We start from the raw sequence: 72,089 nt of genomic DNA, 5'->3' as shown, positions 1-72,089 counted from the left end.
GCCCATGACGGGGAATGGCAGCTCCCTTCATGATGACACCAAACGTTAAGGTGAGATAAGGGCTCCACACCTCTGGCTTTTCCACATAAAGATCCGCTGAAACCTTGTCAAGCCCTTGGGCTTTTTGGGGGGCATTTTTTTGTATAGCTAAGCCAAGCCCCCCATTACTGAAAACTAATGAATCAGGATGCTCACCAAGAGTCTCAGGCAGTTCAGGAGCTTCAATCTGCTCTGTAGTGGAGTATAGGTTTGAAAAGTGGTCGACCCAATCTGACATTCGAATATGGTTTTCAATAAGGCAAAAGCCCTCCTGGCTTTAGCTTTATTGATATAAGACATTGTGTAAGCCATGGGGATATTAACAATATTCCGGTGACTGAAATATCGGATTTACTGTGCCCCACGTTTTTGTCATAGTCATCTGCATTGGTATGCGTCTGAATAGTTTCCTTAACTTACATGTACACCATCAAACAAGTTTTACTTATTGGATCAGAACATATGTTTTGTTATGATTTGGTTTTCACCCATTACTAGCCGTATAAGGTATAAGTTGAGTTTGAGCATTATACGCCCAATTTGTAGTTAAAATGACTACATGTTAAGATGGCCGACTTGTTTGCCGCCTGCACATGACGATTTACATCACGCCATTGTTTAAATAAGGCTCGCGTCGTCCCGGGACTTACGCTCGGACTAATTGGCGAGACGTGAAATTGAAGTATAGCCGGTGAAATTGAAGTATAGCCGGTGAAGATATCCGCTATTGGTAAGCAGTATAGTGGATGATGGACTGGTGATTTATCCGTGAGAAACAAGCGATATGGTGGAACCGTTGAGTGATTAGGTGTGTGTCTGTTTGTTTGGTTTCAGATTACGGACTCATGAAGCGCCGACGATAGCTGGCGTTCCCTGTAAGTAATGGATTGGAGGCTTGCTTATTGTGCTCTGTTTACTTAAAAAGCAAACTATTGGTGGATTTTAAAACTTTATGGATAATTTTTGTTTTGCGTCGTGTTGGATTTTAGAACTAAGTACTTCTACAGTTGAAGACCGGTTAAGAATGAATTCAAGAGATTAGGAACTGCTTATGGTCTCGTAGAAGTAAGTGCATACTTCCCACCACACCCCCTTGTTAGATAAGTTCACTAAGTGGAGGTGGTCACGCAGCTGTCTGGGCGCTCTTTGGGTTTGGATATGGGAGTGATGTCTGGGGTGTCCCATACTGACTTTGTACACGGAACTTCTCATTTTTTTTCTCTCATTAGATGTCATTTAGATGGTATATAGTTTATGGTATGTGGGAACTTATTCACTAGATCGGGTGATTACCCTTTGGATACACCTGTTTTCCTTCAATGTATAGGCAATACAAATAGGTAGAACTTAGATGTGGATATGTGTAAATAATCTGTTTAGTAATGGAATAAATTTGTTTATAATAGATACATGGTGCAACTCTGGTCCTGAAGATGGTCTCGTTGATTAATATTATCAGATAGGAGACCGAAACGTCGACGCTGTGGCACTTCTTTGTCATAAACAGTGTTCATCTGATGTGTTCTGATATCGCAAATATCAAAACAAGATTTTTCTTGATATATGACTAACTATGGATGGTTCATCAATGTATGAAAAGTGTCAATAACTACTGTTGTGTTGCCAGTGTATAAACGAAAATATATTTTTCTTTGTATATAGAAAAAAGATTGGCTGTGTTGAAATTTCTAAAAAAGAATACAAAAAATGAATATAAAAAATGAACTGTGATAACTGTTTTTTCTCTAAGTTCTTTGAAATGAAGTTCACTACGGTGACTGCTTGACTAAGAAATATAAGCTAAATAAATCCTCAAGGTTTATTTTTGTCGAATCGTATTGTACCCAGATCCTTGGGGTTAAATGGGTTGCCCTATTGTTTTGTATATACTCCTGACTACCAGTCGCTGTAATGTTCCAAAATGGGCGAGAATCCCCTTGTCGTAATGCTTCTAACAATACCTCCCATTACCTCAATTTTCACTCTCTCTCTGCTTCCTGGATGGCATGTTTATAAGCCCTTCTGGTGGCTTGGATGGCCGATCGATCTTATTGTTTAAAGGCACAAGATAATGCTGTTCTTGCAGCACTGCACTGGCTGTTCTACCATGTAGGAGGTCTGCATCTCTTACCCATACTACTGGAAATGGACGAGATACCTCAGATTTTGGAACAATTGTAAGTGGATGTTACCACAGTTAGTCAAATCCTCCCCCTCCAACCCAGACTAATTTAGTAGTTGCATTAAGTCCTTTGATTGGGTAACATTTAACCCTGCATCTGTTGATAGACAGGGCAAGCCTTCTATCAAAGCGCTCATTACTATTTTCCAGAGCAATGGGAACAGGCATTTTTATATTGAGGGCCAGCACATTATACTCACTGTCCTGTTGTGGTATAACAACCATATCAATTGGATTAGACCACAACCGGACTTCCAACAGAAAATAATCAAGGCTTGTGCTCTGCAACCAGTTGAATGTAAAGTTGCCATCGTTATTAGAAGATGTCCTCCCAATACAGGCGTTTAAACCTTGGTTCAACGTAATGGCATTGAGTTGAATTGCTGAGGGGGGATCTTTTTTATCGGGGGAATTGCAAGATCTGATATAGACCAATGTTGGTCTTCTTCCAATAAGCCCAACCTAAATTGGGCGTCTAATGGCACACATTGGCAGTTGAAGTCACCCCCCACTAAGTTGCCCACTTCAGCAGGGAGCTCTGCCATGTGTGCAGACAACAAATTAATTGCGTCCAGCTCCAATTTGTTCCCCCATCCTACAATATACATTATTTATGTTGCATATTACATTACTTTGCAGCGTTAGACTGATACACTACAAATATATGGCGATCCTAGTTTGAATTCCTTAATTTTGCACATTAGGGTTCTTTTGACCCAAATTATGACACCTCCCGAGGTTTGTCTCTCCCACTGGAAGTTGCCTCAGGCTTTATGTGGCAAACCCAGAACAATAAAGGGGGATGAGGGACCAAGTCACTTGGAATAAGCAGATATTAAAGCCATCAATAAAAGCACCCCACTCTGGTTTGTACTACTTAGACCGGAGCCCTGCCACATTCCAAGAAATCAATTTAAGGGTGGGGTTGGCGACGAAACGCTTTTTCTTTGAACCAAACACATGGTAGGGACCACTCGTCAATATCTGTCAACACATCAAAACAATTGTGGGTAGGCAATCCAAGGGTTGAGGTGGGTGGGGAACTCAAATCTGGTTTTAAGGGAGCCCCGAAAAGTGCCCTATTGCTGACTCTCTGGATGAGTGGTCCTGGTTTGTAAAAATACCCCAGTGGCAATACCACAATACTCGTGTTTTCTTGCTGCTTGCTCTTGTACCGAAAAAGAAGATGATAGATCAAAGAAGTGGACTTAAGGTTAAAAATGATGCAACCCTGGTCCACAGGCCCGCACCAATCCAACCCACCCTTCTTGTCAACAAAATATTATTTGACAAATAAAGCAGGAAGTTTCTGTGGTGAGCCAGCCAGTTAAGAGTCTTATTAAACAGGTCATTGTGGGAACCCCGCTTATCCGATTGCATAGGTGGTACTACAGTCAAGATTATCACATAAGGACAGGAGGCAGGAGGAAGATTGATTACAGGTTGCGATGCCAGTTTAACAGCTGCTTTCACCCAACTGGTCCTGAGTTCTGAGCTTTATGAGTGGAATATAACCCATTTTTGCCATTGCTTATTTGTTTAACAATTGAAAATTGGCCATTAGGGTAGGAGTTCACAATATTAGGCCCCAAGCTTGGGAGGGTGTGGGAGGAGCTTGCATGTATTGAGACTGCTGAACAAGAAGTGAGACTAGTGGGGACTTTTGGGTGAGATCCTTGGCCCGATATCTCCCTGGCTATTGTAGTGGAAGATGCACTGGGAGCCTGCTCATCTGGACCCTTGGCATCACATCCGGACCCATGGCAACTTAAGGTCCAAAAGAATGAGCTCAATGGCTTCTAACTGGGAAAACACTGGGGATAGTTTGGCTCGTAATATGTCCTTGAGCTTGACAATGCTGTCCTCAATTAGGCTTCATGCCCCAGAAAAAGTGAGGAGTCAGCCACCTGCACCTGCTACTCCACTCGTAGATGATTTACTAGTGCTGCCATTCGGACTGCAATAGGACACATCTGCGGGATCTCATTCTGAACAGCCACCTACGCATCTCGATATTTAGTTGCCCACTTTTGGCGCTTAGCTGGAACTAGAGGAAGGGGGCTGAGGACTGTGCAGGGCACAGCTATGCGCTGTACGTCGCTTGGGTTAGCCACAGAGGTTGGTGAGGACGGTTGTTCAGGCACACTTGCAGAATGTGCACCTGGGAAAGGAGAATCAACAACAGGAGAGTCAACTTCTATGCTTTTTGGGCCCATCGCTTTTGAGGAGCTGAGAGATAGTCTTCTCCCTGTAACATCAATCTCATTGCTGATGACACTAACGGCTCTCTGAATCATCTGATCAATGGAAATTGTTGTGGCGGGATGTGTAGAAGTATTTTGGGGTCCACCCACTTTCCTGTTCCCCACTGTGTTTCGTCATACAGTCAACACAATCCACACTGGTGCTAAAGCTAGAGGCAGTGAGCGTTCAAGGCAATGGACTTTGAAATAGCGAAGAAAAGAACCCTGGGCTCCATGTACCTCAAAAAACAAAAGAAAACCCAAGGGCCCAACCCAGCCACCAACAGTCTTCATTAAGTGCATCGAAAAAGAAAAAACAGAAATGTGCAGGAATGCGGCAATTTTGGCTCGGGTGAGGCAGTCCCTCCTCCTGGTGCTAGTACACTCCTCATATTCTGGGGCAAAAATCCCCCTTTGCAAATTCCCTTTAAGGATAGATTATGGTATATACTATATGGTATATGGCCACAGCACCTTCAGCACAGCAACAGCAACCACAATTAACCACTTACCTCCTCCCCTGGCCTTGCTGTAACCGCAGCCTCCACTCACACAAATGATGGGTTGTAGAGAATGCCCAATAGTGGTCTCATGGCACGATGCTCAGAGTTAACTGCCCCATATTTGCCACAGTTAGTCTGCTTGTGGGTAGCTTAAACCACAAAGGCTGCTGCCCTGCAGCTCAGAGGACTGCTTAAGCTAGATGGTTCAAAGAGTCTCCCAAAAGCCATGGCCAGGGCCAAAGAAAACCAAGGATGTGGCACCGTAGCCAGACAGCCCAACACAACATGCAACACAGCAGCATAACACGGCCTGCAGCCACTGCCCGCTGGCCTAACTGCCCTACTGTACACCAGAACCCTCCCGCCTCCACGAGCAGACCAGGTACAGTGGTGGCGGTCGAGAACAGCCACAACGTCACCGCAGCAGTTCCGTAACAGTGCCAGTTGCTGACGCTGTGATAGACAAACATCCCAATCATGGCTGCAGTAATCCGTGCCGAGCCAGCACATCAGCAGTGTAGTCAAGTGATACCCCACAGCTTTTTGGGGTTTTTCATTTATGGTGCAGTGTATTGCTGTGATCCGCAGTGATCGCAACCTTCCACCAACCATCTTCCAAGGCTCCTCCCTCTGTTGTGGCTAGTGGGCACGAGCATGGCATCAGAGCAGGGAGGGCTTCTGTTAGGCTGTTTCAATATACGCAGGTTCCCCATTGTAAAACTAAAAAAAATTCCCCTCCCCAATGCATGTACTTTCCCCGATGAGGTTGTTATATATGAGTTAGAACAGTAAATCTGACCTCCCAATGTATGCCCTCTCCCCAATTTTTGTTAGGCTGGAGTTATTATAGTTAAGTTGAACTCCACTCCTACCTGCAATGTATGCAGGTGCTGAGGTGGAGCCTCCAACCCACTTACCTGGGACTGGTCCACTGGCCAGTAGAGGCCCTTTGGAACCCAGCCTTCCTCTCAAGACTCACGCCTTCCCCTCCTGCACTCGCCCCTCCTTCTTCCTTCTCACTCACTCACTCACCCACCTCTCTCCTCTCTTCTCTCTCTCATTTGATTTCTCTCTGACATCTTCACTCTCATGATTTTTTCTTTTTAAGACTTTCACCTTAGTCCATCTCTCCTTGTTGTATTTTCTGTTTTGTGCTTTTTCCATTTTGCGCAGCTATCTCTTTGTGCCTTTTCTACAGTTTTCTCTTTTCAGGCACCTTTTCTATTTTTCTGCATCGTTCGCTTTGTGCCTCTTTTCTATCTTTGTCCACTTTTTTCCTTCCCGCTCTTCCCCCATTTCAGGCCCCCTCCCCTATGCATTTTACACACCTCCCGCCTCCCTCTTCTGCTTACCTGCTCTCCCAACATCACCTTCACACCTCATCTTCCCACTCCTAGAAGCCCTGCACACGACTCCCTTTGTTCCTCCACCTTCCAGGACTTATTTAATGGTGGCTGCTGCACGCCAGAAAAGCCGACATAATGTGACGCACTAAAGGCAAAGCTTGTCTGTGCCTGTCCATGCCTTGACTGCACGCAGTGCCAGAAACCCTGGTCCAATCAGTGATAACCCACAGCCTTCCTTGGGTTGATCAACCCAGTTTGCCACACACCATGCTGCTGCCGCACCACATCACTCAGAACAGAGCAGTAACCTTCACCTGAACACACTATCACTCAGCAAACATGTGACCGATATCTGGGACCTCCTAAGCAGAGATGCATCAGACCTATACTTCATCAGAGAAAGACGGCGCAACTCCAAATCAGCACCCAACATTTCCACAGGTATAACTCCAGGCTACAAGATTGCACACCTGGATCGCAACTACAGGCCTGGAGGAGGACTCACCATCATCTCAAAGAATCCATCAAGTGCTTGACTTCCATGGAAACTGCTGCCTCATTCATGGCACACCTACACATCAGATTACAAATATCCAATATCTTCACCCTGCATGGGACCTTTGCCTACCGACCACCCTGACCTTGAACCACCTTTACTAATTTCATCACAGACTTTGTTGCCCTGCTCCACCATTAACTCCAGAGCATACTTACCGCACTGAGACCTAATCTCCCAGGAAGATAGGAATGACCACTGCTCCACAGCACTTCTCCAAAGCCTGGGAAACATCAGCCTCACCTAGCTCATCCCAGATCCCGTACACACATCACAAAACATACACTGGATCCTATTTTGAACTGATCCTATTTTGAACTCTAGCAACAGCATGAAATACATAGCCACAATGCCACTCACATAGACTCCATCATCCAGTTCAAGTTCAACACATGGAAAGTCAAAGCACCCACCAGCACCAGCTAAATCTCCAAAACAGACTGGCTCAGTGTCCTCACCACGGATCGACCCAACCCCATGAATGGCCTCAACAAGTATATCACAAACTTCAACAACTGGATCTGGAACTGCACAGTCTCCCCCATGCCCATCAAACTCAACAAAGTAAGAAGATCCAACAAACAAGCCAGACTAGAAAGGAATTGGAGAACCATCCACAAAACTGCCACCAGATCCACCTACAGTGCCCCTCTCAGACATTACCACCAGCAACTACAAAACATTAAGAAACATGCACTAGCTGAATGCATCGAAGAAAGCTCCAACAGCTCTCAAAGGTCCTTACCACACCTTCCACAACTGTCAACAACATCCTCCTCTCACAAGAACCCTGCAAAGACCTTTCAAACTTCTTCCAAAGCAAAATCACTAACATCTACAGTAACTTACCACACCTAACAGACCCTGCCAACCTCATTGCCAAGCTACCAACCATCAACCAAGACAACCACATAACCAAATGGACACCCCTCACCAGAGAAGACAGAGCATCAATCATGCAGACCATCCACTTAGGGGCCACCAAGGACCCATGCCCACATCACATCTACAATTTAGGAGCTCCCGCTATTAGCACCGCCCTCTCTCACATCAACACCTCTATCTCCTCTGCCACGTTCCTGGATGACTGGAAAAATGCAGAAGTCAACACTCTTCTCAAACAAACAACAGCCGACCCAAACCAACTATGCAACTTCCATCCAATATACCTGCTCCTGTACCCAGCCAAAGTGCTGGAAAAGGCCATCAACCAACAACTCTCAACCAACCTTAAGACCCATCACCTACTGGACAATATCAAATCTAGCTTCCGAAGGAATCACAGCACCAAACAGCACTCATGGCAGACTCCGACAAGTTCAGGACCTTCCTGGACCTCAGAGAAACAGCAGCCTTCACCCTACTTGACCTATCCGCAGTCTTCAACACCGTCTCCCACTACAGTCTGATTGGAGGACTCCACAACCTAGGCATCCAAGGACCCACACACCTCTGGATTAGCTCCTTAATTAGGAGAAAAACCCAAAGAGTTAGTATGTCACCATTCACGTCAGAAATTTAGAAACTAATCTGCAGAGTCCCACAAGGACATAGGTAGACTTATAGAGTGCACAATCACCCATGAGGGTATGCAGGTGCTTAAGCAGGAGAGTTGGCGAAAGATCCCTGTGGAGTTATTTGAAGAGCCAGGACTTAAGCTTCTTGTGGAACTCAAGAAGTAATAAGGAAGCCCTTCCTGGGGCATGTCCTTTAACATTTTGGGTGCGATGTAAGAGAAGGAGCGACCTCCAAGTTTTGTTTTTGTGCACGAGGGGGTGTATGTAAGCAAGAGTGAGGTAGAGCGTAGATGTCTGGTCGGCTGGTGAAAGTGTTTGAAGTTGTTGAGGTATGTTGAGCCGATGTTGTGTATGGCTTTGTAAGTACTTTAAGTTGGCTGCCTTTGTAAATGAGGAGCCAGTGGACTTCCTTCAGGTGTGGTGTGATGTGGGAGGTCTAGCATGAATCTTGCAGTGGCCTTCTGGATGGTCTGGAGTCTTTGTAGGATTTGCTTAGAGATTCCAGCGTAGTATTGACTTAGTCAAACCTGCTTGTGAAGAGTTGTTGGGTGACATCTGCCTGGTGCTTTGTGGCAGCCACTTGAACATCTTATATAGCATACATAGGATGTGGAAGCAGGAGCTGCTCACTGTGTTAACTTGTGCCATCAAGGCGAGTTTGTCAGCTAGAATGAGTCACAGATTTCTAGCGTGGTCGGTGGGTGTTGGTCTAAGCTCTGACAGACACCCGGCGGAGTTCCGTGGGGAGGTATTGTTACTGAAAATCAGAACATCCTTCTTATCGAAATTGAGCTCCAGGCAGGTTATTCTCATCAAGTCTGCTACCATGGTCATGCAGTTGGGGGGGGGTTGCCTTGTTTGAGTTTGGTGTTGTTAGCATAAGCGATGATGGAAATGCCTTGAGATCGTATGATGTTGGCTTGTAGGGTCATTGAGATGATAAACAGCATGGGGCAGAGGGAAACATAACATGCATTTTCCCCAGTGTTTTTTATATTTGAGTTAAACTATGAAATCTGCTACCTTGAAAGTGTGCTCTTTCTCCTGCGTTTATTAAGCTAAAGTTAGAAAATAAAAATCTGCCGCAATGTATGCACTTTCTCCTGTTTTCCCACTCGGACCTTGCGGCCTTGCTTCCGCTGCTAGAGGAGGAGGAGGGAGACATGGACCACTAGTCCCAGCCTCCTACGCGGCCTTCGCCGCCACCGTCACTGTCCCTATGCCCGGAGGCGCTTTAAATATCTTTGCGGGCTCCCCCAGTGCGTGAAGCCCATTCGGACCTTGCTGCCTTGCTGCCGCTGCTGGAAGGAGGAGGAGGCGGACGTGAAGCACTAGTCCCAGCCTCCTACGCTGCCATCGTCACCACCGTCACTGTTCTGTGCCCAGAGGTGCTTTAAATATCTTCGCGGGCTTCTGCAGTGCAGGACGCGCGCAGGTGTGCCCAGGCCAAGGGCAGGCCCGTCTGCACCCGTTCGCGAATGACCGTGGCTCGGCTGGGCCAGTCCTCTTGGCTGCACACTTTGGGGTAGCGTGAAAGTCCATCTTGTCACCATCGTCTGTTCCATTGCTGCAGGCTGCTCAAAGGGTTTGTTGCAGGCCCATTGGAATTGGGCCACACCATGAGTAACCCTTCTTTCTGGCCATTTATTTGGGGAGTGTCAGGACTACTACGAACAAAGAACTTTCTCTCTGTTCCATGTGTGCATACAATCATAAACAAGCATACAAAAGAAGAGAACTCTGACCTGGAGTGAGGCTTGGAGATCGAAGAACTTAAAGATGGGCGATGCTCCCAGTAAAGTAACGTTCTAGTTTTCAGGAGCTTGTCTCAGAGTTCTATGAGGAGCGCTCAACTTAGAATGTTGGCGCACTTCACCTGAATTCGAGGCAAGCGTAGTCGTGTTGTCTCGTGTTCCCTAGTTAGTTAATCAGGCTTTCCCCTTTCGCCCTCGTTTCCCTCAAATATCTTGTGTTCCCCATCAGAGACTTGTTATTAGAAAAAACCCGGAAGGATTCTGCGCTCTCGCCCCAGTTCTTGCTTCCCTTCGTCAAAGGTAGCGTTCCGCTCGGGGTTCATGCACAGTACTGTTCTCTAGAATACAACGGAAAATTTGCTGTGCTGCTACAAAAGTGTTGAATATAGCCGCGAGTTGAAAGACAAGGCACCGAAGAATGAATTCAACCCTCGCCAAACCAAGTGTGAAGAAGGGCTACAAGAATTCGCTAGCTCATGAGCACGAGCTAGAGACTTCTTCTGAACCAAGCTAAGTCAAACAAGGATTATTCATGTTAAGATATCTTAAGTTAAGAATTACATTGAAATAGTTAATGGAATTAGTCTAGGAATTTAAGTTGCATAGTTTAATACTCACCTAGGAACTTAGTTTCTTCCAGAATCTCGTGCCTGAAAGACAGAAACAAAAGATATAATTCAAAAAGTAGAAAAAAAGGGTCTAACACAGTAGTAGGTATGTGAAGGTATACATTTAGACAATAGAAGGTTATAGAGTAGATGTAATAGGAGACAGTGGTAACTAAATAATCTTATGTTTTAGTTTTCTTTATCAGAACCAAATAAACTGTGAAAGATACTGTTCAATGGAAGCTGGGTGTTTTCCGGAGGAGGCATCAGGAATAGGCATCTCTGTTCTTGCGCAAGTACATGGAGGAATTGCTCTGACAGAGTGAAGTGCGCACATACTAAACTTGCACCTGAACAGAATGGCTGAAGGTCTAAATTTGCAAAATTCAGGTGAAGCCCTAAACTTAATAAAAAAGGAATTAGCCACAGTTAGAGAAGAAAACAGAGGATTGAGACAAGAAGTAATGGACTCTAGGAGAAAAACAGTAGAATTAGCGTCTAGAATTACAATTTTGAATCCAGTGCCCAGTTTAAGATTCCCAGAGACTGGAGGAGAAAGTGTGGGTTCTGCCTCTAGAGTAGCTACACATGTAGTGCATTTCTTGTCCCCAGAAATTCCTCTAGCCCCTCCAGAAAGATTTAGTGGAGACCCTCAGAAGGCTCAAATCGTCTTGACACAATGCTCTTTGCATTGTATGTGTCGCCCTTCGATTTTTCCAGACGCACAGTCCCGCGTGGCCTTCATTTGGTCATACCTCAGTGGCAATGCCGTCAGTTGGTCCATGCCGCTGGTTACTCGAGATGACACTCTTCTCTATAACTTTGAAGACTTTAAAAAAGAATTCCTGAGGATATTCGATCGGCGAAATTTCACAGACCACAGACAATGAGCTTTTAGCATTACAGCAGGGAAACAAGGATCTACTGGCTTACCTGGCCCAGTTCAATAAATTGGTTGTAGAGACAGACTGTCCGGAAAGCAAAAGGGCTGCAGTCTTTTATCGTGGGTTAAAGGATGAATTGAAAGACATCCTAGGCCAAATTCCGAATAGACCTATCGATGTTTCAGCCTTAGTAGACTTAGTCCTGGAAATCAACTTTCATCAAAGTGAGAGGAGGGGAGAGAAAAGGAAAGAATTCAAATTTAGTGCACCGAGATTCGACAGAGCTAAAACCGATTCATCAATAGTACAGGACGGGCAAACAGGAGCTGAGCCCATGCAAATTGGAGTTGTTTGGGGCCCCCCAACCAAAGAAGAAAAAGAAAAAAGATGACAGAATAATTTGTGCATGTATTGTGGAGGAAGTGGACACTTAGTGAGATTGTGTCTGAAGAAACCAAAGATGTTCCCTAAGGAGAAGGAAAACTCCAAGCACCACCAGTAAGTGGAGTTGTGCTGGTGCGTGCAGAGGACAAGACAACTCCAGATGAACATCACTTAGCCAATACTTTACAGTCTTATTCTCCTCATCTAGTGATTTCAATGAGATTAAAGTTTAGGCGTATTACTCTTACAGAAGTATCAGTCATGATTGACTCAGGTGCAACGGGAAACTTTTGTGACATTAAATATGCAACTAGGATTGGTTTGAGGGCAATTTTGACGTCGAAAAGTGAGCCGGTAAGAGCTGTGGATGGAACAAACCTTTCTTCTGGACCCATCACTAGTCATACGGCACAAGTAGAATTAACATTTCAAGAAGGACATCAAGAGACTATACAGTTCAATTTAATTGATGCTCCTCAATTCCAGATTATTTTGGGTTTGCCATGGCTCACAGAACATAATCCGAGCATTGATTGGGGGTGAGAACTGTGAAGATGAATTCTGATTTCTGCAGGGAGAATTGTTTTAATCATTAAGCAAGAGCTAGAGAACCTGGACCTGCAACTCTTCTGAGTGAACAAGAAATCTCAGTGTGTGTGATTCACACAAGCGAAATTCCATCAGAATACAAGGAGTTCGAGAAGGTGTTCAATGAGACCGAGGCAGAAAGGTTACCACCACACTGGCCATTTGATTGTAGAATTGATTTGGAGCCTGATGCTCATTTACCGTGTAGTCGGGTATATGTCTTAACAGCAAAAGAAAATGAGCATCTGAAGGAGTACATCAGAAAATATTTAGCCAACTGCTTTATCCGTCCTTCGCAGTCCCCAGTCTCCTTGCCATTATTCTTTGTACCCAAGAAGAAAGGCGAGTTAAGGACCTGTATAGATTATTGAGCCATCAACAAGGTCACCATCAAGAATAGGTATTCTCTTCCCCTCATCTCCGTACTTTTAGATCAGGTGAAAGAAGCACAAATGTATACTAAGCTTGATCTTTGAGGTGCGTACCACTTGATCAGAATCAGGGAAGGAGACGAGTGGAAGACGGCCTTCCGGACTAACCTAGGATTGTACGAGTACCAGGTGATGCCCTATGGGCTATGTAATGCTCAAACTGCCTTCCAGCACTTCATCCATAGTGTTTTAAGTGATTTTATTGCTCAATGTGTTATTATATACATTGACAATATTCAAATTTACTCAAGAGTGGAAGAAGAACATCCAGATCAGGTGAAGAAGATTCTAAAAAAATTAAAGGAAAATCACTTGTATGTAATATTGGAAAATTGTGCGTTCAGTGAGAAGGAGGTAGAATTCCTTGGATTCGTACTCCATCTGGAATCACTATTGACACCAAGAAAGTAATGGTCGTTCAGGTATGGAAATCTCCAAGCAGTGTGAAGGAATTACAAAGCTTCATCGGCTTTGCCAATTTTTATCTCAGATTTGTAAATGAATTCTCACACAAACTAGTTCCGCTCACCTGACTCCTTGAGAAAGGGGTTCCTTTTGAGTGGACAGAATTAGCTGAAAGAACCTTTCGATTGTTGAAGAAGGAATTCACCACCGCACCCATTTTATTGCACGCAGACCCTACAGAACCCTTCGATTTGGAGACAGATGCTTCAGATTTGGCTAATGGGGAAGTTCTCTCACAAAGACATAAAAGAACGGGGTAACTCCATCCAGTGGCTTATAGATCCAGGAAACTGACACCGGTAGAAAATTAATTACACAATTACCGAGAAGGAGTTACTAGCTATCAAGGATGCATTTAAGGGGTGGAGTCACTACTTAATGGGGGCTAAACATACGGTAACTGTGTTCACAGACCATCGAAACTTAAAATTCCTGAATTACACCAAGACATCTTAGGTGGTCGTTATACTTTGCGGATTATGACTTTGTGATCACTTATAGGCCAGGGACTAAGAACGGAAAAGCTGACGCTCTGTCAAGAATTGACATGGAGAAGACTGAAGACAATCAAGAACCACAGACAATCATTCCACAACATAAGATAGTGGGTACAGTGAGTCAAGAAACTAATGAGGAGAAGGTGGCGAGAGCAATGTCACAGGAAGAAATGTCCAAATGGGCAAAACAAGAATCATCCAGAGAAATCCTTCGTGGTTTGCCTTGGCGGATGGAAAGCTATATGTGCCCACCCAAGAGTTACAACAATTGATTCTAGAGGATAATCCTGACAGTCAATTAGCTGGACACAAGGGAATACTAAAGACCGAAGACTTGGCTAAAAGAAATTACTGGTGGCCACAAATGACAAAGGACATCCATTCCTATGTGGGAGCCTGCGGGATCTGTGCTCGGGGAAAATCGGAGAGACAGTCTCCAAAAGGGTTACTCCAGCCTATGCCCACTCCCCCATATCCTTGGCATACAGTTACTGTAGATTTGATTGTAGACTTGCCTTCTAGTCAAGGATTTAATACCATATTGGTGTTTGTAGATGCATTCACCAAGATGGTGCATTTCATTGCCTTGAAAGGGATTCCGCAGCCAAGGAATCGGCTGTTCATTTTATCACACACATAGTACGAGCCCATGGTATGCCTAAGGTGATAATTTCAGATCGGGGATCTCAATTCTTGCCCCACTTTTGGAAGGCATTCATGGAAGGGTTAGGCATAGAAACAAGATACTACACTAGCTACCACCCAGAAACAGATGGGGAGACAGAAAGGGTCAACCAAGAACTAGAACATTATTTAAGGTTGTTTGTGCTTGACCAAGAAGGGGACTGGCCAGAGTTTTTGTGTGCTGCAGAGTTTGCACATAGCAATTCAAATAATGTTTCTACTGGTTTCTCCCATTTCTATCTAAATTATGGTAGGCATCCAAACTCATCAGCTATAGGTAGAGAAATCTCTGATCCAGCAGTACAGGAGGTAGTACAAAATCTAACTCAAGTTCATCAAACAGCTACTAAAAACTTGGTGCGAGCCAAAGGGAATTATAAGACGTATGCAGATAAAAAGAGGAAAGAAGTTCCAAGATTGCAAATTGGGGATAAGGTTTGGTTGAATGCTAAGAACCTTAGGCTAAAAGGAGATCGTAAATTTCAGCCAAAATTCGTGGGTCCTTACCCAATAGAAGGAGTAGTTAATCCAGTAACTTACCGTTTAACCTTACCCAAAGGAATGAAGATTCACCCAGTTTTTCATGTTTCCCTATTAAAAAGGCATCTCCCGATTTGGGAGTCACCCTCCCTCCAAAACCGGTACAACTAGATTCAGGAGAAGAATTTGAGGTAAAAAGAATATTAGATTCTAAGAAAGACAATCTATTATCTAGTGGACTGGAAGAGTTATGGTGTGGAGGAGCGATCGTGGGAGCGAAGTTCTGATGTACAAGCTCCCCGTTTGTTACGATACTTCCATCAAAAATTCCCTAAGAAGCCAAGAATGGAAGGACCTCCTTTGCGAGGGGGTACTGTCAGGACTACTACGAACAAAGAACTTTCTCTCTGTTCCATATGTGCAAAACAATCATTACCAAGCATCCAAAAGAAGAGAACTCTGACCTGGAGTGAGGCTTGGAGATCGAAGAACTTCAAGATGGCCGACGCTCCCAGTGAAGTAACGTTCTAGTTTTCAGGAACTCGTCTCAGAGTTCTATGAGGAGCGCTCAACTTAGAATGTTGGCACACTTCACCTGAATTTGAGGCAAGGCCAGTCGTGTTTTCTCCTGTTCCCTAGTTAGTTAGTTAGGCTTTCCCCTTTCACCCTCGTCTCCCTCAGATATCTCGTGTTCCCCATCAGAGACTTGTTATTAGAAAAAATCCAGAAGGATTCCGCGCACTCGCCCCAGCGCTCGCTTCCCTTTGTCGAAGGTAGCGTTCTGCACAGGGTTCATGCGCAGTGCTGTTCTCTTGAATATGACGGAAAAGTTGCTGTGGGGCTACAAAAGTGCTGAATACAGCAGTGAGTTGAAAGACAAAGTACCGAAGAATGAATTCAACCCTTGAGTGTGAAGAAGGGCTACAAGAATTCCAGTCATTCCTCGACTCGCTAGGTCATGAGCGCGAGCTAGAGACTTCTTCTGAACCATGCTAAGTCAAACAAGGATTATTCGTGTTAAGATATTTTAAGTTAATAATTACTTTGAGATAGTTAATGGAATAAGCCTAGGAATTTAAGTAGCATAGTTTAATACTCACCTAGGAACTTGGGGGCCGATTAGGAAGTAGGGCAGATCACCACCACCCGCATGGCTGTGTGGCTACCCGCCCTTCATCCTGCCCGCCTGCCACCCATTTCCCCCACCATATTAGTATGGCGGGGGGACCACGGCAGACGGGAAGACCGTCCGCCGCTTTTCCGCGCGGTCAACAAGCCGACCGGGTGGGAAAGGGTTTAATATGGTGGCGGTGTCTACTAGACACACCCATCCATGTCAGGTTGCAGGCGGGGGCAGCCTTTCCCGAAAGGCATTTGGACTTTGAAGTTGGGGGCCTGTTGTGGGCCCCCAGGATGCTGGGGTGGTGGGGGGACATGGGGGTACCTATGGTACACCCCTGCATGTGCATGCACAACATGCAGGCACCACGTGGTGCCTGCCACGATGTGCATGCACATGCTCAATATGCATTTCTGACATTGCGGAGGGTGCTGCTGAAAGCACCGCCTGCCGCAATGCCAGAAATGTGTGATGCTCCCACCAGTATGGCGGGGGCATCCTAATGACAAATGCGGGACCACCGCATGCATAGCGGGCGGACCCATTTCCAGGGCCTTTGTCCGCCCGCCATACTAATGAGCCCCTTAGTTTCTTCCAGAATCTCATACCTGAAAGACAGAAACAAAAGATATAAGTCAAGAAGTAGAAGAAAAGGGTTGTACACAGTAATAGAAATGTGAAGGTATAAATTTAGACAATAGAAGGTTATAGAGTAGACGTAATAGGAGACAGTGGTAACTAAATAATCGTATGTTTTAGTTTTCTTTATCAGAACCAAATAAACTGTGAAAGATACTCTTCAATAGAGATTGAGAATAGAAGTGAAATACAGAAGAGGAGCTGAGACCAAGGGTTATGTGGGTATGTTAGATTATCGATAGAATAGCGTTAATATCAAAAGAGAGAGAGAGAGAGAGAGAGAGAGAGAGAGAATAGTATGTAGAAGTAATAAATGTTGTCATTGTTTAGTCTGCAGAACCAAAAGATCCAAAGTAACACAACGCTGAGGAGAAGATTGGTGCAGGAAGCAGATAACCATGTTCAGTCTCTTCTACCTTTTGTTGTTTTATCCAAGTCCAAGGGAGCTATGGTTTAATCCAAAAAGTTAGGGTCTGGTAGTTATAGTATCCTGGGAGATGGTGCATTTAGCGCTGTGCGGGCCCGCCATGGCCTAGGTTCTGAAGACGCCCCCTATACAGGGACGCAACTTTCTGGGGTTTGCCAGTCTACTGTGATTGACCTCCCTCCAGCATGTGCCCCCTATTCTGTGGTTTTGTCAGGGGTACCCGGCCTACCTGCTCATAAAGAGGAATCCATGGCTCAACTAATTAACAAAGTCTCCCACTGGTTGGACCTGCATTCCGGGTACTCCATCAGGGGACCATAAGGAAATTTTAATGGCGTGGAGGGTGGGCGGATAGGTCCATACAGGAAATCCTTTGAGGGAGACTATTTAATCTCGGTATGGTACCCGGAGTTTGCATGTAAAATCCTGTTTGGTGCTTCTAAATCTTTTTCCCTAACCTCCTGTTTTAAATTGCTCTCACTGGGCTTTTTTTATAGACCACAACTGATCAGCCCGGGAAGGGGGTTGCCCACAAGGGGTGGGCTTGGCGAGGGAGACCTGGGACGGCTGTTGCCCCTTGCAAATACTTTTGCCCCCTTGCTGACTTGAACAAGCTGGATTGACTCCAGGAGGAAGACGAGCTGGGCATCTGTCTCCCCTTGCAGATTAAATCCTCGAGACAGAGGGTAGAGGAAGTTTGCTCTTTACTAACATCGAGCCCGAAAGAGATCTTGGTTGTTCCATCACCTCATGTGTTCCCTAAGATTAGTCATACGCCCCAAGCGAGGCCCAAGTCACCATCTCTCACATCCCTCCCACCAGCCATTGTTAACCACGCTACTGGCAGATATTTTAGTCTTGTATCCTGGAATGTGGCTGGGTTGTCTTCTAAGTTTACTGATGACAGTTGGTTATTCTATGTCAGGTCTTATAAAACTGTATGTTTACAGGAGAACTGGGAGACCAAGATTTTTTTTTTCTGGATTGGTATAAGACCATCTTTTGTCCAGCGTCAAACTCAACAATGGGTCGAGCTAGCGGAGGTCTTAATATATTTGTGGCTTTAGAATTTTGTAACGATTTAAAGATCTTGAAATGGAACTCTCAGGTATTCCAGGGCATAGAACTGCATATGGGGCGAGCACTCACTTTTGTGATTATTAACATTTATAATGCCAAGGGCGAGGGGGGACCAACCAATCTAAATGCTTTAAACTGCGCGGTACATGATCTAAAGGATGATGGTTGTGGTCATAGGAATTTCATTCTAGTGGGTGACTTCAACTGCCATTTGTGTACAACTCTTGGGAAGTATCAGTTGAATGTTCAGCCATGCCTACTTTCGGAGGATTTTCACATGGAACACACACTGGAAGGGACGTCCCAAATAAATTGTTACTTACTCATAATCTGGTGAATACCCTAGACCTTTGGCAACCTGGGCCTATTCCTCAATTGCCCCCATCCTATAAAGGAAGAGGTGTTGCAATCATCATAGATTTTATATTTGTGAAAGCATCATTAGGGGTGGCTCCTGGATCATTTAACATAGAGAACAGTGCCTTTAGCGATCACAACCCATTGACATTGGTACTGACGGAACTGGGTCAACCCATCTTAGGTCCCTGTAATCCGCAGGTACCCCTAACCCCCACCGATCAGGGCAGGTGCCTTAGATTCGTGAGCATAGATGCAAAGGCTTTCAACCGCAGCCTTTTCTCTTTATGCCAGAATGAGATAGGTGCTTGCCTAAATCTTAGCACCCCGAGTGAGGAGATTTTAAGCTTGTTCTCCTCCATTGCCCAGAGAGTTTCTGGCCTTTTAACTATACAAGCTGGGGGGCGGGCTCAGGTTGCCCCCTCATGGTTTCGACCACAAGTGCTCACAGGCCTTAAGGAGGTTAAAAGCAGCTCTGAAACAGGTGCCACGGGAGAAAGCTAGTGTCCTTGTACTGACGCCTGTATGAAGAATCGGCAAGAAAGCGCAGGTGTCATCTCCAAAAGCAGGTGAACTGAGGGATTCTTCCTTATTTTGGAATATTATTAATACTCCCTGTTTCGCAGATCCATCAAACCCGACAGTATGTCACCACATCTCACCAGACCAATGGGTGTCCCATTTTGAAAAAGTATACAGTGATGCCTGCATTAGCGAGTGTAGTGCAGACATTCCCCTTTGCATGGCGGTCCCACTGAATCGTTTTTCTTTGGAAGAGGTAACCCTAAGCATAGAGCTTTTGCCCCCAAATAAGGCCCCAGGCCCTGACGGTATTCCACCGGATCTCTTTCGTGACAAACCAGGGTTTTGGGCCCCCCTACTAACCCAAGTCCTAAATGAGGCAGCCTTGAAAGGGACATTGCCCTCCTGGTCCACCGCCACTATAGTGCCAATTTTCAAAAAAGGAAATAAGGAAAAGCCACAATCTTACCGTCCAATCTCCCTTATCGATGTTGCAGTTAAGGTCCTGGGCCGAGTACTTCTATCTAGATTGTCTATGTGGTCCACAGATAACCCTATCTTATCAGAAGTCCAATATGGTTTTTGTGAAGGCTTATCAACATCGGATCAATGCCTCAATCAGTATCTTCTGATTTCCAAGTATACTGCGGCCCAATCGGGCGCCATGTGTTTGGCCTTTATGGACCTTACATCCACATTCGACCGGGTTAACTGGTCTAAGTTATGGGATATTTTAACCTCATTGGAAGTGGATCCTTGTATTGTAACATCACTCCACGCCCACACATCAGCGGCAGTGAGAGTCTCACTCGAGGGAGATCTTACCAATCACTTTAATTGTAAACGTGGGGTACGTCAAGAGTGCATCTTAGCTCCTTTTTTATTTTCGGTCTATATTAACGGCCTTGAGGCAGCACTTCAGGCCCTTCAGTCAGACTCCCCTAGAGTAGGTAGGAGAGTTCTGTCTTGCCTACTCTATGCGGATGATGCGGTGCTCATGGCCCGCACGGGCCGGGGCCTGCAGGTCCTAATAGACGGTTTTGTGGCATTTATGGATAGGCTGAACCTGTCGGTGAATAATACCAAGTCGTATGTACTAGTGGTGGGCCCACGTGGGCTCCGGTCAAAATGCGTTAAAGCCGGTAATCATACCCTTGGAAAGGTCCCGGCTTTTCCGTATCTGGGTGTGTTATTTGATGATAAGCTACAGTGGAAAGCCCTCTTAGAAGGGAAGTTGAACGAGCTGAAAACATCCCTGGGAACCATCACTAGTTTTGCAAGTAGATTGGGTTCATGGACCCCGGAGGTTATTTTAAAACTCTATAAGTCCAAAGGCATCTCAAGAGTAGTTTACGTTAGTGAAATCTGGGGGTATGTGCCCCCACACAGATTACAGGTGGCGGAACATAAATTCCTGCGCCGGATTCTATGAGTCCCCCAAGGTATGCCATTTTGGAGTGTACATGCAGAGCTAGGGGTTGGTTTCCTGGTGGACCAAGTGGCAATTAAACCCCTAGTGTGCTGGATAAAGATTTGGACCTCTGATCATAAGAATTTAAATTGCATGATTGTATCGGACTGTTTGAAATTGGAGCATGGTAACAAAATACCTTGGATACATTATGTAAAGGAGAAATTTCAGGCTATGGGTAGGCCAGACATCTTTTTTGCACATGAGACTTTAAGTAAGGTGGATATTAAAATCACAAAAGACTTACACCACAAATTTTTAACTGCGAACCGTTAAAATCTTGTGCTCACCAAACCCTCAGTTAGGGCATATGCAATGTTAAAATAGGTTCCGGGCATTGAACCATACTTCCTGGCCCTAACTAGTGCTCACAATAGATTTTTAATCATGCTTTTAGATTCAATCAGCTCCACCATATTTTAGCATCCCCGGTGGGTTTCTATCCCTCACCAGATCATCCAGGTCCTGTGGCTGCGATCCTCGATCTCCTCAGGACACCATACATTGTATTCTATTGTGCAAATATTTTTCACTCCCCAAAAAACGTTTCCTCCAGCCCCTGTTAAAATGCTTGAAGTTCAGGCACGCTAAAGTGGCCCTTCTGCATTTACAGCTGTTACTTAACCCTTTCACACTCTGTGCAGTGCTAAATTTCTTGCAGGACGCTTGTAAATCTAGATTATCTAGAATCGATTGAGTCTGTCCTTCTGGTTTTTATTCATTTGTATTGTTTTAAATTTTACTGTATCATTATTAACTGTGTGCTTATTTATTACATGATGTACTGTATCTTTTATAAAAAAAAAAATAAAAAAAATACGATTGGCCGCACTCTGCTAGTCCTACCAGCGTGTTACCCCAAAGAATTGTGGTCCATGAAGTAGCGTCGGCGGGTACGCCTATGCCAAAAGTTTAAAATGAAAATGAGTGTCGCGTTAGCCATCCCTGGATACGTGTTTTGAGGTAGTTGCCTCTCGTCAGCAGGGAGTAGGTATGTGTGTAGGGTTGCTGCGTAGGCTGCCAAAAAATATTCTCAGGTAAAGTACCACTCAAGGCGCGCAGGTGCGTAGCCATGGGCTCGTCAGCCCCACCAGCTCAAGGGAGCCTGAATATAAACAAATATCCGATTGGCCGCACTCTGCTAGTCCTACCAGCGTGTAACCCCAAAGAATTGTGGTCCATGAAGTAGCGTCAGCGGGTACGCCTATGCCAAAAGTTTAAAATGAAAATGAGTGTCGCGTTAGTCATCCCTGTACCCGTGTTTCGAGGTAGTTGCCTCTCGTCAGCAGGGAGTAGGTATGTGTGTAGGGTTGCTGCGTAGGCTGCCAAAAAATATTCTCAGGTAAAGTACCACTCAAGGCGCGCAGGTGCGTAGCCATGGGCTCGTCAGCCCCACCGGCTCAAGGGAGCCTGAATGTAAACAAAAATCCGATTGGCCGCACTCTGCTAGTCCTACCAGCGTGTTACCCCAAAGAATTGTGGTCCATGAAGTAGCGTCGGCGGGTACGCCTATGCCAAAAGTTTAAAATGAAAATAAGTGTCGCGTTAGCCATCCCTGGACACGTGTTTCGAGGTAGTTGCCTCTCGTCAGCAGGGAGTAGGTATGTGTGTAGGGTTGCTGCGTAGGCTGCCGAAAAATATTGTCAGGTAAAGTACCACTCAAGGCACGCAGGTGCGTAGCCATGGGCTCGTCAGCCCCACCGGCTCAAGGGAGCCTGAATGTAAACAAAAATCCGATTGGCCGCACTCCGCTAGTCCTACCAGCGTGTTACCCCAAAGAATTGTGGTCCATGAAGTAGCGTCGGCGGGTACGCATATGCCAAAAGTTTAAAATGAAAATAAGTGTCGCGTTAGCCATCCCTGGACACGTGTTTCGAGGTAGTTGCCTCTCGTCAGCAGGGAGTAGGTATGTGTGTACTTTACCTGAGAATATTTTTTGGCACCCTACGCAGCAACCCTACACACATTCCTGTGGTGGTAGAATACAGGGTGAAAAGGACCCTGCATGGTATATAGGTGAAGCGCAAGGTGCAAGAAGCTGCAAGCATACTTTGAACATGTAGAACAAATACAGCTCAGGAAGCAGCAATGTATTTTCCCCAGGACCTCAGAGAATAGGTACAATGTGGGCATCAGCAGTGAATGCTATCATTATCCATACAGGTCTTGGGTAACAAAAAGTGTCGAGAACCTCACAAACCACACCACCAAGGGCTCACCCAGGATGCTACGTTTTGGAAATGTATGGCGTTTGATTGGAGGGTACTTCAGATTCTACCCGTATGAAATATAAATGGAATACTTTTTCTAGATGTAGTTTTGATGTTGATAGAACATTCTTGATAAGAACACTTGTGGAGATCCGCACAATCTGCATGTCCCTGCAATTCCAGGAGTCTCCAGGACTCAGAAAAGCCCGGGGTTGGCAAAGTTCTCCCAGTGGCAGACGACCACGGGCCCAAACACTTCAGCCATCCCGCATGAAAGCTGAGTGGCAATTGAGATTGTTTTATTAGATACTCAAGCAACCCTAGATCAATTCCACATGCACATCTTTGCCTCTATGGCTACACTGCATATAGCCATGAATCCAATTAGATTTTCCAAGGAGGTAGACTAACGTGTGGGCACACATGCCAACTGATAACTGGTAATTATGATCAGGGAACTCCCTCAGTCAGATCATTTGATTTTGTTATTTTACTTTCTTGATTACTGTTCTTATTTCAGGGTCTTATTTTTGCATGTCACAGGTGTGGTAGTACACCTGGAAGGCTCATGTTTCCAGGCATGCTATTTCTCCTGTTATGTGACCTTTTGAATAAGACGGCTTATTCTCCTGTGCTGAACTGGACATAGAGTAGAATTCAGCACATTGGGAAGGGCAGCCAATTGTGCAAAAGCATTTGATTTCCACTGTGAAAACATGTTTTACCTTTGGATAAAGCCCTACCCTACAGCCTAACAAAGCTGAGTTTGAGATTTCCCATTCTCGTCTTGGAATCAATCAAAAATACTTTTATTTGATTTAATTAAAATCGTAAAGATTGTCTTGGAAGATCGGATACTCGTGCACTTGCCTGTAGTACTTTTCCAACCATTTTCAGGGTGGGAAGGGTTCAAAATCAGTTTGTGAATGTCCCCAAACTTTCACATTTGTGCGCATTCAACACTTTACAAGGCAGACCAAGTCTTATAATGTCGACCTCCTACCAGTTTCTATGGACTTACTGTTGCAGATTTCTCAGGACTCCTAGGGCCTTATTTATGGGCTTTTGCCGTAGGGCAGCACCACAGGCCTCCCTGCTGCGCTTCCCTACGGCAAAAGGAAAGGGCTGGAATGCCCTGTATCCATATGATATGGCGCATTCCTGTCCTTTTCCCCAGCACCGGCGCACAATGGGCTGCTGTGCGCTAACGCAGGCACGGTTGCACCATGGTGCAAGGGAGCCTGTGTTGTAGGGATGATTGATTTTCTGCAGGAAGGGACCCTTCCTGCACAAAATCAATCCATTCAGGCGCTTTCCTTTTTCTATGTGCGCTGCAAAAGCACACATTAACAAGCATTGGCATAGCCAATAGGCCTAGCTTTTGGGACCTTATATGTGTTTAGCCATGCAACAGTTGATGTTGTTGCACCAAGGATATTGTGCTGATAACTAAATACTTATAAGTTGCCAAAGGCGAAACCCATTGGCTATGCCAATGCTTGTTTCGAGAGGCGTGGGAGCTTAGTGGGCCTAGCAGCAAATGCAGAAATCTGAGCATAGTCTGCATGTGATGAGCACTTTGAGCAGTGACCTCAGCAAGACCATGCTTGTTTCGAGAGGCGTGGGAGCTTAGTGGGCCTAGCAGCAAATGCAGAAATCTGAGCATAGTCTGCATGTGATGAGCACTTTGAGCAGTGACCTCAGCAAGACCATCTTAGCCTTTCACCTATCGGAGGCTGACAAAAAGAGCAGCAAGGAGATAGGCAATGGGGACACCTTTTAAGTAGTAATCATGCATTTATCCATGCACCAAATCGGTCACCCATTCAAAAAACAACTAACCTTTCATCCATCCATGTATTCACCCATTGATTCATAAGTTCACTCATCCATCAATTCATTAGTGAATGAATTGATGGATGAGTGAACTTATGAATCAATGGCCTATTCTCAGAATCAAACTCTCACCATCACACTATGACATACAAAATAGCCAAATAATGTTTTTCTTAAAAAAAGAGGCTGATTAATGAAGTTAGCAAAAGGAGAATGGCGCAAGGAAGCTGAAATAAGAAGGGGCCATGTGCTGCAGCTTGGAAAGCTGCCAGCGAGGTAGGAGGCTCCTTCGAGCAACACAGACCTAAATATCCACTAAACAACAAGGTTGATAACGCGACCACCGTGCTGTACGCCTCTCTAAGCAGGCTGCATGAAAAATAATGGAAAAGTATCGAGTAACCAATAGGGAATTACTAAATACGCAAAGATAATTTTTTTTTATTTTAACAAACTGCTCGTGGTTTAAGAAGGTACTGAGGACGGACTACAAATCCTATGATGCCCAGAGTCGGTTTCCATGCATGCACCATTCCTTACCCCAGTTTCAAACACCATTCCCCTCGTAAGTGAACACTCTGAGCCTTTCCTCACCGTATCCCTCTCGACCGGTATGCTCCTGCCCTCTGTTTATTGTGCAGGGGCGGGGGCTGGGGGGTGGCGGGAGATGAATGATCCTCATTGGTATGCCAATGGCACGTGAAAGGGGGAGGGTATGGCCCTGTATAGAAATATTACACCACCCCAAATACATACACACACCACTACTTTAGTGTTCATTTGGCACACACTACCCGCATCAGGTAACGATACAGCGCTCCTACAAAAAATAGCTCATTTCTACATTTAAAAAAATAAATACAAGTCAATGGCTTGTTCTTTTTTGTTTGCTTTTCTTAAAGAAGAATTATTATGCAGTATTCAATAGGCATGCACATTGCTTTATTACGTCTGGCTCTAAGCAAAGCACCTCTCTGACCCATGGAATAGGAAAGAGCCCTGCCCGTGGCTGCAGTCAAGTTTATGATGCCCAATTAAGGATAATTTACATGCAGATGATAAATTAACAGCAAAAGATTGGCTCGCCTTCCCTGCCCATAGCCTCTCGGTGCCAACGCAACTTATACAACCAGGAGGGCAGCTTTGCGTCCTCAAGGTAAAACAATGGTTATAAATACCAGAAAACAAAGAGCGGTGGAAGTTTAAAACACCTAAAAAGTGCCTGGTTGATGAAAAAGGGAGAGGGGGGGCAGGGTCTGTGCTTATAAGTAGATTTTAATGTGGAATTATGGTGATGGGGCACTGGCCGGCGCAGCAGTGAAATGAGCGGTTTATTAGGGAAAAGTAGCTGCTAATTGTGTGAGCCCCAGCTTTTTGTGCATGAAGCAGAGAGCTTGAAGCAAGCGAGCCAGCTAGAGTATGTGGCCTTTTACGGCTAGGCCTACATATATGTGGTGAGTGAAAGTGAGCAGCGGCTTTTAAACCGGCATTTAAACAATTGAATAAAGATACGCTTGTGTGTGCGCATTAAAAAAAATATTGCTGGAGAACAAAGCGCCGTGAACAGATTAGCAGTGTCCAGTAAAATATTATCGCGGCACCGCAAAAAGTTCCGCACTGTCCAGTGGCACATAAACTATAAAAATAAAAAAAACACTCGTGTGCGCACCTAAAAAAATACCGGAGATCAAAGGTCAAACGTACCGGAGAACAAAGCTCCGTAAAAAGCTCCGCAGTGTCCTGTGGAAAATGAAGCTGACGAGGAAGGAGTGGGAGAAGGGAGGGGATTCACGCGCTGCAAGGAGAGGCCTGTGCACGTTCACGCTAACATGCATGCAGGCTTTAGGCCACTCTTGTAGCACTTTGAAAACCCGCTTACTAAATGTCTAGCGCTCAGGCGAGACCTAAAAAATGAAAGCACAAGAAGAAATGTTTTCATTTCTCTTTGTTGCGCCTCCCTAATGCCGCCCCTGGGGTGGCTTTTGGTTCTGACACATTCCCAGCTTTACGATGCCTCGTAAATCTAGGAATGTGTCAGGTTCCATGGGTGTTGCATGGAAACATCCACAGCAGCACCCATGGAACGCCCCTTTCACGCAGTTTTCTGCGTGAAAGGGGCATATATTTATAAGGCCATGAAAAGCCACGTAAAGTGGCTTTACGTGGCCTTATAAATATGCGGTGGCACATTGCGCACAGGAACATCAAAAAAGTGACATTCCAGGGGGCAAAATTGCTGTTAGGGCCTCATAAATGAGGCCTTAGAGAAGGAATCTGCAGTACTAAACCCATGCATGCCTGCCACTCAATGCTTTTGTGAATTCCTGGCCTGCATAAATGATGAATTTATTATCGGTTGCTAAAATAGGTTTGCAGTTAAAAATAACTTTTTTAATCCTGCCATCCATCTTTAATGCTCATATTCTTATCCTTCGAAAAGTACCTTCCTTTCACTCCTGACTTCATTTTCTTTGGGCACATAGGTAAGTAGCTTACCCAGCAGAGATTATGCCAGTGAGCAGTTTACTTATCTCTCTGCATGACATAAACTGAGAGCTATGAGGAAATTCAGAAATTTGAAGAGTCATGTTTGCTGGTCACTTCCTGAATTCAGAGATATCAATCTAGTCAAAAGTTAAATATCTACTATAATTTCCTCAGCATCACATGGGTTCTATATTTACCACACCCCCTACACACGTTTAGAATTACAGAGAGTACACCAGCTGCCTCTGCATGTCAACCAGCACATCATGTGATCTTTCAGCACATTGGTGTAATAGGTCACTCATTCAGGGAGACACTCTTTTGCTAAAAAGCAATTTATTAATATATTAACAAAACCTAAATGATGTACCTTCCATGTACATTCACAACAATCTGCACTCATGATTAAATTACAACCCAGGCAATGATTATACCATGAAATCATTTGGTAAGACTTTTTTCCACATCTACCCTGGCCGTTGTCAGCATTCAGATGAGTGTAAAGCAGTGCTTGAAATGGGCCGGTACTCACCGGTACTGAGTACCGGCACTTCTTATTTTTACCGATCAGAGTACCGGCACTTCTTCACTGCTAAGGAGAGTACCGGTACTCATTGGAGGTAAATTAATTGGTTTTAGTGCTGCGAAGCTCAAGGCAGTCAGAGGGGAGCAGATCTGTACGGCCCTCTGATCAGCCAAAGCGCATCTCCAGCTCGTAGGTGAGTAACGGCTGAACCATTCAGCAGCGACTCCTGCTTTATGCAAAGGATGTCCCTGTTTTGGAATTTTCACGCCCTGCTTTGTTTGATAGAGAAGGGCCCATTAAGGCCCTTCTCTGTCAATCACATTCACACTGTGCTTGTTGTGCCGTAAGGATCCCGAGTGTGTGTGTGCACCAGAGGCGCAACTAGAGGCAAATTTCTGGGGGGTAATTCTTCCACCAATAAGCAGAGTGGAGCTGCAGGGGCTCTTAAAAGGGGTGAAAAAAACAACCAAGCCTCATGCACATGCAAATGGTCTTTTAAAGACCTGTGAAGTACTCGGGTGCGGCTCTGTGTGTGCCAGGGAAGCTGTCTCTGTCCGGGCTGACACACACGATGGAGGGGGGGGTGGGGGTGGGGGGGGTCGGGAGGGGGCTTGAAGCCCTTTGATCCCAATGGACGTTGCGCACCTGGTGTGCGCGCCTGCTTCTGTGTATGTTTCAGTGTGAGAGAAAAAGCGAGCTCAGAGAGGAAAAGAATGTGGACAATCTCAGGAGGTAGTTTTAAAGAAATACGTGGAATGCTTTTGTGTGTGCATTGTCTGCTTGTTTCTGTGTGTATTTGAAGTATTGTGCCAATAGCAAACAAGTAGGAACAGTATGACAGCGAGAAGCTGGAAATATTGCAAGACAAGGAAACCTTAACATATCGTGTTTGGTCTTTATTTTATGTAATGAGTTAACACTTTTTTTGTTTATATTGATACTTTTCTCACATTTTTTGGTATGTCCTGCAACTGGCGTAGTACTCATTATTAATGCTGGTATTCCAGAATCTCTTTTATTCTGAGGCACACTCATAATTAGCCTGAATAGTGCGGTTGATGGCTTGAATGTATTGATTTAAAAGCTCCTTCTATTATGATTTAGGGCCTGCTCCCAGCAGGTATTCACACCACTCTTTATCATCATATGCAGCTGTTAATCTGCATATATGGGAAGTTTGAAGCTACTATCAAAGGAAATGCATGGGCAAAATGAATACTCTATAGAAATGTCCTAGTATCATCATGTCACACCCCGCCCCTAACCCCGCCCACTAGCCACGCCCCTAGCTCGATTTAATGAGTACCTACACTTATTTTTTCCCATTTAAAGCACTGGTGTAAAGTTCGTTTATTCGTAAGAATTTTTTTATTAATGCCCTGCTCGTAAATCCATTATGTACTCATGTGTCAGAAAAAAAGCACCAGACTCCAAGAAGCTCGGTATGTTGATCAGTGCCACAGAGCCTATATAAAGCCTTCCTTCCACTCTTCTGTGCCCAGGCTATGAGAAAGTTGATTGTCATTGGTGTGCGGTCTTGGAGCCAATCCGGTCCTGACGACAGACAACTCAGCACAGTGACGCAAGTTTCAAAATACAGAGCTATGCAAGGTTGCAACTAGAAATGCGACTCTGCACAGTTTTTTTAATAGAGTTTTATATAGCACGAACTAGACATGAGACCGGGTATCAGAGCGCTTTACATGAGCACCAGTTTAATTTTTGTTAGGCACGGGGAGATTAAGTGATTTGCCCAGAATGCAGTTGTGGTGCGCAGGAGTATTCCATGGCCACTGGCTTACATTCCTGTTGTTTTGTTGTTCCATCAGGAGGATAAACACATAATTACAGATTTATGCTGATACATCAAGTTCTTCAGTCCTCTGGGACATTTATAACCGTATAAGTCCTAATAGTAAACAATAGGTTGACACTCCAAATGAAATATGTGCCAACACCACTGTCAAGATTCCAGATCTTGGGTGTACGTGTCCCTCAAAAGTTGAGACACCATTGTCTTATACTTTCATGGCCACATGCTCTGATATATTGCTACACTCACTATTTTAGTGGAAAATGTTGTTTGTTTGTTCATTTGTTTATTTATGCATTTTACATAGCGCGTACTTTATCTGAAAGTGTCAGAGCGCTTTGCAATGGAACTGTACACACATGTAGAAATGGGGCTATACAAAATATGGTGCTATTATATAGAGGTAAGTCGACAAGACACACGCGTTGTTAATACTGCCCCATCCACAGTCATCTGTGGCATGCTTCATCATAGGGCTGCTAACACACCTCCGCGCAAGCCAACGACAGAGGTGGAGCAATAGGGAGGGGGAGCCAAAACAAACATAAAGAAAAACTAAGTTGGATCAAGAGGAAAAGAGGTGCTGAGAAGAATGTTATTAAAACTAATAGAGGGATCTCCCAACTACTCTTTATTTATGGACTCCCCGGTCAGATTAAAAAGGTTTTGAAACACCAGTGGATGGTGGTATGCTGGGCTATAATGAACCCACTACTCCTCCAATCTACAAAATGTCGACATGTTTAACGGCAGCTAATGCCTTGTCCCCCGGCTTTCATCAGGACTATAAAAACAGATCCCTTGAGCCCTCTCCCTACCACCTACCTTGTGGAGTAGAGCAAAGTCACAGTCTGAGTGAGTACTCAGGCCAAATAGGTTGTGTAACTTACTCCCAGAGAAATACCTGCAAGCAATGAGAAAGATACACACTTCAACACACATAATACAGTGCCCGTTGTGTAGTGAGTGTAATAAAAACACATATAAGAATAGGTGCAAAAGGTGGTCTTGTCCCTGTAGACTAGTTGTGCAACACAGTAAGACCACACATTACAAGGATAATAAACACTCTGTCAATGATTTGTTCTTGACAGTGCTGGATAAACCTAATATCCCTTCAACTGTCCATAACACAGAGAAAGCCCTTTTCTTAAGGGAACAAAAATGGATCTATAGAGTTCGTAGTCACATCTCTGGTCTTACCGATGACATTCCCTGGAATGCACTGAACAACCTATAACCTCCCATGGGGATGGATACATAATGACCAATAATGATGGAGCACATGCTCGGTGGTTATTGACTGGATCCAGAGTTCCCATATGGCGATCTGGGTACAAACACGTACACAGGAATTTGCCTTTGGCCTCCCCTCCCCCTCCCCCCTCTGAGTGTATTTCCGGATAATTACGATTCTCAGTCACATTTATGAACACAGTCGGCCTTCTTTGCACATGTATTCTGTGTTAGAATTAACATATATTCTGTTCTAGAATTACTGTGAAATATTTATTTAGGGCATATATTATTGCTCTTCTTAGAGACGTAGGACATAGACAGCTGTTACAGACAGGGCTGTTTCTATGTTCATGAACAACCTGAGAACCTCGCAATGCTCTTCAGGTACGGCAACACTGGGAGACGTAACCACACCAACACACTCCAAGATGGAGGGATATTTGGGCAGACTAGTTTTCCTCGGTACTGACGGCACTCCATCCTCCATGCGCACCATGTGTGTGATCACGTGGGGGGACGGAGATACCGTGATATCCGACTGCGGAGTACAGCTCAGAGAACCTACATGGCCCCCAGAGGGACAACTTGTCTGTGACACGCTCACCTTGACATAGTGAGTATGGGAGACCGGGGACACAGTCAAGCGAGGGCTTAGTGAGCCTCTGGGTTGCCTGCTCAAACCCCGAACATAATTTTGGGACATATTTAATCAGGAATACCACCCAGGGCAACAAACCATTCGGGTACACTATTTTACAACTATGGAGTTGGACTAAGCACTAGGGGCCATACACAGAATCCCCTAACAAGCCGCTATACCGTCAAGTCAATGACCTGATTAGCATCCTTTATCTCTATCAATACAGAGTGTGACTACAGGGAGCCGTCCTCGCTCTCCCACCAGTTCAAGCATAATTATCGAGGAAACGCAGTAAGGTACTCTGAGTGTATGGTTGTGACATTTTAAAGAGTGTTGATGACCCTGTGATTCTTTTATTGTAAGAGCGGTATTATGACGCTCACACGGGACGATGGGTCCCTTATACCGGTGGTGCCTAAATCTAGTCATAGCACTTACCGTGTCGCACAACTAGTCTAGACGGACAAGACCACCTTTTGCACCTTTTCTTATATGTGTTTTTATTACACTCACTACACAATGGGCACTGTATTATGTGTGTTGACATATGCAACTTTCTCATTGCTTGCAGGTATTTCTCTTGGAGTAAGATACACAACCTATTTGACCTGGGTAATCTCTCAGACTGTGACTTTGCTCTACTCAACAAGGTAGGAGGTAGGGAGAGGGTTCAAGGGATCTACAACGCATTAGCCGTCCGAAACATGTCAACATTTTGCAGATTGGAGGGGTAGTGGGTTCATTATAGCCCCGCATACCACCATCCACTGGTTTTTCAAAACCTATTTAATCTGACCAGGGAGTCCACAAATAAAGGGTAGTTTGGAGATCCCTTTTTTCCACTCGATCCCACTTAATTTTTCTTTATGTTTGTTTTGTCTCCCCCTCCCTATTGCTCCACCTCTGTAGTTGGATTGCACAGAGGTGTGTTATCAGCCCTATGATGAAGCATGCCACAGATTACTGTGGATGAGAGCAGTATTAACAACGTGTGTGTCTTGTCGACTTACCTCTATATAATAGCAACATATATTGTATAGCCCCATTTCTACGTGTGTGTAGAGTTGTAAATCAGGTTGGGGTGGTGCTTTTCCTCCTACCCCTCATCTATCGTTTGTGAAGCGCTTTGTAATAGAACCAGTTACATTACAAAAGGACTTCAGAGTAAATGAATTACATATAGGATATGAAACAAATACATGCGCCTAAACACAGAATGAAAACATTAGAATGGTATGCGTGAGATATGTGCAATCTTGTTTTTGTCATCAATCAAGCAATAAGGATCATATCACGCATACTAAGCAAAATCACAGTCTATTGCCTCCAAGTAAATCGATGCCATGCTGGGACTATTGCATATGCAGAACACGAATAGGTTTACATATTTATGAACATCGCCTCAAATAACCTGCGTTGTTTTCATTTGTTAATTATTTCCATAAATATTTGCCACCTTTTTGCACCTACTTGCTGCATTGCATCCCATCTGTTGTTACAGTCCAGAGCCTCCGTGCATAGAGAATGACAATTATGCAAAGCAGTGCAGTTGTCTGGTGAATTAATGATGTGTAAAAAGTGTCCACTGGGAACTAAGTTGGAACGCTCAATTAAATGTAATCAGTACTGTATCCCAGCCTGCCATTATGTGCGCTATGCGTAGAGAGGTGAAAGGTGAGAGCTTTAAGCAATCACCCCATCAGGAACCCAGTAAAGTGCAACTTTTGTTGAATATTGACTTCATGGAGACGAATCAAAGAAAATAGGTCCTTTCCACCCATGCTAAAGTCGTATCAAAATTCCAATAATATATTCATTACATTCCTTAAATCTTTGTCTGACGTTCCTCGTTGACTTATGTTGTGCAATTGCTCGGGTAATGGAAAAAAGGCTGGTTGATTTAATGTCTGCAAACCACATTAAGTCCTAACTTCAGAATGTTTTGCTCTATTGCGTTAGAAATATTAGTAATGGGCAATACATGAAATTCATTCTCACCACCCTTCCTCCTGCCGTATTTGTGTTTGAGCAGGCCCACCTCCCAGACAGAACCTCTGTAGTGAGAAATGTTACTTTACCCGTCTCCTCCTTCCTGGTAGGCCTCATAAAGAGGACACCAACTCAGAAAATCTCCTACTCTTTTTTTCCTGTCTGCATGGGCATACTTATGTTGCTGTTTGCCGTGCTGTATACCTGTCAGAGGAGGTTCTGTGGACTCACTTGATCGCCTCCATAAGCCCTGGTGTAACGATCAGTTTGGGGTTTAATCCAGTGTCCCCCTGGAGTCTGCCGCAGGTCACTTTCTGCGTCTGGGTTAGGGCCATTGGTGCTGATTCCCTGGTTTGAGTACAGGGCTCAAGTCCTATAAAAAGAAGTGGGGGGACTGACCAAGTTAGGCAGTATGCACATGTTCTCATGAGACGTGCCATCACAGCACATGACGTCACAACGAGTGACATTCCATGTTACATCACAGGAAGTGACATCACAAGAAGTGACATCAGAAATATAAGATCTCACACATATGTTTATCAGGTGTATCATAAGTACATTTAAGTGCTTTATGATATTTAACAAATGAGATTTGGAGTTGGGGTTGTGCCAAAAAAGTGGCGCAATCCTGATGCGAAATCTAGGCCTCAAATAATATTTTTTTTTAAACCCTGTCATAAAGACACTGGCAACAAGGAAAAGCATGGTAGTAGATTTTTTTCTGCTTAATAGGTTGCAAAGTCTGCATTTGAAAATATTTATGGGTTCAGGCATCTGCTATAAAGGTAGCTAGTAAATCTCAGGGAATAATAATAATAATGGTGAGATAACTCAGGAGATGAACGCGTTTGTTGGAGAGATCTGTGTTTTGTGTAGTCCAAATTTGAATTAAAGAAGCATAAAAGATTAATTTGTCTCCTGCAAAACATAATCACACACTGTTCTAGGGGGGGGGGGGGCAATTGGGGATTGTTGCTACCTTGTTCGGGTTTGTTATTCATGATATCGTTACACACATGGTGTGCATGTGCATCTCATACAATGTTGTGAGCATAAATGTACCACTTATTTATGCAATAGTGATCTGATATGTGAATGTTATAACATGTTATAACATATGTAATCTGAAAATGCAATTAAAATATGTTTTTTTTTAAAGTTGTCTCCTGCAAAGCACATCATGTAGCACACAGATCACAGATGTTTATTTTATGTAGATAGGTAAGTGGATTACTGCTTTGAACACAGAGATCCTTTTGTTGCTTGAAGTTAATACATTGTAATCCTTCTAGTTGACCACAGTAAGCTATGAAGGGCATTTGACTCCTACACCTTGTAATATCTTGACATTGACTTGCATACTTACATGATTTATTTTGAATGGATAATATGTATGCTATGTAAAGCGCTCTAACACTCTGCATTGGGATGAATAGCACTCAAAAGGAATTTAAATACTGCTATTTAAATTGTTATTTGTGTAAATACTGGGACAGACCAACCCATCTGACATTCTTATAGTGCATGCACTTATATAAAGGGACTGAACAAAGTAAAAAGCATGCTTCTCTTAAGTACTGTGAAGAGATAACAAGCCTGCGCTTTTGTTTCCTCTACCTTGCATTTGCATTCAAGTGTGAGATTTAAGGCCGCCTCCAGTCTGATCCAAGATAAAAAGGAGAAAACTTCGGCCCAGCTTTAGGTGGAAAAAAAGGCCCCTTGCTGCATGCACGTTGCTGCTGGCAATGGAAAGCAGACAGTGTGCAGGCACAGCTGAACTTGTCCCAGTGTCTTACACCAGGACAAGTTCAACATATTTCTGTGGGGCCCAACTTCTTGGCAGGAGAGACGGTGTCCACCCTGTGAAAAGAGTGGGTGGACAAAGCAAACACAAGGAGATGATGGTCAGAGCGCTGTAACTTTTCAGACACTCACCCCCAGTCACAGATTTGGGTTGAATCCATCATCATTCTTTAGCTCACTTCGCTACCCCAGTTCAGGCCCAACTACTTGCAAATCAGTCTTGCCCCTGTGCCTCATGGGAACAGTACAGTCGGATTTACCAAGGCAGGTCTTCCCTGACCCGGAACCAAGCATCCTGGGACCGGTTTCGGGTTAACACCACTCATCAGCCAGGCTAGATTGAATCCAGTGGCGCAGTGAGCCAGGGACCCACGTCTGGGCATACCCTGCCAACTTAGGGCAAACAAAGCAAACACAAGGAGATGATGCACTGGTCCCAGGATGCCTGTTTCTGGTCCAGGGAGGATCTGGCCTGGCAGTTCGGGCTGGACTGTTCCCATAGGGCGCAGGGTCAAGACTGATTTGCAGATGGCTGAGTTCAAACTTGAATGGCATGGGGATCAAACAAACAATGGATTTAAGCCCAGATCTCTGTACTGGGGTGAATGTATAACATTGTTCTGCATTCTGTCCATTTACTGTTCTCTTTGCACAGGTCCAATAAAAGCAGAGGCAGGTGCAACCATGGGTTGTGCAGAGCTGGCTGTGGTTTAGCTTTATTTCGATGTGTTTGCCCTCACTTGAAAGAACTAGTGAACAGGCGACAGAGTGGCAGCCTGGGGATTGAAACCTCACTGCTCCTATGACAATCATTGGCACAGCAATATTGTCAGCTCCTCTTCATTGTGAAGGAGTCCTCTCCTTGTTAACTATAATTTTCTTATTTCAGAATGTCATCTTTAGTTTCTAGTTCCTAGGATCTAATTCGAATTCTCATTTGTGAATCTGTACATCTGCATGTCTCCAAGGATGGAATGCAGATGTTCAGATTTTCATTAAGTCCTGGGGATTCTGGGAGTTTAAGTCCTGATTCACTTCTGTTATTCCCCTGAAGTGAATCTGAACTACAACTCACAGACTGCATCAACTCATCAAGTAACACAGAAATGAAAATAATTATTTTAATAAGAAACACTCAGCCAAGTCTTTGCTGATGTCGATTCCCTTTATTTAGGTGCCATTTTTATAGACCTTCACATACCCTTTAGCTATACCTAAAGGTCTTTCTGGTTGGCCTGATTGCATTATATATTAGGATTAGGCATGGGTGGAGCTCGTGAAATTTCAGTCAGTAGAATTCCGCAGTTACCAAAAAAGTCAGCAAGGAGATTCCACGGAGTTTCATTGTGGATGGAGTCATGACAAGTGTTGTTTGGGTATGAGCAAAGGCAAGGAAGAAACAAGGCTCTTCGGGGCTCAAAGCTGTGATATTGTGACAGTCCATCAGGAAACGAGGTGGTGAGGCGAAGGAGCACTTCTGATCAGCAATGTTCAGCAATGCGGAATGTGTTGTTGTTTGGAGTGTTGGAGCAGTTCTGTTGGTTTACCACTCATTTTTAGCAGTGAGGCAGTGAAGTCAAACAGGCTATTCACATTCAGTGCCCCAGGGGGTACGCTTGCCTAGTGTGACTACTCAGGGTGATTGACCTCAAAGACAGACAATCTGCAGTGGCAGTAGTTTAAAGTGTTGCTTTTCCTGGTGCACGCTGCCACTGATAGAGTAAAAGTGTTGTCCTTAGTTTTATGCAAGTGTGTCAGAGGTCTTGCTATTTTGGCACCTCACGGAATACCAAACATCAGAACAGAAGGAGGAGATGTTACTGAGGGCCGTGGCCACCACCTGGCACTGTCTATCTGGCAGGCATTGAATATGATGGTCACTGGAGGATCACCTTAGTGACCTGTGCCCTCATATTGGAGGTCCAGGTGCACCTGTCACCCCAGGAGCTCATAGATCTCATCACCTGCTGATCTTCCCACATGCTACAGGGTTTAGGGCACACACACACTAGTTGTCTGGTCACGCCGGTCCCAGCAGCACTGTGCTGCCTTTAAAAGATTGGGTTGCATGCTCTGTCACAGATTCCTCTGCATCCTCCAATGATGATGACTGTGATCAATTTGTTGCAGGCAGCACACAGTGCTTTCAGTCTCTCCGGAACCCTGGGTCAAATCAAGAGAGGGAACCCGCAGCTGCTGCAAAGTGCAACACCTGCAGCAGAGCACCATTGAGGGAGGCCCCAAATGGGACCTGGCCATATCATATCATTTTTACATATCAGTGCTTTTTACATGCATGCACACCCTTCATGTGTCTTTACTGTGTGCATCTGATTAATGTGCATATGAAAGGGTGCTACGATTCCTTGAATTATGGTATGCCTCTATGCCCCTTGTATGGGACTTCGCAGGGCCAGGCTTTAGGGCAGTACGACTGGTGGGGCCGCACTGGGCGCTGGCCTGTGGAGGGGGTGCTGACCTCAGTGGGGGTGTTGTGTTTAGCAATAAGTTATGATTGGAGAGATGAAGGGGCACTTTCGTCCGGTGGTAGTGAGAGAATCCGAAGAGGCGGTCATGGAGTGTGGGCGCACCAAAACATGTTGTTGCACCGGGCACCACCAGCTCTAAAGCCGGCCCCGGGACTTTGCCCTCACCATCCAATGTGATGATACAAACTGTCCCATGGCTTATCACCATCCAATGATACGAAATGTCCCATGGCTGACGAGCCAGCCGCACTGTTCTCGATGAATTGTACCTCGGACACGATGATATTGTTATCCTAAACAGAGCGACAGCCCGTGCACACAGCATTGCAGGCCTGGTGCACATCTATAATTGTGAGCACATCCACAATTCTGGTACATCGTGGTGGCAGGCCACAGGGGTCCAAACACCTGGGGGCTTTAAATTACCCTTTTAAAACAATACTCGTCACCTTAGTTGCACTGAACAGAGCACACCTGAGTGCTTAAAGAACCTCTGTCTTTCTGTTTCCGCAAGGCTCTTGTATTTGCCAGCCAGCACTTCACAGGTGAAGCACACAGGCTGCTGTCGAAAACCAGTACTGTTGAAAATAGAACTAAATCCGACCAAGCCAAAACAAACTGCTCTTGCAAGAGCCTGTGTGCCGCAGCCACTCAAGCTGAAGACAAATAGGAAGTAGAAGGTAGAACACAAAAATGGAAGAGAATTGCAATACAGATTAAGGCTTCTTAGAGGTGGGCACCCTAAAAAGCCACAATGCGGCAGTTAACAGAGTTTTTACCAAACTCCTCACTCCATGCAGAGCGTGGAGTGGCAAAAGTCGGCGAATTTCACCAGCGAGGCGGAGTTCACCGTCGACCTCTCCCTACCCTGAGAGGTGGAGCTAGGAGACAATGATGATCGTGTCTCACTGCTGAAGATATGTGGAGGCATCATCTTCCCTTCTCTGTCCCAATGACTTGGGGGTCAACCTGTTGTCAGGACTATGCAGACATAAAAACCCTGACTCAGTGTTATGCGGGGGGTATCATTAATGCTCGCCTGGTGGATTAGGGAAGAGTTACCAACTTGTGATGCAGCAGACTGAGTGACACAGCAGCCGGATATGGGCGATGACCAGGCAACCCACCCAACAGGTGCAAGGGGTGAAGGACACCCACCATAGAGAACTTCTGAGTAAGCTACTGCTCCCTGACTAAACCAGTGCTGCACAAGGGCCCTCCCAGTGAATATTGGACTCTGCAAAGGCAGTGAGGGACAGCACTGTCGCGATCGGGGATCCTCAGGCCAGGAATTTCCATTAGCAACCTCGGATTGATTTGGAGGGAGAAAACGATAGGGGCCAGACTCTGAAAGACACTAAGAATACCTCACCCTCTTTAACCCCATTACCCCCCTAAGTGGGCCAAAAACTGCAACCAGACCCTTTACTCTCATTACTAAGCACTCGCAGATCATATGCAGATAAATCATTATCATGCTGCATCACAGAGTGTCCCTTTGAAATACTATGACTGGAACAAGCCTGTAATTATTTGTTCATCTCCTTCACAACAGGCGGCGATTATTGTCTCTCCTCAGTAGCCCGTTTACAAATGAGGACTAGGCCACAGCAAAATCCCAGCATTTAGATCGTAATACTAGACATGCTGCCACTTGGACCTAGATCAGCTTAAGGCCAGAGTGCCTCAGCACCTATCTGTACAACTCTGAAGCAGAATATATTACGTCTACCAAATTTTCAGCCCACCAGCTTTTCTTCTCGGAGGCAGTGGGACCTCACAAGCAGGCCCTGGAGGCACATACCCCAACACCATCCGACCCCACAATAGATAAGCTCTTAAAGGAAATATTGACTTTTGAATAAACTCTCTCCACTTTGGACACTAAAATGACAGATCTGACATCAGAGTTGAAATTATTGCACCAAGAGATTTTCACCTTCTACACCCCACTGGACAACATGATTAAGAGGCTAAAGTGGGTAGAATCACAATACAAGCAACTCTTTGACTGGGGCAGGACAGTCATAACCTATGACTCAAGGTCACTTACCTGCTCAATGTGACAACTACGCCATTTATGGCCTACTGGAAAATGCAGAGAAAGGTGATGTGTTTGGATTTCTTAGGGACATGCTTCTGAGGCTCTTTATCGTACAACTCAGGAAACACCTGGAATTACAGACAGCTCATCCGGCCACCGTCTATGACTCATTTAGATGCTCCACGCTCAATAATAGCATGCATACTGCAATACCAATAGACCAGGTCAATACTTCGGCTGTGAGATGGTCCAAAGAGCCACTCCTCTTAAAGAGTAACCGTATTTCCTTTTAGGCTGATTACTCTTCAGCTACTTCAAGTTTCGGCTCCTATATCCTTCACATATACTAGTGACCATGGACGACAAGTCAAAAGACTTTTTTGATCCATGTGTGTAAAAGTTGTTCCACAGCACACTTAATGTGTCTGATTTGGATATTACAACTCTGAATGACTCGCCTGTCCTTCACAAAAACACACCATGCACTCAGACGACACAAACGAGACAATGTACGAACGTTCAGCAGGTGTGACTAGTCGAGAGTCTGATCCAACTGGACTCCATTAGATTGTGACACCACTACATAAAGACAGGGACAGAGATAAATATAATATTGCAGTTGAAATTGATGCCCAATGGGATGACTGCTGGGGCAGAGTGTTAACTGAGATCTCATTATAGTGCTTATGTACTAGCCATGGAGCAATCATGCCTCTTGACCACACTATTTCTCTGTTTCCTTCCTTCCACACACTTGCTGTTATGATCCTCCGCACTAGACACCCCACCCTTCGGACTCTGACAGTGATGCTATACTATATGATAGTCTAAAGCTTGCACTCCCTCTTCGCTAGTGTAGGGATTTACACTGTAGAAATCATGGCAGGGTTGGGAGACAGAGTGGCACAGGACTGCACAGCAGTTAACTCAGGATTAAAAGTTTAGAGACTCTCTTTATCCCCTTCCTCATACCATGAGCTCCACATCTCACCCTTCAGGGGGCCTTGCTTTTTTCCCCAAAACTCCAATCTAAGGGCTAGTTGGCTTAGTCCCGACATTGGGGAGCCTCCTTCCTCTTTATTCACTCTCTCTCCACATCTCCCAGGACCTGGCACCTGCACAACATATTATGATGTAAAACCTTTGCACTAGGTCCCCGGGTTTTGGCAACTCAGCTATGGCTTTCTAAAGTCTTTGTGAATATAAGGCCAATGATACACCTGGATAACTATTATAATCCAGACACTTCTCTAGTAATGATCCATGATGTTGAAACATTATCATTGATTACTATGAATGTTAGCGGACTATCACAATCACTGAATGTAAAAAGATTTTACGTTATCTACAGACAAAAGTAGTAGACATTGACATCATTCAGGACACAAAACAATCTTCAGAAGAATTGCAGAAACTTGAAAGAGACTGGAAGGGAACTGCTAATTGTAGCAGCAGTTCAGTTGATGGCCTGGGTCATGCTTGGGTTGCACTTCCCCTCCTGTAGATACTTTAAAAAATGTTCTGTAGTGATTGTTATATGGAAACTGACTTCCCTTCAAGATTCTCAAAACCTGATCAGACAATGAGTGCTAAATGGAATATTTTAGAATATTCCATAATCATGAGATCCATCTATTCCCAAATACTGAATAGGCCCACTTCCTGGCACATCTGGCCAGACATATGATAGCTTTTGGGAAGACACCTATCCTATTGGATGGAGACTGGAACTTGGCAGACAAATAGGAAGATCTGGGCAGAGAGAAACTCACAACAGGATTGATAGTGCTTTACTTTAAAATGTCCTAGGAGATTATATCCTCTGGGATTAAGGTGCTTACCTCATTCAACAGACAGTAAATATACCTTTCTCTCTTGTCTGCATCTCAGTGAATTCTGTATAGATGATTTTCTTGTTCAAGGACAAAAACTTCCAAATGTGACACAGTGTGACATATTGGAGGCAAGGTTATCTTACCTCGTCCCTTTGTGATTGGGTCTTGACCTAGTACTATTGGCTCCCTCTTTGACTAGATGGCAGATGAAAGTATTTGCATACAAATTGTACAAAGATAACAAGAAACTCTGACATCATATATGCTCCTATCTTGATGACAATAAAGCCTCTGTTTCCTCCAATGGGGTTTTATGGGCCACAGGTAAAGCTTCACTAAGTCTATCAATTACTTTACTAGATGTTATACAGCCTTGCCTTGCCCTACAGAAAAACCGAGAACTGGCAAAATTGCACTTGAATACATCCTTCATGGGAGCAAGAGAGACAGCCCTAGTTAAGCTAAAATGATGATATGTGACCACAGGGAGAAGCTGGAAGGTTATCGCCTACACAATTGTACTTGAGAGTCACAGCTGGCCATACAGGCATTTTGTGATTCAAATGGGAACTTGGTAACTCACCCTTTCAGAATAGTAGGTCAGTTTACCTCATACTACTACTTCCTTTACACATCATAATACAAACACTGAGACCATATCAGTTCTACCCACTTGCAAATCTTCAGGGGAAGGCAGATATCCTTGTGAGTTCTACTTCATGGGCAAGCCCCTCCTTCTACCCCTTTCAACTCAGGCATAGCAGTGGACTCTAGCTCCCTGGGTGTCATGTCTGATAAAGCCACTATCACCCTATCACTCCATGAAGACATTCTGGTGGCAGGGGAAGATGTGGCCAATCACAAGAAGCTCAAACAGGTGATGTTAAAAAAGTTGCAGAAACTGGGAATAGTAGCCAATGAGAAATAATTTGAGTTTGCATAGAGTATTTAGGCCAGGTTATTTCTGAAAAGGGGTAGAGCAAAGACCTGGATTGGTGAAAGCAATAACAAGAGCTCCTGATCTCAAATCCTAGGAATGTGTGGCATCACTTCTCAGAGTTTGCAAGTTATATTGCAAGTTTATAAAACAATTCTTAGCAAAAACTATAAATTTGAGAGAACTACTGAAGAAAAGAAAAAAGATTTTTTGAAATGACACCTGTCAAAATGCTTTTGTTTCTCTCAAAAATGAGATTGTGTCTGCAGGTGTGGTTGCACCCTTCATTCCCACGAGAGAATGTATCATAACAGTAGATGCAAGTAACGATGGACTGGGTGCTACAGTTGCTCAAATGAGTAATGCTGGAAACAAAGTAATTGTGCAATTTGCTTCTAGGTCATTGAAAGAAAATGAGAAGGTAATCTCTGTTATAGAGAAAGACTTGCTAGCCTGTTGTTGTGCTGTGGAACTTTTTAAATGTTTCATATGGAGAAGGACATTTTCTCTTAAAATGGAACACAAGCCATTGTTAAATATTCTATGAGGCACTGTAATCAGTCCTAAACTGGCCAGAGTCAGTTCAGAAGAGAGTTCCATGAATTCTGAGGAGAATGGTGAGGAATGTTTGACAGCTGTAATTGATGTCTGCCAAGGGAATGCATTCTTAGAGGATGAGTGGAATGCCAAGATGTTGGAGGATGAATATTTGGAGAGTGTGAAGAAATATGTTAAAGAGAGATGGCCCAGGGAGAGAGGTTTGCAAGTAAGGATTCAAGCTTATGTCAAGGTGGCAGTCAGTAGAAAGGAATGGGATGGTGATGAGAGGTGATAAATGTATTGCCCCAGTGGGTTGAGGGACAAAATAATTGTGAGTGGGCAAGAAGGGCACCTAGGACAAACCATCACCAAAAGAAAGATCAGTAAAAATTATTGGCCAGGCATGAACACAGACATTATCACTATTGTTGGGGCATGTGTTTTATGTGCAAACAGTGACAAAGGCATGAAAACAAAGAAGATGCCTCTTCAGCTGTGTGTGTTACTTGAAGGGCCATGGGTCTAACTTGTGATTCCATGAAGCTATATCCTAGAATGTGGAATGTAGAGAGATCACATCACCACACCGTACCTACAGGGATAGGAGAGGAAAAGGCATTATTGTATGCTGATGATATTTTGCTCCAAATTACCCGCCCAGAGACTTTGACCACAGCAGTCATGTCCATCATTAATAACTTTTTCATCTGGTTCCAAGATTAACTGATTCAAATGCGAAGTCCTTCCTCTGTCAAGAGTGGCCACTAATGCCAGCTTCCAAGGCTACAATTTATAATGGGCTCTTGAGGCACATCATTGCCTGGGTATCCGCATCAATAAGGGTCTCATACACATGGTAGAGGACAATCTTCCCCCTCTTGATAGCCAGTACTAAGTAAGATTGTTTGACATGGTCACAACTGAGCACTTAATTATGGGGGGGGGTACATGTGATTGAAATGATGGTTGCCCCCAGGTTTATAAAACATTTTGGAATGTTCCACCAGCGGGTCCCATGACAGCTACTGTAGCAGATTGTTGGATCGTATATTGTATAATGTGCACATGCCACCGTGACGACTGTTTCTAAGGTGGAACGGTGGCATGTAGAATGTTGGGGGTGGTTAGAGGCAGTTGGTCCTTGCTGCCTGCCCTGACCGGTCCGTTTGCTGTATCCTGTTAAATCTGAAAGGGGAGGAGACCAGGTGAAGAATTTACGTATTCTTGAATCCAAGTATATTATAAAGTTGCAAACAAAGGCCCCAAAAGGACTCAATAATGAAGAGGAAATGTGGGTCCACATCAGTTAGATTGAGGGTCTCCGCATCCCATAATGAGCTCATAACAGAAATAACTGTATTGTACATTTGATGTAATTATGCAGACTCCGTTGTAGTATATGCCCATACAGGGCGGAATTAGAAAGTGCGGCCGAATGAATTGCAATCATTCATTACTTTGGAATGCATTTGGATGAACAATAATTAATTGTAAAGTAAATAAGTGACAGATATAAGCATATTTAAGCTATGAACCCATACATGAATACAATGTATTGACCGTTCAAAGATGTCCGCTTTCTTAACATAACAAATGTCTGCAGCATTGGATCTTCTTCTATGTTTATTTAAAAACGTTATTTTCTATTTCCATGAATTGCATGAAAACTTTATTTAAACATTTTGATTGTAACAATCGAATAGACACTGACGAAGGCGGTTACGCTGAAACGCGTTTGTCTATTCTGCAAGCAGCTGAGACGAAAATAAATGTAAAAAGTGCTTACGAAACGCTGATGGCTCTGAGTGCGCTCTATTGTAAAAGGTTCCGGAGGAGTGGGTAACCTGTGTTTTGGAATATATATATATATATATATATATATATATATATATATATATATATATATATATATATATATATATATATATATATATCGAAACAACCAAAAACGCCATGGCGTTTAAAAATGGAAAGCACTCAAAGAAATTCAAAGCATCGGTGCTTTATTTCGCGGACCCCCCCTATCCCAAATGCTGACAGATGCGTTTCGCCGACTGGCTTTCTCAATGTCAGCTTTTCCTGTGCTCCATGAAAACATTTAAACTTTACATGTGTCACGAGGTTTGTAATAGAAATCAAAGACGGACTTAAGCAACATTGTTAAAAAATACATGGCGGCCATCTTAGAGTAATTACATTACAAGTGCTGTTCCTATATTACTAAGTAAAGTGCAGTGGTGCAAAATTAAAAAACACACAATGGCACCATATATTCATTAGGTGCAGTCCTCAGGGGGAGAAAGGCGGATGTTAACAAATTTCATATATGAATATACATCCTATATATAGAGAACACAACTATCTCAGCATAATTACTAAGCTGATACGAATAATTCAAAGAAATAATGTGAATAAATATCTAATTCATTTAGGTTCGTATCGTCGGTGTGTCACCCCCTACTTTGATTTATTACGCCCTGAATGGGCATTAGGACAGCTAGTGAGAGAGATTTTTGAAAAAAGAAAAAGATATATATATATATATATATATATATATATATATATATATATATATATATATATATATATATATATTATCTACTGGCAGTCGCCAGTAGATAGTTATGGTTAGGACCGTGTTTCCATAGGAAATCCGCAACATTCTATTTGGAATAACTTTGGCGCCGGTTGACGAATCCTCGCGAAATTTTCAAAATAGGTGGGGCGCTCCGCTCCACTCCTACCCTGAAAGTCTCGGGGGGATTCGTCAAGCGGGGGGCTGAGAAAAAAGGGGGGTCCCAAAACGCATTTTCCCCATGCAATTTTCCATAGGGACCTTTAGTCCAAGGTACAGCCCGAACGGCTGAACAGAATTACTTGAAATTTGGCAGAGAGGTAGTCCTCAGCTCAGGGAAGTGCCCTTTGCAGGTCTGGTGTCAATCTGTTCAGTAGTTCCTGAGACAATCAAAAGTAAAACCATATATATATGTGGGCGGAGCCTAACCACACATCTCATCCTGAGATCTGATTGGCTGTCAGCACTTCATCCAAGAAGTGTTGGCAGCCATCTTGGGACCAATATACATGATAGCACCTCATTAAAAAGCATTGCAGTTAATAGAAGGTTTTAAGACTTTAGTTACATTATAAATCATTTGTTGATGGTACCATACTCATTTTAGGAATTGTGGTATGTTCTAAGGTGATTTCACCATGTGAAAAAGCCTTCTGCTGGGATATCATGATTGAGAGAAAAATATTTTCTCATGCTTTTCCCACAGAGGTTTGGAAGGTGATCTATAAGCTAAACTGAGAGCTTATTTTCTGTAAATTCACATTATCTTTCTCAGTCATGTGAGAATGAAGTCTGACATTCTCAGTAAAACATGTACATCCAACAAGGGCAGAGACTGTCAGTTGATTTCTTTGTGTTCTACTGCAGCTTCCCAGAGTTTTCCAAAGAACAACTAGAGCGCTAACAGTCCTACTTATGATAAACGTATGGCACACCTGAAGCCATCTTGCTTGGATTAAAGTGGTAACTCTTAAAACATTTAATTTAAAAAGGAACAAAATAAGGGGGTTAATTTTTCCATAACAAGTATGATTAGTGCTGCAGAAAGAAAAACTAGGGCACATTTTGACTTCTGAAATCCTCTTTTATTTCATCAAAAAATTCTGACATGCAGACTGAAACATGCACTTTCAATACCAGCAGCAGTTTTCCCTGGTGAGCAGTAGCTTTACTACAGTGATCTAATGAGCAAAAAGAGTGCTAACATTCTGAATTTATGGCAAATGTGTGACACATCTGAATGCCTTCTTGATGGAATCAAAGTAAAACGCTGAAAGTATTTCCTACTGAGGAGACTGCAGTAAATGAGGAAATTAGGAAACTTTATAACAAATAAGTCTCCCAAGATGGCCACCAGAGACAAAAGAGCCCAAATGTAGCCCAAATATCACCCAGATGTAGCCCAAGTATATCCCAATGACAGAATGTCCCAGAGTGTTCTTAAAAACAACTAGAGCGCTTGCTGTCTTCATTATGACAAAAGTATGGCACACCTGAAGCCATCTTGATTGGAATAAACTGGTAACACTTAAAACATTTAATTTAAAAAGGAACAAAATGAGGGGGTTCATTTTGCCATAGAAATTATGATTAATGCTGAAGAAAGAAAATGAGGGCACATTTTGAGTGACTTCTCAAATCCTCTTCTATTTCATTAAAAAATTCTGACATGCAGACTGAAACATGCACTTTTAATACCAGGAGCATTCTTCCATGGTGAACAGTAGTTTTACTACAGTGATCTAATGAGCAACTAGAGTGCTAACTTTCAGAATTTATGGCAAATGTGTGACATATCTGAATACCTTCATGATGGAATCAAAGTAAAAAACTGAAAGCATTTCTTACTGAGGAGACTGCAGTACATGAGGAAATTAGGAAACTTCATAACAAATAAATCTCCCAAGATGGCCACCGGAGACAAAAGAGCCCAAATGTAGCCCAAAATCACCCAGATGTAGCCCAAATATAGCATAATGACAGAAGTGTGCAAAACACTTATTATTTTGTGTTTTTGCAGTGTTATATAGTGCAGACTTGTCAGGTATTGGAGTGCTTTACATGAGCATTGGTTACATCACACAAGAACAAATTCATTTTGGTTGTAGACATGGGGAGACTAAGTGATTTGACCAGAATCACAGAATGTCGAGCTGAAGCAGAAACTTCAACCTGGTTCCCCAGCTGCAAAGTCTGCAGTTCTGGAAGTAACACCACATCCTCTCCAATAAGTGCAACATTTAATCAAGTGGTCAACTGGATAAAAAAAACATAAAGATAATAAATAATTTAAAAGTGTTTTGTCACTATTTGAAAACTCAGAAAATATGTCCTTATTTTAGTCTTTTAGAGCACTAACCATAATTTTGATGCCAATAAGACCCTCTCATATATGTAATTTCTAAAGGAAATGCTCTAGGTATTACAGTTTTGATAACATCAAGATGACGTCAGGCGTTCCACACTTTTGTAATAAATATAGAATGTTAGCAATCTAGTTGTTCATTAGGATACTGTTGAGAGGCAGAGGCCAGGGGCACGGACTCTGAAAATTGAAGGCAGGTAGGAGGGTGCAAAGGCAACAATTTAACCACACTGAGCAGGCAGGAAGGGCCGTGGCAGCACAACAGACTATGGAGGGCAGTGGAAAGGGGGGCAGGGGCAACAAACCAACAATACAGGACTTGCAAGAGAGGCTGTGGCAATGTAATAGACCATTGTGGGCAGAAGGAAGAGGCAATGGTAGTACAACCATACATGCCAACAGACCCGTTTCAGCCAGGAAACGTCCAATGTTTTTAAGCTCAAATGGGCTTTATTTGATCTGTCTCCTGTCTACAATCTCCTCTTTTTCTTTTTTTGTTTTTTTTTAAATTTTATTTAAGAATTTTTCCCCATATATTTAGTGCAAGACAAGACACTTTACATAAACAACAGTAGTTTATACACATTGTTCACTACTGTTTTCTTAAATCTTAATCAATTCATGCAGAATCATAAATTATATACAGAACATAATATCAAGTAATTATACTCTAACAAAGTATAAATGCTCGCTTGTCATTCTTTCCACTTGGTTATGGGCTCCCAAATTTGTCTACCTAGTCTTCTTCCCTTTTTTCCCTTTCTTGCATAGATTGCCATCTCCAAATTGTACGTCTCTATTAATCTGGCTAACCAATGGTGAAAGGTCGGGGGCAGGGGTGCAAGCCATTCCGAAGCGATACATAGTCTCAAGACTGCCATGGCAATAAAGATAAAACAATCATATTCAGGTTGCCTGTCACAATTATTGACTCCTAACAGAATAGTCACTGGTGTTAACTTACTCTCAAATCCCAATGATCTAGAGAAAAAGAGCTCAATATCTTTCTGTATTTTTTGCATGTGTGGGCACGTGGCAAAGATGTGGACGATGTCAGCCTCAAAGCTTCCACATTTTGGACAGTTAATACCTGTTGTCCCCCCCCATTGCGCTATTCTAGCAGGGGTATAATATAATCTGTACAGAGTCTTGTAATGTTGTGCCTGGAGTGCCGCAGAGCATAATATATTCTGCCCCATTTCTAATGAAAGAAAAAAAGATTCTTTCCCTACATCCAGCTTTTGTGCCCAATTTTCTGCTCCTTTTTCTAAATCATCCTGCTTAAATTCTAGCAGTTCCGAATAGAATCTTTTAATTGTGCAGTCGGATCCTCCCTGAATAAGTTCCATGATTGAGTTCTTCTTAAATCCTATCTCTCCTCCCTTTTTTGTTACCATGTAGCTTCTAACCTGTAAGTATTTAAAAAAATGTCTTGGATCCAATCCATATTTACATTGTATATCCAAAAACTGCATTATCCCCTGTCCATTCAAAATATCACCAATCTTGTTTATTCCTTTCCTCCCCCATTCTTTAAAAACAGAATCAGAAAAAATGTCTTGAGGCAAGAAAGGATTCTGCCCCATTCTTGTGTACCGATTGTACCTCCCAATGCCAAATTTCTTTGTGAATGCTTTCCAGATACCAAATGCTGCTGTAACTGTCTTAAATCTGGTCCTTTTAAAATAACTTGAATCCATCTGCTTCAAAAATACATTTTCTGCTGCTGCTCCTAGTGCTAACCCATATATAGCAATTGTGCTAAAAGGACCTTGTCCCTCGCATTCTGCCCCCCCAATTAGCCCTGCCATATACTGCAGGGCAGCTGCCCAATAGTAAAGTTTTAAATCGGGTAACGCCCATCCCCCCCTATGTCGCGGGAGTGCCATAAATCTCAATGCCCTCCTCGTCTTACCCTTAGCCCAGATAAATCTATTTATCATATTCTCTAAAGTTTTAAACCACTTATCCTCAAACATAAGGGGAATTGCCCTGAATATATATAAAAATTTCGGGAGAACCATCATTTTAATAATATTTGTACGGCCCATAATAGAGAGATGTAAGTTGTGCAGCCTATCTAGGTCTTTCCTCGCCTTCAAAATTATTGGAGCTATATTTTTTTCCACGAGAGTCTCTAGAGCAGAAGTAATAGTTACGCCCAAGTAAACAGCTGACTCCACCACTCTGTGATCCAGGCAGTGCACATATTGATTCTTGAATATTTGTGTTTTAGAGCTATTCAACGCGTACCCCGATATCCGTCCAAATTTAATAGCTTCAATCTCAATCTCTTTTATTGCCTCTGTCGGATTTGGTGTTATAACCGCAACGTCATCAGCATATGCTAATATCTTACAGTGTCCCAAACGTGTAGTTAGTGGTTCTATTCTTTCATTTATCTCCAGCCTACGTATTAACGGGTCCATGTACATTGCAAACAATAGCGGTGAACAGGGACACCCCTGTCGTGTTCCCCGTCTTATCTTCACTGGGGCAGTAGAACCAGCATTTACTCTGATCGAGGCTACCGGAGCAATGTACAAAGCCTGCAGTGCCCTGACATAGCCTTCCCTAATCCCTGCTCTCTTTAAGGTGTGCCACAGATAGTCCCAGGAGACCCGATCGAAAGCTTTCTCTGCATCTAGGAGCATTACCGCGATCGGTTCTCCTGTGACTTCTCCAACATCAAATAGTGTAATAACCTTCCGCGTATGATGAGTTGTGCCCCTACTAGGTATGAAACCATGTTGATTATCACTGACAAGGGTGTGTATTATACTAGCAAATCTCGTGGCTAATATCTTTGAGTATATCTTTGTGTCCGCGTTCATTAAAGTGATCGGCCTGTACGAGCCTGGTTCGGTGGGTGGTTTCCCTTTCTTTAAAATTATCACAATGTCCGCTCCTCCCCATGACGCTGGTATAGAATTTCCTGCCTGTGCCTGCTGTACTGTGGACAGAAGATCCCTAATTATCTCATTCCCGAATACCTTGTAGAATTCAATCGGGATTTGATCCGGGCCCGCTGCTTTGCCAGAGGGTAAGTTCTGAATAGCAGTTATAATTTCTGAGTTGTCTATGGGTACCTCTAGGGTTTCAGCATCATCCTCACTCAATGTTATTGCTGGTATCTCCCGTAGATATTTATCAATTGCCTGCTCCTCTTTACCAGATTGTTCATCATATAAGCTCGTATAGAACTGTCTAAATACTTCGCGGATCCCATCTGTGTCTGTATGTAACATACCCATGTTATCCCTGATTTCCCTGACTTCCCCTGTAGCCACCTTCTGTCTAGTGCGAGTGGCGAGTGTAATACACCATTGTGGGCAGAAGGAAGAGGCAATGGTAGTACAACCATACATGCCAACAGACCCGTTTCAGCCAGGAAACGTCCAATGTTTTTAAGCTCAAATGGGCTTTATTTGATCTGTCTCCTGTCTACAATCTCCTCTTTTTCAATGTAACTCAAAGGGGAAAATCAATACCCCAGTTTTTTTTCAAAATCTCCCTCTTACCAAGTTCAAAATGTTCGCAAGTATGGTACATTGGATCATGGAAGGAAATGGGGTAGGGACATGGACTTGGATAACAGAGGACAGGAGGGACATGGAGAGGTGCACCAAACTGACCCTGCAGGGCAGGCATCAGGGTTTGCAGCAGCACAATACACCACACAGGGCATGTGGGACGGGAGTGCAGCACAACAATCCATAGAAAGCAAGAGGGAGGGGACAGGACCATGCAGATGGACAACAGAGAACAGAGGGGCAAGAGGCAATGGTAGCTAGCTGCGAGATAGTGCAAGTAAAGAACTCTTGCTACGGAGCAACCTTCCCTGGATGCAAATGCTAATTTATTTTAAGAAACAATTTCCCTAATATATTCAATTTTTTGGTTGTACCTGATACTTTTCAAAGAACAGTTTACATTTCACAAACAATATTTATCACAACATAATCAGTTTATCAATACAACATTTAATTATTGTTCAAGGCACAATAATACTTTGTTTGTTACAAATGATACATTAGTCAAAACTTTGATTATATTGATGCTCGCCCAATGCATTTCGGGCCATGTAGTGGCCCTTCTTCAGGGGAAAATCTAAAAATAAAATAAAGACAATAAATCCAATGACTTCAACTTCATAGGTGCAGACAACAGCTCCAACATTTCAAAAAGCGTACTCAATACAACAGTGCATGTCTTCTCCTCGTAATTTAAATTAAAACTGACTTTGCATATAAATGATTACAATCAGAACGAACAGATTCTGAAAGAAAAACCCTTTATAGAACCCGGTCACCCAAAGTGATAGAATAATACACACATCCGTATGTGTGTGTAAGGAAAAACTAAAATTCGGCGTACCTGTAGACTATGTATCAAACGCGCTCTGTGGGCAGGAAAGAAAAAAATACCAATCCTTATTTCAGATTTACCACTCTGGGGATTCTAAACAAACTAGCATTAAAAGAACAAGACTTATGGTGCACTAACCTTGGTTCCTGACAACCTTTCGAAACAAAGACCCCCACTGGGTCATTCAAGTTCAAACGGGATTTCTAAAAAAAGATCGAATACATCCATTACCATCCGATTATAACCCACCAATGCCGCTGTGCTATCTCCAAATAACAAAGAGAGCATCCGCTCACCTTTTCGAAAATTCTTCAACGTAGATGTTACCAATAACCACACGGAAACCCAGCTCATCTACCGTATCTGTTCATCACATCCGCGTCTGCCATATATGGAACAACGAACACTGACACCGAAAGAGGACTGAACCTGACAGCTGCGTGAGTCTATACATACGCCATCTTGGAGTGGTGTTTTACGTAATACGCTTCTAGTAGCTGAGATAACCAAGTTAATTCTAAACGCTATTATAAATAGCGCACCTGCTTGTGTTGATCAAGTAAATTCGTCCTGTAACCGAAAACCTAATATGAAACGAGACAACTTAGGTACTAACCGATGAAAAGGGGAAAAAAAAGTGAATAATAGGACAGAAAAGGGTAATAAAGAAAATCGTTCTGATGTCAACAACTATTATAAGCATGAAATCAGTCTGCATGTCTCCATAGGTGTACAATACATGCGTTATTAAAGGAAACATCCTAGATCTACTTTCTCATTGATCCCATGGGGATCTTGGGTGTTCAACTTTTTTATCCAAAAAATCTCCCTTTGTAAAAGTGTTTTAGTGAGATTTTTACCTGGGGTTGGGACCATTCTCTCTATCACTTGAAATTTGAGTTGTGATATGGAGTGTTTACACAAGTTCCAATGAATTGCGAGACTACTTTTGGGATTGACGTTTCTGATCGTACTTTTATGTTCTGAAATTCTTGTCTTGATTTTTCTCTCAGTTTTGCCAATGTATAACAGTCCACAAGGACATTTTATGGCGTAAATCAAGTTCATCGAGTCACAAGTAGAATTGTGTCGCAATTTAATGGTTTCACCTGTGAAGGGATGATGTACTTCATCTCCTATGATGACATTGTTGCAGTGCACACAGTTCAAACAACGTTGCGTCCCCTTGTATTCCATTCCATCAGTAATGGGTATTGTTGAAAGAATTTCTTTGATGTTTCTCGACCTCCTAAAGGCAAATAAAGGCTTCTCACGAAAGAGATCTTTGAAATCTTCCTCATTTTGTAACACATCCCAACGATTCATTAGAATTTTTTTAATTTGTCTGGAAACTGTGGAGTATGTGGACACAAAAACTTGTCGAGTTAATTGTGCTTTGGGTTTTGTCTGCAATAAGTCTTCTCTCGTCTTGAGCTCCGTTTTGATAATGGCTTCTCGTAAAATGTTTTCTGGGTACCCTTTTGATGAATACCTCTTCTTCATGCATTCAATGTTTTTTTGCAACATTTGTTCTGTAGAACAAATTCTTTTAGCTCTCAAGAATTGTGAATAGGGGAGATTGTACATCAGATTTTGTGGATGAAAACTCGAGTATAACAGCGCATTGTTTTTATCTGTAGGTTTGTGAAAAATTTCCGTGTGAATGGCATTATCCGTTATCCTGACTAAAACGTCCAGGAATGGAAGTGAATTCTTGCTGATGTTACTTGTAAATTGTATGTGTTCATCTTTGGTGTTCAATTGCGATATCTTTGTCTCCAGTAGGTCTGTGTTGTTTTTCCACATGATGAAAATATCATCTATGTATCTTGCATATAAAAGTAGATTGTCCGTCCATTCCGGATCGCTGTAAATATGTTGATCTTCAAAATAGGCCATGTAGGTATTAGCATATGCAGGAGCTCCTGCAAAACCCATAGATGTACCTTTGAGTTGCAAGTAATACTGGTTGTTCCACTCAAAATAACTATGGTGTAAACAAAAGTGTAGCATTTCCAACAAAAAAAGTTTATCCGTCTTCAAAGTTGTTTGTCTCAACAAAGCCCATTCTACTGCTTGCATCCCTCCGGAATGGGGGATGGAAGTGTATAAAGATTTGACATCCAGCGTACAAAGTACAATATTGTTGGTCGTCTGAACATTCTGTAGCTTCTGCAAGAAATGTGTAGTGTCTTTTGTGTAGGATGTCCATTCCTGGACAATGGGTTGCAAGAAATGGTCAATATACTGTCCGATCGGTTCAAAAATGGTTCCACACCCCGTGACAATGGGTCTAAAAGGTGGATCCAAAAGATCTTTATGGATCTTGGGTAGCATGTATAGTCCCGGTTTATTGGGATTTTCTTTGGTCAGAAATAGACTCGTGTTTTCAGTAATCCATCCCATCTCTATGGCTTTGTTGAGAATGGTGTTCAAGGTAGCAGACAATTCATTGATGGGGTCACCGTCTAGAAGAAGATAAGTCGAGATGTCCGAAACATGTTCAGATACTTTTTTATTGTAAAACGATTGGTCCATGATGACTATGGCTCCTCCCTTGTCAGCTTTTTTTATTTTTATGCTTATGTCATTAGCAAGAGTTTTCAAGGTAAATCGTTCTTGTTTCGTGAGATTGGTTTTGGTGTTGCGTTTAACATTTATCTTGGAAAGATCATTTTTTACCAAGTTCTCAAAGGCGTCTAAGATTTTATGCAACACCGGCGCTTGAAACGTGGACTTCCGTTTAAATTCTTCAAATTCTTTTTCTCGATGGTTATATTCTATGATGTTGAATGTAGAGAAGAAATACTTTAGGCGGAGAGTCCGCATGAATCTAAATAGTGTTATTTCATTCTCCAAGGTATTAGTCTGATATGTTGGAACAAATCCTAGTCCTTTGTTAAGAATCTTGATTTGGTGACTGGAGAGTTCCTTTGAAGATATGTTAACTACTAAGTTGTTTTCTGACTCCTCAGGTTTTGCCTTGATCTTTCTTTGGCTTCTCCTGGTTTTCCTCCCACCTTTCCTGGAGGTAAGTTGCTGTCCGTAACCTGGGCTAAAAAAGATTTAGACGTGGAAGGTTGTACATCAGACTCTTCTGTTGGTATCACCTGAGTTTTTTCTCGTGGTTTCTCTAGATTTGGCGGTGGTCAATTGATGTTCGTATCTGTGTCAGTTGCCAAACTTTCTTCAGATGAAACATTCGGATTTCTTTTAAAGAATACTCTCTTTTGAGCGTATACTTCCGCCCAAGTGTATACTTCATTCAATTTATAGTCCAACGTGTCGCGTTTATATTTTCTCAATTTCCCTTCTTGTACTTCTTTTGAATATTTATCAATTTTGTTGTTCATTTCTTCCAATACTTTGTTCCAATCCTCGGCATCCATACGTGTTTCAATGTCAGTCCGGATGGTTTTTATTTCTTCCGTTATTTCATTTATGATAACCGCTAGTTCTTCTATCAGTAATAAGATGAGGTCCAGTGAACACTTGTTTAATATTGCATACCACCGATCCATAAAGTCTTTTTTCAAGTGGAATCTGAAAAGCATTGGTTTTATGGATAATCTTAATCCTCTGGGAATTCTTTTGGCGCGATGGTATTGCACGAGTGTGGAGGCATGAAGACGTTGATTTAACTGTCGTTTTGTGAGGAATTCTAATTGTTTTAACTGTTGTTGCAGAGTGTTGCCTTGCACATCGAACGTTTTGACATCTTGAATCAAGGAATATATTTCTGATGCTTGTTCATTTGTGTATGCCAACACATTGGCTCGATTCTCGGTTAGTCCCGTAATAGTGTCAAAAGACATCACTTGTTTTTAATTGGGTGCTCTTTCAAGAAATAGACAGAAAATACTTGAATTGATAAGAATGTATGAAAGGCACTCACTCAATAGGAAAAAAAAATTTTAGTAACTTTTTAGGGGTGCTACCGTGAAAGGTCTGACTGCCTCAACAGACCCTGAGATTAATGCGAGATAGTGCAAGTAAAGAACTCTTGCTACGGAGCAACCTTCCCTGGATGCAAATGCTAATTTATTTTAAGAAACAATTTCCCTAATATATTCAATTTTTTGGTTGTACCTGATACTTTTCAAAGAACAGTTTACATTTCACAAACAATATTTATCACAACATAATCAGTTTATCAATACAACATTTAATTATTGTTCAAGGCACAATAATACTTTGTTTGTTACAAATGATACATTAGTCAAAACTTTGATTATATTGATGCTCGCCCAATGCATTTCGGGCCATGTAGTGGCCCTTCTTCAGGGGCAAATCTAAAAATAAAATAAAGACAATAAATCCAATGACTTCAACTTCATAGGTGCAGACAACAGCTCCAACATTTCAAAAAGCGTACTCAATACAACAGTGCATGTCTTCTCCTCGTAATTTAAATTAAAACTGACTTTGCATATAAATGATTACAATCAGAACGAACAGATTCTGAAAGAAAAACCCTTTATAGAACCCGGTCACCCAAAGTGATAGAATAATACACACATCCGTATGTGTGTGTAAGGAAAAACTAAAATTCGGCGTACCTGTAGACTATGTATCAAACGCGCTCTGTGGGCAGGAAAGAAAAAAATACCAATCCTTATTTCAGATTTACCACTCTGGGGATTCTAAACAAACTAGCATTAAAAGAACAAGACTTATGGTGCACTAACCTTGGTTCCTGACAACCTTTCGAAACAAAGACCCCCACTGGGTCATTCAAGTTCAAACGGGATTTCTAAAAAAAGATCGAATACATCCATTACCATCCGATTATAACCCACCAATGCCGCTGTGCTATCTCCAAATAACAAAGAGAGCATCCGCTCACCTTTTCGAAAATTCTCCAACGTAGATGTTACCAATAACCACACGGAAACCCAGCTCATCTACCGTATCTGTTCATCACATCCGCGTCTGCCATATATGGAACAACGAACACTGACACCGAAAGAGGACTTAACCTGACAGCTGCGTGAGTCTATACATACGCCATCTTGGAGTGGTGTTTTACGTAATACGCTTCTAGTAGCTGAGATAACCAAGTTAATTCTAAACGCTATTATAAATAGCGCACCTGCTTGTGTTGATCAAGTAAATTCGTCCTGTAACCGAAAACCTAATATGAAACGAGACAACTTAGGTACTAACCGATGAAAAGGGGAAAAAAAAGTGAATAATAGGACAGAAAAGGGTAATAAAGAAAATCGTTCTGATGTCAACAACTATTATAAGCATGAAATCAGTCTGCATGTCTCCATAGGTGTACAATACAATACATGCGTTATTAAAGGAAACATCCTAGATCTACTTTCTCATTGATCCCATGGGGATCTTGGGTGTTCAACTTTTTTATCCAAAAAATCTCCCTTTGTAAAAGTGTTTTAGTGAGATTTTTACCTGGGGTTGGGACCATTCTCTCTATCACTTGAAATTTGAGTTGTGATATACAGTTTTGATTACATCAAAATGAAGTTAGGCGTTCCACACTTTTGTAATACATATAGAATGTTAGCAATCTAGTTGTACATTGGGATACTGTTGAGAGGTAGAGGCCAGGGCACGGACTCTGAAAATTGAATACAGGTAGGAGAGTGCAGAGCATACATGCCAACAGACCCGTTTCAGCCAGGAAACGTCCAATGTTTTTAAGCTCAAATGGGCTTTATTGGATCTGTCTCTTGTCTACAATCTCCTCTTTTTCAATGTAACTCAAAGGGGAAAATCAATACCCCAGTTTTATTTCAAAATCTTCCTCTTACCAAGTTCAAAATGTTCACAAGTATGGTACATTTGATCATTGTAGGCAGGAGGTAAATGGTGGATGGATATGGACTTGGATAACAGAGGACAGGAGGGACATGGAGAGGCGCACCAAACTGACCCTACAGGGCAGGCATCAGGGTTTGCAGCAGCACAATACACCACACAGGGCACGCGGGACGGGAGTGCAGCACAACAATCCATAGAAAGCAATAGGGAGGGAACAGGACCATGCACATGGACAACAGAGAACAGAGGGAAAAGAGGCAATGGTAGCTAGCTGACCATAATGGACAGACAGGAGAGAAAGCTGCAGCATAACAGACCATAAAGGGCAGGAGGTACGGATCAGGGGCATTACAATGGAACAGACAAGCCAGGAGGGAGAGAGTAGGGGTCTGCACATGTAAACAGAGGGCTGGGGGCAAGGGGGCAGGGCAGGAGCAGAAAGATAGCCATGGAGGTCAGGCAGGATGGGCACTAGAAGCAAGACACACCATGAAGAGCAACAGTGAGACTGTGATGGCATACACACAGACCATGGAGGGAAGGTGGGAGGGGGTCAGGGGCAGCTATTTGACCACACAGGGAAGGTGGGAGGGGCCATGGCAGCACAGAAGACCATGCATGGCAAGTGGGAGGATTAGTGGCAGCACAATGGCTATGATGGGCAAGAAGGAGGGTGCAGGGGCATGCACAAAGGACGATGGAGGATTGAAGGGAGGGTCAGGACCTGTGCACAGACAAGAAAGTTCAGGGGAAGGGGCCTCACAACAGACCGCACGGGGCAGACAGGAGGAGCAGTTGCAGCACAACAGACCAGGGAGGGCAGAAGGGTGTGGCAGTACAATAGACCATGTAGGACAGGAGGAAGAGGATAGGGGCATGGCATGTGGACAGGCAGGGTGGAGGTGGCAGGGACAGGTTACAATCATCTGACAATGCTAGGCAGGTGGGAGGGGAGTGGCAGCTCAACAGAACACTCAGAGTAGATAGGAGTGGCAGGTCCATGGAACATGGTGGGCAAAAAGGATGGAGCAGAGGCATGCACAAAGACATCAGAGGGCAGGGGGAAGGAGAATAGGGGCAGCAAGCTAAGCACAGAGTTTAAGCAGGAGGTCAATGATGGGGCATAGAATTGGGCAATGGAGGGCAGGAGGAGGGGACTGGTACATCATACTAAATTGAGGGCAGTGGCAGCACATCAGACCATGCATGGCAGGAGGGAGGAGGCTAGTCCATGGATTCACACAACAGAGGATAGGGAGGAGGGGGATGGGGCAGCAAGCTAACTGTTCAGAGAAGGCGGGTATTAGGAACTTTATTGTTTTTAAAACATGTGTCTGTGCGAACTACTTAAAATATGAACAAGTATGCAGCATAATCTCACTTTTATTCAGGAAGAAGAGGACGTTTGTGCCTGTGACTCCGGGCTCACTTGGCAGAAACACCCCCTGACCCTCCACCCCCTATCGCAAAATGTAATGCCCGTGAAAAGGGTAGGTGAACACAGTGTTATATAGAACATAGTCCTTAGAGCACGATTGAAAATGAAAACTAGATATAGTGTATGGTATAAACTATGCACCAAAAAGTGTGATATAAGATGAACCGGGCGTGAAATATATTATGCAATACATTTTGCGCAATGACAGATTCATTGGAGAGCGTGAGATAGCACAGGCACTAGCGCGTGCTATGCGATGTGCGCCTTGGAGTGTAATATGCACAGGGCAGTGTTGTGTAACCTAACTCGTCTCTAAAGTTGTAATCTAAAATATGTGCTGGGGAGTGTAATGTTGCATATGCACTGTGACAAAGATATGGATCCCAGATTGTAATATGTATGGCATAGCACTGTGCATTATAACATGGGCATCGAGGAAGGCACGTTAGATGGGGCAATATAACCCGTGCGAAGACAAGTGTGGCATGACATATTCACGGGGTGGTGTTACAGTGCACATGGGCTGGAGAGTGTCATAGCATATGCACTAGCTGGTGGAATACAACACAGAGGTGTGTGGCACTCGGCAGGCAATGGTGGGTGTAACACAGCATTGGGCTCTGCCAGGAGCGCGCTGTGGCTCTCAAGTGATGTTTGTCCCCTTTCCAGAGAGTAAAATAAAAAGTATTACACATCCGGCAGTGGATGCGTGTTTTATTAACCGTGAGGGGGGTTTCTTACATAGTTTTGGTCGAATTTTTGTCGAATCCCCTTTGAATGGCTTGGTGTGCATGTGTATTAAATGTGCCCGTCAATAGCTACCCATGTTTGTATAAATAAACGACAAGGGTGTCTACCGGGATTAGGCACGGTAGGGCATCAGACATGTCAGAGCTTCACTAGTGGTGTAAATACATTCCACGTGGATTCATTGTATGCATAGTCGCCTTTTAATGAATATCACTCAAATCGTCATGGTGATAGGTACGTACGGTTTGTCCAGCATGTCCTAGGTGTGTAAATAAATATTTTTTAAAAATAATAAAAAACAGTGGCCGGCCCTGGGGATTGGGGTAAAAAAATATAATTAGGAGACAGGCCCTGGGGGATGGGGTCATCAGGGCCAATAAATTAGAATAAGAAGGGGAACCACACAGCCCCCCTTCTTAAAAAATTAAAATAAATAAAAGACTGGCATTGTGCCGGAGGCCACGCCCCCTCCTTGCAGCACTCTGCAAACGCGCCCCCTGGCGAGTTGTAAGTTGGGGAATTAATTCCTCTTCAATACTGAGGGTCCCTGAGGGCCAACTAGCCCAACAGGCATCTCCAGTATGCGCCAGGGAGCTGCGCTGCAGACAGGTGTTCTGAGGCCAAGCCCCTTTTTACACCTCTCTGCAACGCAGCTCTGTGGTGCTTACTGGAGGTACCTAGTGGTCTAGTTTGACCCTAGGGACCCTTAGGATTCAAGGGGACTTAATCTCTCAATTTAGAACAGCCACAGGGCGCGTTTACACAGTGGTGAAGGGAGGGGACGGGGCCTGAGGTGACATGTGCAAACACGCACTATGGCACGTTTTAAATTGGGGATATAATTTCCCTTCAATACTGAGGGCCCCTGGGGGCTAACTAGCCCACCAAGTGCTTCCAGTAAGCGCCACTGAGCTGCATTGCAGAGAGGTGGTCCAGGCTGTGCCACTTTTTACACCTCTCTGCAACGCAGCTCTGTGGCACTTACTGGAGGTACCTAGTGGGCTAGTTGGACCCTAGGGACCCTCAGGATTCAAATGAACTTAATCTCCCAACTAAAAATGGACACAGGGCGTGTTTACACAGTGGTGAAGGGAGGGGACGGGGCCTGAGTTAACGTGTGCAAAAATGCCCTGTGGCCTGTTTTAAGAGGTAGTTTTAATCCCCCTGCCCTATTATATACTAGGGGCTTACAGAGGAGGTCATGCTAATCACAGGGGGACCCCAACGCATAATGTTCCCTAGTGTATGTAGGTGTTTTCACTGTATTCTAAGTGTCTTTTAACATAGCACTGGCTCTAGGACTGGTTAGTCAGACTCAGTTACCACCAGTATCCGTCTGAAAAAGTTGAGGGTACAGGATGATTTTGCAACAAGGATTCTTTCTGCTCTTCTTTTTGTTCTTTCTGCACGTTATCCTTCTTCCTGCACTTTTCTTCGTCTTTGAGGACTTCTGTTGCTTCTTTCTGCACATCTTTTTTTTTCTTTCTGTGCATTTTTTCTTCTTTCTTCACATGTCCTATCTCTGTAGGCATAGTTAGAAATTAGCATTTAAAAAACCTTTGAAATTCACAGAAAAACCCATAGGTTTCAGGCACGTTATAGTTAGGAATTAGCATTTAAAAAACCTCAGAAATTCACTGAAAAAACCATAGGTTTCAGGGGTGTTATAGTTAGCTGGACTTTTCACTTGTACAAAACCATTGAAATTCCCCTGTTATAGTTAGTTCAGCTAACTATAACTCGCGCGCCCGCAATGCACTGCTGATGACGTCACATATTACATCACTTATGACATGGTCAGTGACATCACTCATGACATCACTGATGACATCTCAAATGACATCACTGATGACATCACTCATGACATCATCCTTGTGATAGAGTGGCAGACCTCCTCTCACCCTAATATAACCTTTGATACACACATTCAAAAATAGAGACTAACATTTTCAAAACAATGGACATACCAATACCAGTTACAACAACCTCTTAAGTAATTCTAAGATCCACATACACATCCACTCATTCACCAACAGTCCTATACAGTCACTCATACATGTACTCACTCATCATATGTACTCATACACCTATACATCCTGTTACACAATGCCACTCATCCATAGAGTTACTCACACACATAGTCACTCATGCTAATAAAGAATCAAACATACATTTACTTGCATATACAGTTATACACACACCACCACACTTACTTCTACGGAAACTTACACATACTTAGTCTTTTAAACAATCACTTATAGAAACACATACTTATTCATACAGGAACTCTTTCAATCTCTCACTCTCACATATACTCACTTATATACACCAATAGTCACATATACTAGTTTAAAACATATGTAGTTACTCATAAAGACACTATTGAGACAGTCATTCACTCACTAACACACCCATACACACACTCATCCACCCATACAGTCCTGCACACATGCTGTCTTCAACACATACAAACAGTGAGTCACTCATTCATGCACATATGCACTACGTAATACCCCCCACCGAACCATGCAGACACTCAGACTGATACTCAAAAAACCAACTAACAACCTATATAGACACCCATGTAGCTACTCACCAACCCATGCAGCCACTTTTACACAAAGTGAGAGACTGATACAGATATTTACATATTTAAACATTACTCACTAAGCCATGTATTCACTATGATACACTTAATCAGTCAGTTACACAATCAATTTTTCAAAAACAAATCATCCATTTAAACACTTATATACCCATTTATTCTTCCATCGACCTTGAGATATACATATATAAAACATATTTAATTTTCAGAAAAACAGACATTCACTGGATGATGTCATCAGTGATGTCATCAGTGATGTCATTTGAGATGTCATCAGTGATGTCATGAGTGATGTCACTGACCATGTCATGAGTGATGTAATATGTGACGTCATCAGCAGTGCATTGCGGGCGCGCGAGTTATAGTTAGCTGAACTAACTATAACAGGGGAATTTCAATGGTTTTGTACAAGTGAAAAGTCCAGCTAACTATAACACCCCTGAAACCTATGGTTTTTTCAGTGAATATATATATATATATATATATATATATATATATATATATATATATAGACTGTTAGCAAGCCACTGCTAAATGAACAGGAGTTCTGAAACGCGTCAGGTTATAGAGATTGTTTGAAATTAAATGCCGGCTTGAAAGTAAAGTTTCTGATGAAACATCTTTTGCTGAGTGAGTCCTCAATTTTTTGACAACACTTTGGAAACATAAATCATGACTGCCCTGCTGTGGAAGACTGCACCACCAAGAAAAAGGTATTTGGGGTTGGGGGCTATGAAATATCCTAAGCCTGGGAACAGCACAAGAGATTTTATTAAATGTAAACCAAATTGACATTCTGAGGCCCATTGGAGGGCAAGGAAAATGTTTTAAATAAAGTTGCAACAAGAACACAGAGCTCACTGGAGGGAAATAATGGTGCACAACACATACCACAACTTCCAGCATGCACAAGCAAAACTCCAAATCCCTCCATCCACAAAGTAGACAAGGGAACACTGCAGGGTATTCACAAATATCCATTTATTTTACAAAGCGGCAATAATTCTCAAATGCCTGCGACATCAGGGGTTGCACTGTTTGTGGTTTTTAACGTGCTGCCTCCCTCACTTCTTCTGGTGGGGGCACAGCTGACATCAATAAATTGCCGGAGCACTCCCCCCACGCCTCGTCCTGGACTGCAGTTTCCAGCCTGCATCAACTTTGTTGACTGGGGAAATTGTCTCTCTTCAGCCCCTCATGGTGAGTGTGGGATGTTAAAAGCGTAGTCGTGTCCCTGCACAGTACTCACCATTGTCCCTCGACATCAATTTTGAATAATAAATTGGTTGTGTGACACCCTGCATCCTGCCACAAATACCAAGCAGGAACATACCAAGCGATGACGTTTCAGTGAACTCCCCTCACCCTGAAGTCATGGGCTGTTCAATTGATAGCAGTTTGTTGCTCCCTTCGGTTGCAGCGGTCCCGAGGTTTCCAATACCTTGGACTTGCACCATTGGATGCCACTGGTAGCCTCTGAACTGAATAATGGTGCAGAACACATACCACAACTCCCAGCATGCACAAGCACTGCAACTCACTTGGGAGGCCCACCTGAGGGCAATTATTTACCAGCATGCAGAGGGGAGAAGAGGGTGTGTTACTGCTTCTGTGGACTATTAGCAAGCCTCTGATGAAAGAGCAGGAGCTGTGAAATGCGTCCGGCTATGGAAATAGTTTGGAATAAAATGCCAGTTTGAAAGTAAAGGTTCTAATGAAACATCTTTTGCTGGGTGTGTCTTCAATTCTTGGACAACACTTTGAAAACATATATATTTTCAAAACTTTTGGCCCGCTGCGGTCCGCTCCTATCCTGAAAGTCTCGGGGTGATTCGTCAAGCGGGGGCCAAGAAAAAAGGGGGGTCCCAAAACATGTTTTCCCCATGCAATTTTCCGTAGGAATCTTTAGTCGCAGCTACAGCCCGAACTGCTGAACGGAATTACACCAAATTTGGTAAAAAGGTGGCCTTTGGTTCAGAGTCGTGCCTTTTGGTTAAATGGTGTAAATCCGTTCTGTAGTTCCTGAGAAAATCAAAAGTAAAATCACATATATATCTGGGCAGAGCCTAACCACACATCTCATTGTGAGATCTGATTGGCTGTCAGTACTTCATCCAAGAAGTGTTGGCAGCCATCTTGGGACCAATATACATGATAGCACCTCATTAAAAAGCATTGCAGTTAATAGAAGGTTTTAAGACTTTAGTTACTTTAGTTACATTATAAATCATTTGTTGATGGTACCATACTCGTTTTAGGAATTGTGGTGTGTTCTAAGGTGGTTTTACCATGTAAAAAAGCCTTCTGCTGGGATATCATGAATCATGTTTGAGAGAAAAGTATTTTCTCATGCTTTTCCCACAGAGGTTTGGAAGGTGATCTATTTTTTTTTTTATTTAAAAAGAATTTTATTATTTTTAAAGGAGCAAAAAAGGACATAGGATACAAGCAAAAGTGATACAATTGATACCAGATAAAGACACACAATAAGTTATATTGAAATTAAATAATAAGAAACACATCATTAACATTCATTAATCTGCAGATATCAGATAAATAAGTTAATTAGGGAAGAAACAATTGATACCCGGCAGAAGTAACTATCAAAAGTATCACCATCGGGTAATAAATGAGCGGTGAGAAGAAAAAAGAAAGGAAGGAAGAAAAGACGGAAAAAGTAGGAAAGAGATGAAGAAAGACAGGGCGGAGTGAAGGAAGAAGAGAAGATTTCCAAAGGATTCACCCAACACACAAGACAACATTAACCAGACAAATCAAAAGGATATTGTTCCACCAACCCCTCTGAGGCCAATTCCATGTACGTATCTAAGGCTTTCCAAACACCAGTAGATATAGAAGGAGAGAGATGAGCGTGATCCACTGACGTATGAGCACTTCGTAAAAAAGGAAACCCAAGCCCACCAAGTATGGTAAGAAACTGAAGAGAAAGATTTCCACTCCATGAGAATTACTTTGACTGCAATAGTCAATAAGAGATCCAACAATTGTAATTCCATGGAATCTAAAGGCAAAGGGACCGGGGCCGCCAACGGACCTAAAAGGATTAATGGGAAAGAGAGTTGAAACTTAATATTAAAGATAATCATGAGGTGTTTGTGAATTAGATCCCAAAAGGGTTGGAGAAGGGAACAATCAAAGAACATATGTTGAAAATCGCCTGGTGAAAGACCACAGCTCCAACACAGATTGTCTTCTTTGAGATTTAGCGAATACAAACGAATGGGAGTCCAGTGAAGAAGATTAATGGAGAAAAACGTAGATTGCATTAATGAGGGGGCGATTTTCTTACGAAGAGAAAGCTTACCAATATCTTGCCACGTGTCTGAAGAGATATGATCGGTAACACTATGATCAAAATGATGTAGCCATTTTTGCTGTGCGACAGTTTGGAAAGGAAGTGTAGAGGACGACAAAAATTTGTAAATCCTAGACGCTACATGACCAGTCCTGATCCATAATTGAAAAAGCGTAATCGTAGGGGAAGAAGGATGAAGGTGCACTTTAGCAATTGCTACCTTTATCTTAAGAAAGGTATAAAAATCTAAGTTAGATAAAGAAAATTGTTGAGCTAGGGAAGAGAAAGGGAAAGGATCATTATTGGAGTCATAGAAATGTTTAACAAGTGAGATACCTTTCCCAGCCCAATAAGACATCAACTCTGGATCAATATTAATTTTGATTTTAGCATTCCGCCAAATAGACGACCATCTAGTTTTATGCAGTGGAATTGCCACTTTCTTATCAACCTTGCGAACCGCAGCAATAGTGTCTAAAATAATAGATCGAGAGAATGGAATAGAATTTGTGGTTAAAAAAGAGGCAGTCGGCAGAGGGGAGGCCAATTCTTGTTCTATTAGCAACCAGGATGGAACATGAATAGAGGGAGAAGAAAACCAGAGCGCACCCTGAGACGCCAGAAAAGCAGATTGATATTTCCCCCAATCAGGAAGATTACAGCCTCCCATATCGTAAGATTTCCATAAGAATTTATAAGCAATTCTAGCCCTTTTGTCATTCCATAAAAAATTGGAAGTAAGTAAATCAATTTCGTGAAAGAAGGAATCAGAGAGCTTTACCGGAAGCATAGAAGAAACAAAATTAATAATAGGTGTTATCATCATTTTAAGAGTCTGCAGTCGACCCCACCAGGAAATATGCTTCGGAGACCAAGTTTCTAAAAGACGTCGCACCTTAAGAATAGTTTGAGATTCATTATAAGTAATCGTAGCATAAAGGGTGGAACAAAAATAAATACCCAGATATTTTAGTTGTTTAGATTGCTACTTAAAACCCGCCGAACCCATATGAGAAGAGAAACAGTAAGCATTTAAGGGGAACATCTCTGTCCTATCTTTGTTCAGAGTATATCCTGAAACCTTTGAGAAAAGAGAAATCATATCAGAGATAGCAGGGATGGCCAGTGCAATATCATCAGAGAAAATAAGAACATCATCCGCATAAGCAGCTGTTTTTATCTGATGAGACCCAAAAGAGAACCCCTTAATGTCTGGATGTAAGTCAATCATTCTGAGAAGAGGATCAATGGATAACAAAAATAAAAGAGGAGACAAGGAACATCCTTGCCTAGTACCCTGGCGAAGGTTAAAAAAGGACGACGTAGCTCCATTTACTCTTATGTTAGCTCTAGGTCGGGAATAAAGAGACATAACCATACGGATAAAGGAATCACCAAGATTGTGTGCACATAAAACAGCTCGTAGAAAAGTTCAAGAGACCTTATCAAAGGCCTTTTCAGCATCAAGGGCCAAGGCCGCCGCCGGAAGATGGGATCGCTTGGCTGAACCGAGAATGTGACAAAAATTACGGATATTATCACGTGCAAGACGACTCTTTACAAAACCTGTTTGGGAAGGATGAACCAATTGAGGAATAAAGGATTCTAAGCGTTTAGCTAAAATTTTAGCAAAAATCTTAGCTTCCATGTTAAGAAGAGAAATAGGATGAAAATTTTTGGGGTCCGAATGATCTTTTCCTTCTTTGGGGATTACTACAATAGTAGCATCAGCAGCAGAGCCAGACACAGAACCATCTTTAATAAAAGCATCAAAGACGGATTGAAGTTTTGGCACAATCACAGACATAAAGATTTTATAAAACAAAATAGGATATCCATCAGGACCTGGAGCTTTACCGGAGCGAGTAGCTTTAATTGCAGAGATAATTTCGTCAGAGGTAATCGGGCCGTTCAAGAGTTATTATCCTCCTCCGATACAGTTTTCACAGGAACTGTCTTTAAGAACTCTTGGCATTGATCAAAAGAAGATTGGTTAGAGGGGGTATATAAATGATTATAGAAATCTCGAAAGACCTCAAGAATTTCTTCAGTCTGAAATTTTTTCTTACCAAGATGGTCATTAATAGAAGAGATTTGGGAAGATTTATAAGAAGATTCCTGGAACTTTAATGTAGCCGCAAGAATCTTGCCAGCACGGTTTTTTACCAACAACTTCTTAGATTTCTGAGCCTGAAGACCTATATGAGCTCTCTTAGTGACTATAGTATTGTATGTATATTTTAAATTCTTAATAGATTGTAGGCAAGATTTATCTTTAGATTGTCGAAAAAGAGATTCCTGACTTTTAATCTCAGCTGCTAAGTCCGTGAGTTCCTTTTTAATGGCAGCGTTTCTCCTTGACATACATTTGATGACCTGACCACGGAAAGTGCATTTAAAAGAGTCCCAGAGAACAACAGGGGAATCGACTGAACCAACATTCTCAAGGAAAAAGTCTCAATATCATTGGAAAACTCTCGAACCTGGGAATCATCATGTAAGATTTCTGTGTTTAGTCTCCAAGATCGAGATCTCGCTCTAGGGGCAAAAGACAAAAGTGTGAAAGTCACCGCGGCATGGTCTGAAATCAAAATAGGATGAATAAGCAGAGATGAGGAAGATTGAACAAGAGAGGAGTGAACCAAAAGATAATCAATGCGTGAAAAAGACGAATGGGGGGAAGAAAAAAAGGAGAAATCACTGCCAGTGGGAATATGAAGACGCCAAACATCCTGAAGATGGATAAGAGAGCACATATTAATCATTTGTTTATGTGATTTAGGGGGACGAAAATTAAAGGCAGAATTCCTATCTAGGATGGGATCCATTGGTAAATTAAGTCTCCACCTACAATAAGATTATCAAAATGAGGTGTGTCATTTAGCTTTTTGGTGATTACTTTCCAAAAAGACGGATCATCCTTGTTAGGGGCATAAATATTCATGACAAAGAGATCAGCATTACCATCAGACAACTTAGATAATAACCAACGTCCCTCTGAATCCTGTTCAGAGGAAACAATAGACAAACCAGAATGTTTAAAAACTAAAGTAATTACCCCATTCCTTTTGCCACAAGCATCTGAACAGGCAACATCAGAAACCCATTCTTTCTTAAAAAATAGCGCCTCTCTGGCAGAGACCTTTGTCTCTTGAAAAAGGACTAGATTCGAAGAAAGAGATTTGCAGTAGTCTAATATCTTTGACCTTTTTACTGGGTGATTTAACCCTTTAACATTAAGGGAAAGTATATTCAAGCCAGACATAGAGCCAACAATAGGAAAAAATGATACTCCATAAATGATAGAGGATATACAACAACCATAGAAAGTCGCCTCCAGACACTAGACAACAACACGAAACAGGGAGAATCCAAGGAGGAAATCCGAAAAGAAAAAGCGAAAGAAGAGGAAAAAGAAAGAAGGAAAGTAAAAAGAAGAAGAGAGAGAAGAGCCAACAAGGAAGGTCTGAAAAAGACCAAATTCATACTAGGGGGAGCATGGGAAGATGAGCAAGGGGACCATCACGAGGAATAAATAGAATCAGCATAAAAAGCCCCAATACAGTACATAACTGATTATACTTAATTAAGAAGAAGAAATATCTTAAATATGAACTAGAATTAATTAGAGTATTCCAAATACAATTCATCATGTAAGTCTATAAAGGCGACATGTATATACCAAATTGATAAAAAGGTGACATATAAAGTATATCATAAAAGAATGGAGAAAGCAGAAGAGAGAAAGATATCTAAAGCTACAAATGAGGAGAAGATGAAAAATAAGCTAATAACTATCTCTTAGGTAGAACGAAACCGAAGCAGATATCATGAAGAGCAGGAAAGAATAAAGAGAAAGAAATATATTCCAAAGAAGACTATAAGGTGCATTATGAAGAAAATAAATGAGACATAATAGAGAAAGGCATGAAATAGCTGATCAGTATAACAATCAATGAAGCCCTATGGAAGAAAAATAGAAGAAACAAGTATATATTTAAATATGTAAAATCTAAGGATAGGCATCTAGTTAACTGTCCACAAATATATAAAACTTGTTATACTTAATTTAAAGAGGCAAGAATATCTTAAATATATAACCATAGAAGTAAAAAACATGAGACTATAAAGTGCAATATAAATATAGCAATTTAGACCCAGTAGAGAGAGGCAGTTAATAATAATAAGTAAACAAACCAATCAATGATATAACAATGAAATAGATATAAAAATTAACTATACAGAAATTAAAATTAACTCTATATATAACAATTAATAAGCATCTATGAACCAATTTATTTAACCAATCTATACAGCAATACAGTTAATAATCAATGGCGTACTCCATAGAGACAAAACAACAAGAGAAAAACATCACGCGAAAAGACCAAATAAAAATACGACAATGGAGGTACCATTAATTGAGGTCAGGGAGAAAAGAAGAACAACAAAAAAGAAAAAGAGAAATAAGACCAAGTCTCACACAAAAATTCTAAGGAAATAAAAGAGGCCATAAGGTGAGATAAGAAAAGAACCAGGACCTGACATGTACAAAAAGCAAGCAAGGAGGAAAAAGATTGAGAAGCACGACAAAAGCGAGCAGGAATGAGGCCAATCTATAAAGAAACAATACCACGAAAGATTAGAAAATACATAAAATAGATATAACGGAGATAGTGGTCCACTACATCATAAAGATATGAAGGGAGAACAGATAAGAAAAAGGACAAAAAGAAAGCACAACCCACCACATAGCTTACAAAGCCACGCACAAAAAACAGCAAAAGCACACCAACAATAGTGGACATTAAGACCACTACGCATATCTAAAAAAGACAAACTTAATAGAACTGGAAAAGAGAAAACTCATTGCAGTTATATGTAACCACATCAGGTGCCAGAGGAACCAGGATCAAGCGAAGCTTCCATTTGAAGTTCCATCTGCAGCTCCATCTGATTGTCCAAAAACGAGGCCAAATCAGCAGGTTCATCGAAGATTCTGGAACGACCTTTGAAGGTAATGCGGAATTTTGAAGGGCCAGAAAAAGAGAAGGGGATATTCATCTCAGAGAGACGCTTCCGGAGATTAAGAAAGCCTTTCCTCCTTATTACCGTGTCTCTGGCAAAGTCCTGAGAAATTGAAATGCGATGGCCATTCCATGAGACAGCTTTAACCTTCCGCATATGAGCCAGAATTTGTTCCGTATGTTGATGGCGCAGTGGCTTAAAAATTATCGCTCTTGGTTGTGTGGCTGATTTAGAGCGAAAGGTGGGAACACGGTGTGCACGTTCCAACTCAAAATCTCTTTGGAAAGAAATTTGCAGCGTAGAAGGAATCCATTGATATAAGAAATCAATCATAGAAGGTGCATCTTTCTCAACATACTCCGGAAGACCAAAAATGCGCAGATTGGATCTGCGGTTACGATCTTCTTGTTCAGTGAGATCTCTCCGCAATGCCACCATTGAGCGCTCTAAGTGGCAACGAGATCTAGATTGCATTTGTATAGTATCTTCTGCACCACTAATACGGGTTTCTGTGGCTGAAACACGAAGGGAAAGAGCCTTGAGATCATTCCTGATGGCTGACACCTCCACTTGCAGTAAATCTGTGTCAGTCTTTGTAGACTGCGCAATGTCATGAACCTCATTAAGGCGCGTCAGAATAGTCTCAAGAGTGGAGTTGGTATCTTTTTGAGCAGTCTCAGGTGTAGGAG

The sequence above is a fragment of the Triturus cristatus genome, chromosome 1_2 (assembly GCF_964204655.1).
Source record: "Triturus cristatus chromosome 1_2, aTriCri1.1, whole genome shotgun sequence".
NCBI lineage: Eukaryota > Metazoa > Chordata > Amphibia > Caudata > Salamandridae > Triturus > Triturus cristatus.
This window is presented reverse-complemented; position numbering follows the sequence as displayed.